Here is a 72,089-nt window from a genome sequence, read left to right as displayed (position 1 = left end):
TCAGCTGTACAGTCAGTTATGGACCACAGTTTCCAGTCATCTGCAAATCTGTTCAGCCTTACACCTGCCATACTTGCCTGTACCTCTGAGCAGTATTGACTGAACAGGTGGGGTCCCAGGACCAAGACCTGTGTGATGTCATTTGTGACTGTCTTAGAGTTGGACATGGCACCCGCAACTATGAACATGTGTGTTTGATCTGTGAGCCACTTGGCCACCCATCCTGTGACATAGCTGTTCATGTTCAAGCTGGTACACTTGTCCATGATGATGGAGAGGGGAATGGTGTGGTAAGCCCTTAGGAGGTCCAGGTGGGCTGTGTGGACTACTTTCACCTCCATCTATGTTCATGGTAACTGTTTTAAATAATTCAAATAGGTTTGGGAGCCAGGCTCTGCCTTTAACAAGGCAAAGTTGTGTAGAGTCCAGTGTCTGGAGATCTGCAATGTCTCCGTGTACGGGTTCCATGACGATTTGCTCAATAGCTCTGTAGACCATGCTGAGTACACATGTTGGGCAATGGTTTCCAGGTTCTGTTTTGGCACACCCTTTGTGGAGCTGGATGACTGTTAGTGTATGCCATTCTTTGGGTACATAGCCTGTGATACGCTTGAGTCTGGACAGTGAATGTAGGTGAGGGTGTAGTTCCTTGTGAGCCTAGTGTAAGATGCAGCCTGGGACAACTTACAGTCACATTGATGCTATGTTCTTAGCTTTGGTGAGGGCTGTCTTTACCTTCATGTCCATGACGTCTGTGTCTCTGCATCCTTCTGTGATAGACACAGGCCCTTTTGGGGGTGATGGGGGGAGTTTACACTGCACTTGTCCCCCTGGGTGTGGGCAATGAAAGTTGGTATGGTGTATGTCATTACTTTTTTCAGTAGCTGACAGCATATTTGGAAGTTGACACCTACATGTCTGATATAGCTACCGAAGGCTTTGTGGTTGTTATTCTTACATTCCTTGGCAATTTGTCTTTAGAAACTGTCCTTGGATTATTTTATGAGTGATCATTGTTTCATCCTAATAATGATCAGTGATGCCTTTCCTTTAGTGAAGTTGGCTCTGTCAGGTGTTAGTTTCCTCCTTCTGTTGTCTAGCTTATTTATGGGCAACGACCACCAGATTGTTTTCTTATTTTTGGAGGAGTGCATCTTGGTTTTATTTGTGATGTCTTGATCCATGCATCCCTGCAGATGCTCATAGGATGCACTTGTAAATGATTTGGCAGATTGTATACAATTATCCTATAGCAAGAGGGCTTTGGAACTTTCCACTTTGGTCTTGGGAAGTGTGCAGTTTGCTCTTGAAAATGTCTTCACAGTGGTTTCATTGGCTGGGTGTGGGGGTGGGATGTGGATGTCCAGTGTGATTACTTAATGATCTGATATTACCAGCGAGGGGTTTATCTCTGTTGTGGAACACTGATACCACATGTTGGTGATGATCATGTCCAGTATGTTGTCACCTCTAGTGGGCGTGCTGACCAGCTGTTCCAGGGTGTTAGAGTTTCTTAACTCTAGGACACATTGGGCAAAGGACGTTGTATACGACTAATTCACCCACTCAATGTTTGGGTAGTTGTAATCTCCTCATATAATGGTGTTTGATAGGACCTTTATATTTGCCATTGTTCTCCAGAATACTGAGTGAGGTTCCTGAGACAAGGTACATGATCTGTAGTAGGCTACAATTTGATGGGCAGCTTTGCCCAATGTTAGTTGCACTTGCATGGTCTCCAAGGCCTCATGCTGTGGCAGTAACCTGGAGGTGTGGATATCCATAAGGTAAATGGCTATACCACTTCCTTTTGTATTTCACTGATGGCCTTGGGTCCAAAGGTCAGGGTGATTGTGAGTGTTTTACATGGATCATATCCAACAGCTGTATGTTTGACATAGCTTTGTATGTTACGCAGTGAACACCTCTGAGTAGGCGATATGCAAGGGAGTACAGATGGAGCATTTTGCGATGGTCTGTGTATGGCATGTATTTCAGGCCACTAATGCTCTTTGTGAGGTATTGCTGCTGGCTTTCCAGTTGTTGTAGTTGTCTTGTGAGGTACATAGCAACAGTAACATTGTACTCTTTTATAGTTCTAGTGAGTGGTGAGTAGAGGGGAACAATGTCCTCTTTTATTCTGCATGAGACACATTTTGTGATGAGGTGTGCCACATAAGAGGGTTTCCTGACTACTGTGGGAATGTGCTTATCACAGTTGTAGCCACTGTCCACCCATGACCCAGGGTCTCTTGTCACACTTAAAGTGTGAGGTATACTACCACCTATGCTGTAGTTCTTGGCTACAGAGATTTTAACAAAGGTGATGATAATGCACCTTTTGGCATTGAGCTATAGCCCATGGCTTGGACAACAGCCATCTGTCTCAGTGAGGCCCTTTTGTAGGATGTCCACATCTTTAGTGTTTACAATAATGGCTCCTAGTTTGCAGTCCTCTGGAAAATTCAGTAGCCACAGAACTTCCATGTTAATGTTTACTTCAGGGAAGGAGATATTACACAGCCTGGGAAGTTATCTAGTCCCATGGCTGCTGTGATACTGGCGTTGGAGAGTGTTTTTTACATGTGCAGCCATGATGACAGCAACTTTGCAGTCTTCCATTACAGACATGTGCACTTTCATAGGTGAGAGGGGGGTAAAGTTAACACTGATCCTATCTGCCAGGATGTTGCCAATATCAGTTGGCTCTGTACATTTAGTGCCATTGAGCTGTAACTCAGAACAGATCTGAGTGTAACCATGACATGGACCTGTTTGTTGGGCAGAGATCTCCTGCATAGACAGTATGCAACAGAGTACAGCTTGGGTTACATTCATTCTTGTTGCATGGGGCAACTATTTGAGGCCAGTAATCCTCTTGTTAAGGTTCTTCATTGGTCTTTCTAGTTGCTGAACGTGCTTAGTCAGATTACTCGCAAGTGTGTTGTGGTAGTCTCTGACAGGTCTGATGACTGCTGAGTAGTGGCAACCTCCTTTGACCTACATGCACAGACCTTGGCAGTTTGTGTGTACACATAGCATGATTTTCAGACCACTTTGTGAATGTGTTTCTGGAAGTAGAGATGACTATACACATTTGTCCATAGATCCCTTATTATCACATCCGTATTTAGCCTGTGTGTGTGAGCATGCCCAGTATGACCTTTCAGTGTGATGCTGAATGAAATCCACTACATTTGTTGGAATGTGTGAGCACGCACAGTATACACATTTATACTATATGTGTATGGTAAATCAAGGTGTATTTTACAGCAGGGCTCACCTTTGTGTCATAGATTAACAGGGATCATGCTGTGCCTGCAGGGCTTCCATGAGACACTTTGCATAGACCTATCAACATTTCTACATACAGGGGGGACAGCTATTCTTTGTACATTTCTACCCGTGGGCACACCGGATTGTTACTGTGGGTGTACATAGAATGTGGGTTTCACCTGACACTTATACACATTTGCTGTGCCTGCACTGCTATGTACAGGACACCATTACAGTCTGTACTGTTGCCTATCGTACTGGCTTGAGGCATACTAGTGTACTACAGATCTTAGCGTCCATTGCCACATATATTAGCTTGTGACTTCATAGCCTACACAACCCACATTACAATGCCTGGCCTGATGTTCTCTGTCTGCATAGGCGTGTGGGTGAGGTTACCCATTTGCCTCATTAGGGGCATGATACAGCATTGCATTGTGTTTGCATTAGTGTACAATTGTCCTGCTGTGCCTGCACCACTGTAATGCTATCATGGCTTAGTGGTTCAGTACTGTGACTATAGTGCACAGTATCCTGGGTTCAAGCCCTGTCACTGCTTTTTATTTTCATGCTGGCCAGACCAGACTGCTTAAGGAACAGTAAAGCAGATATGAGCATGTTTAACTGACTTTACTCAACTTTGGCCGACCTTGGCCAACATTGCATGAGCAATTTTGTTTACATATACTAGATATTGGTAAAAGCTGCTTAGCACTGCTTTATATTGCTTAAAACATGGCAATCATGCCTCAGGTGGTGCTGCAGGGCTGCCTATGTCGGATGCACATACTACACTCCCTATACATGTTTGGAAACAGGTAGTGTCAAGTTAGGCATCTCTTTTATTTTATGTGCGAATCAGTGAGAGGTATAATTTCCAGGGTTCCTACTGAGCCAGTGTATGTGCTATGCGTTGCCTCTTTGCCAAGGACAAGGCATACTGGGCATGCCTCCTTCTGCCTACTGGGGCAGGCTCAGGTTGTTCCTCTTCTGAGTCACGCTATGCCTGTGCAGGCCTTGGCAATGGTGAGGGGCTGTTTGGCCCTGCCCCATGCTGTTCCTGCTGCAGCTGTTTTCGCAGGATCATATTGTGTAGCATGGCACATACCATAACAATTTGGGTACATGTAGTTGGTGAGTACTGCAAGGCTCCACCAGATGTGTCCAGGCACCAGAACCGTGACTTGAGCATCCCAAATACACACTCGATTACATTTTGTGTTTGTGCGTGTGCCTCATTATGGAGTTCTTGTTCAGGTGTGTGTGTGCATTTCTGATGGGTGTCATCAGCCACGGCTCCAGTGCGTATCCAGCATCTCCCACTACATGACCATCAGGGATGTCCCCATTTGCAAATGTCTGGTACAGCTGCAACAGATGCCAGATATGTGAATCGTGGTAGCTTCCAGGGCAGCCAGCACACACATTTAGTATTATGCCCTGGGCATCGCACATGACCTGGCAGTTGATGGAGTGGAAGCCCTTGCGGTTGATGTAGGCCCTAACCCGCTCTCCAGCTGGTGCTTTGATGTGTATGTGTGTGCAGTCAATTGCACCTACTACCTCAGGGTATTCCGCTATTTGCTGGAAGAGACGCATATTGCTGGTCAATACCTCACGGGAATTGGGGAAATGTACATGATCACCGACATGTGCTGACATGGCATTCAGGAACTGGTGCAGTACCCTTGATGCTGATGCCTGTGAGATCCCCATCATATCACCAGTTGGTCTCTGGAAGGTACCTGTTGCTAGTATTCTTAGGCCAACACATACCTTGGTTTCCACTGGGATGGGTTCCCCTCTGTTGGTTCTGTGTGTGAGGCATGGCCTGCACAGCTCAACAATTTGCTGCAGGAGCTCTCTGTCCACTTTATAGCACTCCACTATCTCCAGCTCATGTAGCCCCTGGTAGGTTACCCTGGGTCTGTACACTCTTCTCTGTCTCCTCACTGTGGGTTGCTCAGCAGCATTTGCAATGGCACCACCCTCAGCATATTGCACATGTTGCCTTATAACAGCAATGGCAGCCCCTAACATTTTTATGCCTCAGTTTAAGCTTTTTAAGTTTTCATTTCTCTTTGTTGACTGCAGTGTTTCTGAGAAAAACATGGGGGAATGTTGTTTGCAGAGCTTTAGGTGCTGGGCTGGGCTAGTGTACTGCCTGTGTAATTGGCTGATTCTAATTGATTTCACCTGGCAGCTCTGCTAATTCTCCTTGCTTAACTTCCTACTACCTCCTTTCCTTCCTTTTCCCATTTCTGTTTCCACAGGGGGCAGCGCCGCACAAACAAGTGCAAACATGTGCACACGCGCACACACAGGCTTACACAGGCTACATGGGCTTAGGCAGGTGCACATTCATGTATACTAGCTTAGACGGCCTAACACAGGCTTACACGGGCGCACACCCGTGCACACAGCCTTAGACAGGTTTACACGCGCGCACACAGTGTAAGCAGCTTTGCAAGAAACTTTAGTGATAGCCATGGCATACACCTTTGGTTTCTTGATTTCAGTTTAGACAACTGTAGACACACCTCTTTTAGTCCTGAGTAACTCACAGCAAACACATGCCAATCTGCTCCAATAAGCTTACAGTCTTTTTGATACATACCCCCTCATGATGTCACCCAACTTCTACTCTGTTACTCCCCTTTTCCTACTCTTACACTCTAGGGACATGGTTCACATAGCAGGAAATATTGGGATTCACTATCCTTATCCTCATTTGCATAGGATTGCCTACTAATGCTTGGTTACATCTCTCAGACTGAGCTTCCCCCTTAGCAACCTCTAATCAGTAGCCATGTTGTCTTCAGCCTGCCATTCACTTGCATGGCAGATTAATATTTTGAATAAAATCCCTATTTGTGGCTTTTATTTTTTGTTTTTCTGTTTTTAGAGTGCCACACGTTTGCGCGGCGTGGCGCTGCACTACGCTTAAACATTGGAGAACGCGGTAAAAATTTTTTTTTTTATTTTGCAATGGAAAAAAATGCCAATGGCCGTATATTTGGCCATTGCCATGCTTCCTCAACTGGATACATCCTTTATTTGGAGCTGTCATGGCTCCGTTTTGCTATTTGCAGAACGGTACTCAGTTGCCAACTGAGTACATTTCTGTAAATAACACTACTCTTACTCGGACATGTTAGTGTTTCCTAGATTGCAAATTTACCTCATTTGCATAGTTTTCAGCAGCAAATGAGGTAATTTGCATAACCTAACCCTGTCCGTGTAAGAGTCGTTTTAGGAGCTCTCTTGCACGCCCCTGCCGGCTGTTCCTGGATCGCTTGGCAGACATGTTGGCTGCGTGGAGTCTTACTCTAGTCTTAGACTCCGTGCAAGCCTTCGTGAATCAGGCCCACTAAGTATTTTTGGGAGTAAGATGCAAGACTGTAATTTATGAAAATACATCTTTTAATTAAAATATATGCAAAAATACAAAAAAATGAAACAATTTGCAGACTTTTTGATGAAAAATAATAGCTTTAGAGTCAGTATTTTACTGCTCACGAATACAATACAGTGTAAACCTCCACAGCCAAGTTGAAGGACTGTAGAAATCTCAAAAACTGCTGAAATGTAGAAGAGCTCAGTAATGCAGCTTTTGCTAAAGAGAGTTTAATTCTGACTCTGTGGTTTGAATTCATAGACATGTAGCACAATAGTACTAAATAGGTTTCTTTAATTTTTCTTTCAGCTGAGCTATATTGTGCTGACTGAGACTTGTTTGGTGTCTTTGCTACATGACTTCAGAGGCCTAGGATCAGTGCACATGTGCTAGAATACTAAAAGTTGTGTTTTTACATCATTTGAAGGCTGAAAAGCAGGAAAATACTTTATTTCTTTTACATGTATTGTCACATTTTCTGGTATTTTAGTGGTGTTTAAACAGCTGTTCATTTTATTTTTATTTCCCGAGCAGCTGAAGTGTTGTGTTTCTGCATTTGACTGATTGATTTATTAAGTACTGTATTATTTTCTTATTCTAAATCTACTGAATTATTAAATACTGTGTTGGCGTTGTTCTGTGCTGACTATTGTTTTCCTCCAATTTAACTAGTTGCAACTTAATTACTGTTACAACAAAGTTTTGGTCAAGTGCGTGGGTAATCTGAAAGACAAGAGTGATTATCCTGTGAGAAAGGACAAGTTACTGCTCTTTCTAGAAAGCTAGTATTATTGGCTGAAGCAAAAGCTGTTGTTTTTCACTGATTTCTTTAAGTTATTAACAGCTATGTTGTGCTAAACTGTGCTTTACCCAGCGGCCAGCACTGCACAAACCTGCACTCAACAGGCACAGCACTACAAATGAAGTTTTACTCTTAGCAAGCCTAGTTAGAGAGACACCCATTAACAGGCTGTGCTAAGGCACTGCCTCTCAATTCAGGCTCAACTTAATTTACTGTTACATTGTTTCTACCTTACCAGAGCACTTCCAATAGTTAACTATTATACTTATTAATGTTTATGGTATTCATTAATATTTAGTATTCTGTAGTCATAAGGATTTATTCAAATAAAAGCAAGAAACATTTAATAATCTGGGCAACTCATATGGATTTATTAAAGAAAAGAAGCATTTCAGCTAATCAAACACTGCACAGTTAAGTCTTATATACCTAATGTTCTATACTCTGGGACTAAATGGAAGGGCAGCTTGCTTGCTTGCCTTCCCTCATTTACCAGTTTCACAGTACTTGGTATATGCCGACAGGATAGCAACTGTGTGATGCTTCCAGGCAATGAACTATTATTTACCTCATTACAAACTATCTGTGAGCTATACAAATATTTAGCTAAGATGGAGGCCTCACTATCACAAATAATAACACAGTCTGTGAGCAGAACACACCTTCACAACACTCCATACAAACAGATGGAAAATGATCACATGCTGAGGCTGTAAAAAAAAGTCATTATTTAAGCCTGCACGGTCAAACAAGACCAGGTTTCAGTGGAAATTAAACACCACAATAGTGCCACATCCACAACTGAGAAGCACCATGAAAAAAATCACCCCAAATCCAGAAAGCGTAACCCAATATTAATAAAAATATACTGGCGATTTGTAACTCTATAGTAAGACAGACAGATTCTCACAAGGTTGGAAAACAATACATTGACAGTGCGTTGTATTTCAAGTGCCAAGGTGTATGTTTCAAGGGCCGTCAAGACCCTTATAATAAACAAGTATGACTACATCATGGGTGTGGTCCATGTGGTTGTAAATGACTTGGTGCATAAAATGCTGAGGGGTATGCATACAGAAATTTCTGAGCCCTCCATGCATATTACAATAGCAGGAAAATCTTTGGTATTAAGCTCAATCCTTCTTTCCCCAAGAATGATACTGAGATACAAAGAAAAGATGATTAATTTAAAAAATTTGATGAATAACCGCTGTCATTCGATGGGGATCCACTATGTGTCAGTCAGGGATGAGCTGCTGCCCAGCCCTACTTGCTTCACCAAGGACAGCTTGCATCTATCATTCCAGGGCTTCCACATAGTAGCTAAGCCTCTGCTGCCCCCATAGTGCCTTTTTTGGGGGCAAAGTCCAGGTACTGGATCTACCAACATAAAAAACAAAATGTATCAAGTACCTGATAATACCAAGGTGGCACTGTTCAGTGCTAGAGTTTAAATAACAGATTGCCTGAACATGAAGCTATCCTGCATTTGGAGCACATTCATTTATCTATTATTACTGAAACTTGGTTTAAAATGCAAAACTGACATGCCTACAGAGAGTTTTGTACCTATTTCACCTTTAGACCCAATGGGAACTTCAGTGGAGCATCCATTTTTTAAACACCACATCATCTTGAGGCAGATTCCTGGAGATCAACAAACTAAGCTTATTGAAATTGAAATCACTCTAAATAAAACAATCAGTTTCTAGTATGTTACAGGACTTCCTTCATGAGCGCTGAAAACCATATCCACTTCTTAAATTATATTGGAAACACTTCAAATACACAAAAACTCCATCATTCTGGGTGACTTTAACTACCTGTTGGGAGTTAACTGGGAGACCTATGTCTCAAATGCAGGCCATGCCAAAACATTTCTCAACAGCATAAACAAGAATTCCCTGGATCAAATATTCAAAAAGCCCACTACAGAAAAAATATTCTTGATCTGGTCCTTACAAATAAAGCATTGATATTCACTATCCCATTGGTATACCCTTTCTAGTCATTCTGGCCACAAACTGGTTACCTTCTACATCAATATCCTCAAGGCATCAGATGCAAATATTGCAGTATTCAAATACTTCAAATATACAACCCCCTACAATTCTATGATGATGTCTCAAAGTAACCTTCCAAGTCTTGGCATGGCTAGTAGCTATGCAAATAAATTCTACACTCACCTAGAAAACTGTATTAATCTGCCAGTCCCTACCAAAACTTAAAACATTGGACGTATAACAGCAATCCACCCTGGTGGTTCACATGCATAAATAAACAGTGCAATAAAAGTAAAATGCTTCTGAGAATGTAGAACAAAACTAGAGACCCACAAATTAAGGTCAATATTAAAAGTTATCTAAGGTACTGAAAAAATACCATCAGTAAAATAAAGGCATCCCATGAACTTAGGCTGGCACTAAAGTCTAAGGATAATTACAAATCTTTCTTTACTTAAAGAAAATATAAAATAACACTCAACACTGCTCTGAACGTATTCTCGATGACATTGCCTAGTCAGATCCAGTGGGTATCATAAATACATTAGCAAGCAAATTCTGTGCAAATTTCACCAGAGATATCTATATAAAACTCACATATCCACAAGGAACTCAAACTTCAAATCATCACTAAAGAATACATGCTGAAAGTAGAACAAAAAATATATTTCCTTTGGTGCTTGATAACATAACAGGCTGCATGCTAAATGGCATTAAACATGCACTGTTGGAACCGTTCTTACAGCTTTTAAACCTGAGCTTATCCTCCAGCTTTGTTCCCAAGATACAGCACACAGTGGTTGTGATGCCACTTCACAATGACAGCCCCACCATGTACCCCAGAAATTACACACCCAGCAGCCTGATGAGTCTTATCTGCAAGGACATGGAATGGATTATACCCAACCTGATAAACTACAATATTAAAAATCTTATAAGAACTGATCCCCATCAATTTAGCTTTGTTAAAGGTGGCTCCTGTCTAATGAATGTGGTAATTATTTTGAGAAATTAACACAAGATGCTGACTGTGGTTATGCTTGTCTATACAGCATATGTTGACCTCACCAAGGCATTTAATATCGATCCACATGCTAATATAATTAATGAGCTTAAGGCACTCCCAGTTGATCCCTATGTATGTATTTATGAGGATAGAAAATTGGCTGAAAGAAGCCACACAGACAGGGTGACAGGTGTGTCCACAGAGGGCATGACTGTAACCAGTGGGGTTCCTCAGGTATCTGTGCTAAGACCGCTACTCTTCATATACTTCCCTGATCTCCAAACCAAAAATGGGGATATCTTTTTATTCAATTCTGATCATGCTTATAAACTGGGTGTCATACTCAAGTCCCCTTCTGATATGCAGAAGTTACAAAGTGAAATTATATATGTTCATAGGTCCATAGGTTCATAGGTAGGTACCAGGCTATCTGCCCAAGGGCATTTATAAGCCTAGCCAGAATGTGTTGGCTTTCGTCGCCCCATTGATTAATTAACTGATCCTCTGTCAAGCAGAGCCAATGAAGTGAAACCAGGGATGTATTTTCTGTTACCCATCTACTCGTCAAGGTTTCTCTTGAAGAGTGTTAGTGAGGGGCTCTGCCTAATGTAGTTTGGAATTTTGTTCCAAAGTATGGGGAGTCTCTGGGACAGGAAACTATCCCTCCAGCATGTTCTATTTATCGTTGTGGTGAGGTTTAGCTCACTAGAGTGCGTGGCTCGCAGTGACTTGGATTTCTTTAGGTGGAACATGTCCATCAATTCTGAGTTGGACATGGCTTTGTAAGTCAGACAGAGATCACCTCTGAGTAAGCAATATGCCACTGAGTACAGTCGGAGTTTTTTCAGTCCGACTGCATAGAACATATGTTTAAGGCCAGTAATCCTCTTGGTGAGGTACTTTTGTGGTCTCTCCAGCTGTTGGAAGTGTCTTGTGAGGTACATACCAAATGGGGCATTGTACTCTATGATGGGTCTGATTAGTGATGAGTAGAGGGGCACTATAACCACTTTATTTCTAGATGCGAACCCTTTAGTAATTAGATGGGCCACATAGATGGATCTCCTAAATACTTTGGTGATATGATTGTCAAAGGAGAGATTACTATGTACCTGAGTCCCCAGACCTCTTATTACCTCTTCTGTATTAAGGGGGCTGCCACCTATGTGGTAATTCGTGGGTGTTTTGTTTTTCCCAAACGGGATGACTATGCATTTTTTGGCATTTAGCTTGAAGCCATAACTTTACACCAGGTGTTCGTCTCAGCAAGGCCCTTTTGGAGGATGTCCGTGCCAGCCAGAGAGTCAATTATGGATCCCAATTTGCAGTCATCGGTGAACTTGGTTAGCCATAGTCCTCCTGTGTTTGCCTGTACTTCTGAGAAGTACATGCCGAAGAGTAGGGTTCCCAGGACCGAGCCTTGCGGGACACCACCTGTGACTGGTTTAGAGTCGGACCTGGAGCCCGCTATTCTTACCGTGTGTGTTCTGTCTGTAAGCCAGTTGGCAACCCATCTCATGACATAGGGGTTTATGTTCAGGCTGGTGAGTTTTTCTGTAATACCCGAGTGGAGAATGGTGTTGAAAGCCTTGGTGAGGTCAAGGTAGACTGTATGAACAACCTTTCCCTTGTCTATGGCCTTGGTGACTGTCTCGAAGAAGTCAACCAGGTTTAGTAGGCATGATCTGCCCTTAACAAAGCCAAACTGGGTTGGGTCAAGTGTTTGGAGGTTCCCAATGTCTTTGTTAATGAGTTCCATGATGATGCACTCCATAGCCTTGTAGACCAGACTAGTCAGGCTTATGGGGCGATAGTTGCCAGGGTCAGTTGTGGCCCCTCCTTTGTTTAGTGGAATAACCATTGCTGTGTGCCATTCTATGGGCACGTAGCCTGTGGAGAGGCTGAGGTGGGGGGTTAGTTCGTTCTGTAGTTCGTGCAAGGCACAGCCTGGGACACCATCCGGCCCCATTGATGCTGTGTTTTTTTGGCTTTTGAAAGGGCTATTTTAACCTGTGTGTCTGTGATTTCTGGGACACTACACTTTTCCGGTATTGTTGTGGGCCCTTTTGGGGGTGAGAGGGGGGTGAAGTTTGCATTGAATCTATCTGCCACGATGTTGGCAATATCAGTAGGTTCAGTATATTTTGTGCTATTTTGCACTAGTTCAGTGCATATCTGCAAGTTGATACTTAGATTCTTAACATAGCTAAAGAAGACTTTGTGGTTATCTTTTGAATCTTTGGCTATTTTTCTTTTGAAGTTAGCCTTGGATGATTTTATGAGGGACCTTAGTTTCTTACTGATACTGATCAGGTTAATAGCTCATGCTCTGGAAACAGGCTAACACTAAATGATAAAAATGCAATATTTATGTATTTGGTAAACAACACCCCCCACCAGCTTATTATTTAGAAAACGCCCCACTTAAAAATGAAGATGTTGTGAGAGACCTTGGAACATTGGTAAGTAGTCCCCTCTACTTTGACCATCTTGTTGCAACAGTTTTAAGAAATCCTGTCTGCCACAGCTGATTGCAAAGGGTATCTCCTCTAGATCTAAAGAGGCCCTTCCCCTCTACATTCTTCACTGATGAGGTCTATAATTGAGTAAAATGCTCTATGTGTAATGTATTTTACTAGATCTATCAAACAGTTGGAGAGACTCCAAAGGTTCCTGACAAAAAAAGATTACAGGCCTAAAAGACCTGAACTACCAAGAAAGGCTGGTGGCTTTGTCCCTGTATTTAATGCTCTATATACACCATGGGGGCAATGTATGTCTTGCCTTCTGGGCCATTAGGAAAATGGAAGTCCAAAACCTCTTATATCTGCACAAATCAAACACTGTAACAAACACTAGGACCAGAGATATGAATCTGCTTCAGCAAATAAACAAATCATGGTGGGGAGACAGATTTATCACACAATGACTATCTCTTCTCTGGAAGAAACTTCCACTCCAGATCAAACAATGTGACACACTATCTCCCTTTAGAAAGGAATTATAGACACTTGGATGGGTATTCATAAATTCACCCCCAGCATGACTGGCCTATGGCTCCTTGAAAAAAGGAGGTAAGGTCTAAGGGTGAGTACTGGCAAGGCACATGGTTCCACTGCCTTGTATTTTCTATGATTCTATGTTATTATAAACTGAATATAATTTGATCATGGTAATGGGAAATGTTTGGGGCTGTTGCTGTCATCCAACCAAGTACTGCAATGGTTTATGAAGGTCAGAAAAATCAGTATATTTTTATTGATGGGACAGAACTAGCATGAGATTGTAGATGAACTTTGTTACATAACCAAATAAAATCACTAGAATATCCCTACACCACATTCTCACATCTCACTCTGCACTGAGTATATACTATGAAGAACAGGTCATACCCTAACTCTCTTCTAATTCATCCTCTCTCTCTACTTCCAATCTACTGATTCCTTTGCTACTTAACCAATATACTCCAATAAGCTCATTCCCTTCATCTTTTATAACTATGTACATAAACTGATTATTCAATGTATGCATGTATGTACTACTTAGATTATCGAATGTTGCATCTCTTATGTTAATGAATACTTGTATTATTGTTTCATTTAACCCAGGCTGAGCATGCAGTTGGTTGTTCTGTGATAAGTTCGTTATTCCAGTAAACAAATACAAATAAATATGTAAATAAAAAATAGGAAGCCTGAAGATGCTGTAGTGATGACAAGTATGGGTGCTTACTGTTCAACAAATAAATGGATGAAGCTTATGTTGTGATGTTGTAATGTACTGCTGTGTGCTGTCAAGTGAATGATAGGAAGTAATTTCATAGACCAAGTATACTACAGACAGTGATGATCTTTCAAACTACAGTACAGGTATTAGTTCAATAAACAGGCTGAAATGTAAGACTGATACAATAATCAGTGTACTTAAATAAGGACCTTGCTTGTTTAGTACAGCAACAGTATGTCGAGGGAGATGATCTTTGACTTCTGTATGTCAATAGTATGCACAAAGCCAAACATGTGGCGAGAGATGTCCATGTATAGTCCAACAGCAGATGTCTCACAAGAGAGTTCAGAGAGGGTAAACAGAGAAATAAGGAGATAGATTGGAATAATTTACTGGTTTTAAAATCAGTTGCAAGATCCCGTGTTACTAATGTTGCCAGGGGAAACATATGAATTAATATGTACACGGAGACAGTGATGAGCCCTTTGGGGTATTTGCCTTTACATTTTAGTGTCTGAAAGCTTCAGCCAAGACAAATAGAAATGCAGAACATATCATCAATGGGATTTGTACAGATTACAGCTGATTCCATGGTGTACTTAGTCACAGGTCTTATAAATATGTCTGTCAAAGAAGGTGTAGTGTCACAGGTTTGGAAGCAATCACTCATTGTTCCTTTGCATAAGGGTGGATCCTCAACTTCACTCAATACCTATTCCATTGTTTTCTTTCCTCATCTTTAAAGAAAAAACGTGTGCATAACCAGCTAGTATAGAACACATCCTGAAATGTAACTTAATTTCTAATGCAGATCATTTCCACTCCAATCACAGAATGGATACTGCCCTCCTAGATATCACTGAATGTGTACATGAAGAACTTCATTCCACTACATTTTTTTGGACAATCCTTTTAGACCTTTGCAAATCTTTTGATATGATTTCACACTCCAAGTTACTGCAAACCCTTGACAGTCATTCACTCTGTCTTACTGCAGTCAAGTGGTTCATGAGCTATCTAAACAACAGATCACAAGTGGTAATTGAACGGTGCAATCAATATCACCTCACCTTCATATTAAAATTCAAATACTTTAAGGATCCATACTTAGCCCACTTTTATTCACCATTAACATTAATGATATGGCCAATCATTCTGAGTATGCCACATTTATTTATATTGCATATGACTCAGTCATAACTCTTTTTCTAACAGGCTTAACAAGTCTATCAGTTCAAAACTACATGTAGGTTTTCATTCCTCTTAAACAATAAAGGTATTTATCACAATGCCTCAAAAAGTAAATCTATTTTCTTGTGTCATAAACTATCTTCATTATCCTCTCAACAACAGCTATAAATAATCATGTCTAGGAAGTATTCAATCCAGTAAAAGCTCATCATTAATCATAGCATTAGACTCTAATTGAAGAAGCTGAGTCCTCAAAACATCTGAGTCATTTTTGACAAGCAACTAAAAATTGATCTTCACGTAAAAAATACTGTGACAAAAGCTAATTGAACTGTAGGTAAATTGTACAAGACAATGGCATTCTCTGTGGACTCTGCCATTATATCTACAGCCAGGTCATAGCTACTTCCACCATTGCTGTACTCTTTCCACCACCTAACTTACTTGCAGCATAAACTTCAGGATTTGATGCAGGCCACCACGACACAGCCCATAACTACTATTCATTGTGTCACAGCCACTGGCTCAAGTTCAAGCACTGCTTTGTAATTAATCAACACTGTTTTGGTACATAAACTTCTTCCAAATGTAGCTTATCTTTCTTTGCGTATATCATCACATACAGAAAACCCTCCTGAACCCTAAGTGATTCAACATGGCAGCTCAACATGCTTTCCAAATCACAACCAGTAGTTATAGGGACTTTATTTTATTTATTTATTTATTTTTTAATAGCAAATTTTGGATTAAACTCCTACACAACATAAAAAATAATTACACCACACCTTTTAAGACATCAGTCTGCATGTCCTCCCCCCGGCTGGATGGGCGTTCGAAAGACATGCGTAAATGGGCGTGCCTTCGTTGAAGGTTGGACGTCGAGCTGGCACCTCGACGTTCGTGAAAATCTACTGCCAATCATTAGCGGACTGGAGTTCTGCTGTAGCGGCCCCTAACTGGGGAAAAGCCAAAAGACAAACGACAACAACATTAAAAGCTCACTCTGAAACCAACTAGAAAGGCAATTATGGGATAATAAAAGTTTCATCTCTGTTTCACTCATCTGTAGTCTTGAACTTAATTTACCTACATTCACTATTTATGTGTTTGAACATAGTTAGATTTTTGTGGTCATTCTACTCATAACTGCATCCACACTTTATAATAATTTATCTGTGTTTAATTTTATTATAATTAATATGATTACATAGTGTTCTTGGAAATGTACAACTTTGCACATCCATTTCGCATAACAGCCTCTATCTTCGGGATACAGGGCATGAAACAGAATAATGCAAAATAAATTAAAGTCATGCCTCTGAATATGTAATGCTGCCTGTAAAAAGCGCATACACCACTGTCTGGATAATAATATTGCGGCAATCAGGCTCTTTGATATTGAACATGTGTTTAAGGTCAGGCAAAATCCAGTAATTATTAGTAATATTACACTAATATTACACACTGAATGTTTTTATTATGAATGCTGTTCATTATAAAAAATGGAAAAAAAATGTCATCACAAACACCATGCAAAGATTTTTTGTGCACGCCTGTTGGGGATGATTGATGGTGGTTACATTGTATTAACATCTGTGAGTGCAAGAGGGTATAGATAGGTATTCTCTGTGTACTCAAATGAGTATATTCTATTGAACATCTCTTAGAAACTTCAACACATGGTTAGACCTACGTAAAGGAATATTTACAGTATAGAGGTATACAAGGAATGATTGTGTGAAAGGAATATACCTCCAAAATAGCTTGTTATGGGTATAAATCATAGTTTAAAATAACGTGCACCCCTTCCATAAGTTGGGGGGGGGGGACTAGCACTTTGATGGCTGAGTACATTTTTTTAAAATGATAGGTAGGTGGTGGGGGAAACAATATTAGGTTTGAGCAGAAATTGTAAACATCTGGCTACACCACGGGAAAGTCTATTTATTACACAATAATCTTAGTTTCCATGATCTGTCATGAAGCATAAAGGGAGGCTTCTGCATACCTCTCAACTGTCCCTGATTTTCAGGGACGTCCCTGATTTTAATTCAAATTTTAACTCTGTCCCTCTTAATCCTTCCTAAAACTAGTGACTTTTGGAGGAAAGGTGGTGAATTACACTTAATGAATAATGACAATAATTAAGAGTTATAAACTTCTTTTACTTCAGAAAATGTGTATTAATTCATATGCTCTGATTCTGTCAATGTTTCTAGTTAATAGCACTAATATTTTAAAAGTGTTCCTGATTTTTTCTTGACTTGTCCCTGATTCTGTTGAAATTTGTCCCCAATTGGTTGAGGTCTGGAGCTCTCACTGTGTTATGACTAGCTTTGAGTCTCTTGACTAAAGGCCTCTTCCATACTTATCTATATATACATTTATTTATTTACACTTTGTTTGTAAGTGGTATCCCTCTCCGTATCAATATACAGCAGCACCCAACTGAACGAGTATTTCCATTTGAAGGTTTAAACATTGTGGGATCTGTCCACGAAATGCATATTAAAACACGCAAATCAGAAAAGAGACGTTGTATTACGTACGTGCCTTATTGTACTAACTGCGAGACGAGCAAGTACATACACAGACTGTATGCATGAAGAAATATGAATCGTTAACAGCTTAGTTGTGTTCAAAAACATACTATTTTCACAGAGTTAAATATAATTTACTTCTAACCTGTGAATTTAAAATACACCCGGCTCCGCTGACTGGTACAGTTTAATAAAATGCCGAATGTCCTACTTTCTAAGTATTAAGAAACGTGAGCAATCATACGTGTTTCTAAGAATAGTACCAAAAAAGAACGAGAAATGTGCTATTACAGCTATCAGTTGGCAGGTGGCGCTGTATGACTTGCATATGATTTTTTTTCCCTTAACCCTGTTGGGACTCCATCCAAAGCTTTAAAGGACTGCGGTTTTAAAAATCAGGGTGATATATAGATTCAAGCTCATGTTGAAACATATATCTGAATGACAGTACTGCAGGTAGCTGGAATACCCATACATTTGCTGTCAAATTATGTCGAATAATTTTATTAAAAAAATGCAGACCGATTTCATTTTGCTTACTTGCTTTTCATCAAACCTGTCAAAAATGAGAACGACATTGTGGTATGGCAATATGCAATATTTGCTGTATGGAACATTCGGTTTATTATGCTGCTTTGCAGGAGTTAAAAAAAGAAAATAAACAATAGCTTGTTTTGTACAGAAACGTCATTACGAGATCCTCACTGCAAAAACGCAGTTATCATGACCTAGATTTTGGGATGAATCTGTACTAAGTTAAACAGCTGCTGGTGATTCGATGCTGCAGAGCATCAGACAATACATTACGCATACAATTCATCATGCACCGACCACAACGTCTTTATTTTATTTTATTTAGAATCTGCAATAAATGCCGACATTGTTGAACCTGCTTTTTTTATTCGCCAACGTATTATGCTGCAAAATTGTTGCCTTTTGGAACTAACAATATGGCCCTGGAGTATAAACTATACTTCTCAAATGTCCAGAGTTTCGCAGGTTGTCCAGGCTTTTGCCTTATAATTTGGTCTGTTTCTCATAGAATATGAGTTTTTCTCTGGGAAATCGTTGAGGACTGAAGTCATTAAATAATGACTGACATTTTAATTCAGACAGCGTATCCCCCAGAAAACACATGTTGATGCAAAGACAGTTGTTCTACCAACTTTCTAAGTTTATAAGGACAGTAAATCTGTCCTTATTTTTGGGCCTTGTCCCCACCATTATTTTAGGCTTTGTACAGATTTCTTGGGCTAAGCGATGGTTACAACTAACGTAAATCTGAGTCTGTTGTTATATGAATTTTATCCACAATAATTTTATGTAGACCCACTGCTACTGTATTTGTCTTCACGTATTTTTGTTATACACGTATTTTAGTTGGATATTTTATTGTTTCAACTGTGTTATCATTTGTATTCTCTTTTACTTCCTGGAACTTTTCTCCTGGGTCTGAAGACGGGCTACATGGTCCAGTCGGACACTACCCGGTCAACAAATGTAAATAAATAAATAAAATAAATAATGAAGTACATGATCAATACTCATATACTGCTTCTCTGAATATTTGTATAATTCTGATTTGAAGTTAACGCTGGTAGTCTGTTCCCTAGTGAGCATTAATCAAAGTCTTACAATGCTGAATGTAAGTAATAGATGATAAATAAACGAATCATCAATAGCCACAAATATTAGAAGATAAACTACACATTTAGGGTTGCCACCTTTTCAAATGCCCAAAGTGGGACATTTTTTGGTACAAACGTCAGATTTTTCAGGGGGAAACATACTCACGGCCAGTACAAAGGACAGAACTTCAGTTTTTTGAGTAAATTAAAGCTTATTCTTGTAGTATTTTAGTTGCTTATTCTGTTTCTTATAACATTTAGGTGTTTCAGATACAGAATAACTATTTTATGCAACTATTACATAAAATATAGGAAATAATTTTGTCCTAAAATCTCAGGGCATTTGCAATTTTTACAATTTTTTGCAGGACACAACTGCCCAAAGAGGGACTGTCCCTCGCAAAGTGGGACAGGTGGTAACCCTATACACATTTCACCAATAGCTAGTAGGGTTACTTACCACCTGTCCCACTTTGGGAGGGACAGTCCCTCTTTGGGCAGTTGTGTCCTGACAAAAAATTGTAAAAGTGGCAAATGTCCTGAGATTTTAGGACAAAATTAATGCCTATATTTTATGTAATAGTTGCATAAAAAAAGTTATTCTGTATCTAAAATACCTAAATGTTATAAGAAACAGAATACGCAACTAAAATGATACAAGAATAAGCTTTTATTTAGGAAAAAAGTTAAGTTATATCCTTTGTACTGACCGTGGATATGTATCGGCCTGTAAAATCTGATGTTTGTACCAAAAAATGTCCTACTTTGGCCATTTGAAAAGGTGGCAACCTTAGAAAGAGTCATACTGTTTATACTTAATGGAATTAACACAAGGAAATAACCGAATATATTTTAACGCTCGGCTTTGAGTTTGAGCTGAGGATCAAAACATAGGCCAGCCTGGGGATCTGCTCGAAGTGAAACTAAGTACCAGACCCAATAATAATAACATAACGTTCTCAACAGTTCAGGCTGCTAAGAAATCGACATTATCTTCTGCATCTAAGCCTAGGTGTCCATCTCGGCAATCTGGAGTAAAGAAAGGCACCCCCACAACAGTAATAAGACATAACCACTACAAACGTATTATGAAATGTCAAATCATAAGGACTGTATTTTTTTTCACCTTTTCTACTGTTGTTCCTTTTTTCTCTGTGTGTCTTTCACACAGACTTCTGTCCCTCCCAGAATCTTGAGCACTGCCTCTCCCCCGCCCACAGCACCAAATGGTTCACTCCCGCCTATATTTAGCGGCGCTGCGCTCAGGCGGCTCGCGAGTTTTCAGGATGAATGAGCTTTGTCAGATATGCTGTAACTTTTGAAGAATGTTGCAGGAAGGATGGCTCAAGGAAAATGGGCAGCTAGTTTCATGCAGCTGCAGTCATTTACCAGTTGGATATCAGATTGCACGGTCTGAAGGGCGCGTATCCAACGCTGATTAAACTCTCCTGTATTCCCGTGACCTGTTAACCAGCAATGCTGCCCTGGAAGAAAAACAAGTTTGATCTGATAGAAGACAACAAGCAGCAACAGGGGAAGCAGAAGGGTTATGCGGTAAGCCTAAACTATTCAGCAATCACTTCTTTTGCCAAGTCGTGTCCTGAGAGTGCACTCAACCGAGTGGGAAGCATGTTCAAGTCCAAGCGGAAAAAAGTGCGCATAACCAGCGAGGATCCCACTTACACCGTACTGTATCTGGGCAACGCCACCACCATCCTGTCTAAAGGCGAGGGTTGCACGGACGTAGCTGTGGGCAAAATATGGGGCAAGAGCGAGCTTGGCAAACACGGCACCAAGATGAAACTCACCATCAGTTCCCAAGGCATCAGAATGGTCCATGTGGATGAGAAGGCAAAGCGTCCGGGCCACCTGTACTTGCTTCACCGCATTACATACTGTGTTGCTGACCCGCGGTTGCCGCGGGTCTTTGCCTGGGTCTATCGGCACGAACTTAAACACAAGGCCGTGATGTTGCGATGTCATGCAGTGCTTGTGTCCAAACCAGAGAAGGCGCAGGCCATGGCGTTGCTGCTGTACCAAACATCAGCCACCGCCCTAGCCGAATTTAAGAGGCTGAAGCGGCGGGACGACGCACGGCACCAGCAGCAGCAGCTGGTGGGGTGCGAGCATGGGGTACCGCTAGTGCCACTACGAAAGCTCCTGCTGCTCAATGGACAGTGCTGCTACAAGCCACCGGTGGAGCGAAGCCGAAGCGCTCCTAAGCTGGGCTCCATCACCGAAGATCTCGCTGGCGAGGAGGAGGAGGAGGAAGAAGAGGAGCAACGACAGGCTGGAGATCTTGAATGTGAGGACATTTTGGACATTGATTATAGGGAGGAAGGAGGCTCCACGCCTGGTTGCGATGGAAAGCAGGAGCTATCGCAGCTCATCAGTGATCTAGGAGAGCTAAGTATCGGCAACGACGTGCAGGTTTTAAAGGCAGACCTGCGGGTAATGCGGTTGCTGTCTGGTGAGAGTACCAGCAGCGAGTCCTCCATTGAGAGCAACCAGGACGGGGTGCCCATAGCAGTCATTACAAATGGGTTTGAGGACAGTGGCAGCAGTGAGCATGAAATCGGATGAGCTGAAAAGTGGGGACACAAGCCATTAAAAGACTGCAGGTGCTGCAGCACCCTGCTGGAGCTCAGTTGCTGTGCCTGAACCTGGGCATACCTCTCAACCTTTCATCAGGTGGATTTGAGAAAGGCAGAAAAGGCAACACTTCGCCAAGGACATTGGAGGTTCGTGGAATTATTGTTGTGATCTTTGCAAACCATAGTTGCTGATGACTGGGCACCAAAGTATTATGAATGTTTTCTCTGGAGTCTTGGCGACAGGATGGACTGTCCCCTTCCTGATCAGCTGAGAGATTCTGAGACTGCAAGGTACCTCTTAATGTGTGGCAGTTGAGAGGTATGCCTGATGTATTTGTTCTTTATATAAATTATATTAAAAAGGTATGTGCAATGCTTTCAAAATCTCGGTCACGCACAAAATGACTAAGATTTCGAATGATTTGTTTTCTCCTATCGCAATGCGATAACCTAACAAAGACAATTCGGAAAGTCAATTTTCTTTGTTAAACATCCAAGGTACTTTGTGGGTATGTCTGGCATAAATGGGACATGATTTCTCTCCTAAAGGACATCTTCCCTTTCCCGTGGGTCCGGAGAATGCAGTCTTATTTATTACATTTTGCTTGAAACTTACCTCAGACTGCTCCCGTTTTGAAGAGCTGCCAAATAATGTACACCTGAAGTAACTTGTGTTGTATAAAGATGACATTTGTTTACAGTTCTGAAGCAATCTACACTGGAGTTGTTTTTAAAACTCCTTGACATTCCATTGTTTTTGTAAAATTTGCACTCTTGTGAAGTTCTTTGCCAGTGTTTTATTTTGTACATAGTAAGTTCCACATAAAATATACTGTTTTTTATCTTTGCTGTGCAAAAGAAAACTAAATGTCATGTGTTCAATGTATATATAATGCAAAGGTGCATATACAGTTATAATTTTTTAAGAACAGTGTTCGTTTCCTGTTTGCACACCTAGAAACAATAAAGTAATTAAAATAAACTTGCCTACTTTGTGTCTGCCTTTCATAACAGGTTGTGCATCTCTGGTGTTTTCAAATGTTGAACAACACAGACTTCAAATACCTTTTACTTAAAGTTTAATGATGTTAGTAGCTGCTGGCAGTCTTGGATTCGTGTGTGTGTGTGCATGTGTATAATTTTATTTATTTATATATATATATCTATATATCTATATATATATATATATATATATATATATATATAGATATAGATATATATATATATATATATATATATATATATATATATATATATATATATATATACATATATATATATCTAGATTTATAGATATATAGATATATAGATATATATATATTTTTTTACCTAAGCCTGATCTGCCTCTTTGGTAAGATGAATGTGTAAGAGCAATGGACATACATTTCACATGTCCTGAAATTTTGAGTTTTGCAGATTTTTGCTGTGTTCCTTTGCTCACCATTTTTTCTTTTTATCTGAACATTGAGAATTATCATTAGATATTATTGCATGATATTATTTACAAATGTTCTATTCTTCAGAAAATAATTCTCAACTTCTTTCCTACTCATTAATCAAAGAAAACATTAAATATGATGGGAAGATGCTCAAAATTGGCAATATTTTTTGTTACCACTAAGTATTTTAGAAAAGTTAATGGAATGACAGGTTTTTCATCAACATGCATTTTCTGAAGAATGTAGAGTATGAAACTACAATGAATATTACAGTCAAAGCCAGACATTAATTTACCAGAAATTCTTTTTTTTTTTTATCTTAACAAGGGCAGGCGGTAGAAAAAATGAGGTGAATCAAAGACTGCTGAGAACCATAAAATGGAAATTTTGTTAAATTCTTCATTATTACTACACAAACATGCTCAGTATTTAAAAATGTTCTGGTAGTAATTGATTATATCCCATGCTTTGTCCTTGATTCTGCATGTAAGATAGTTGGTTCCAGAAAGTAAGCAGATTATTTGCAGATTTTAACTTGTCTTTTTTTCCAGAAAATTATTCCATGGAATAGTAAGTAACCACTGCAAAAACTAAAAGGAAATGCTTAATGGTTTCCTTTAAAACCACAATCTAAATATAAAACCGCTCTTGAGGAGAAATTATTTTAATAGTGTTTAAATGCATTTTGGTTATCTAACAGTGTAGCATTTTTGTTACTTTTCAGAGAGAAGCTAGTTGTTGCATGCAAAGGGCTGTTTCTTTGTGTTAACCTCTTCCATTATTTGTGGCACATTTTAGTAGTGTACCTGAAAGGAATGGAAAGTACATTTGTGTCTATGTTTAACCTCCTAGTGCCTTGATGAAACAACAGCTAATTGTAGCGCCCTAAACAGTAGTTGTGAAAAGCAAGAATCAACATGGCAGAATAACAGTATGGTAAATAAGAGTATACCATAAGAACTTTATCTTCTTGGAGTCGCCTTTATAAATTTCTGGTTTTGTTTCTCCGTCTCATATCTGCAGCTGTTGTGGGGATGAATAAATGAAGTGCAGGTTTTGTTTCTGCAAAGTGAACTACAGCAGAAATGGTATATCCAGTGTTAACTGTGCTTGTAATGATCTCTGTTTATTGATTTATTATTTTTTTTGGTAGGGTGGGGTGAACACTGCTTCACTGATACATTTTTTTTGTTAATGATAAGATGTGCAGGCTACTTTCACATCCTGGTGAGATAAGATGTGCAGGCTGCTTTCACATCCTGGTGAGATAACTGTACTGAATCAGAAGACTTGCTATTATGCTATTAGTACTACAAAATGTTTTGTTATCATTAACACACCAGTGTGGGAGACTGTAGTTGTATGCATTTTTGAGTGATGTTGCCGTTTAAAACAGCAACAGATAGAAATGTTTACAGAAATGTTTCCCATTTTTATGTTGTCAGTGAAATTGGTACATGCAAACGGATGTTAAGTGCATCATTAGTTTTGTTGTGTAAATGTGCTTTCTCTAGCTCTACAATTTGACACTGTATTGTAGTTATTGCACATCACATGAAGGCATTACTTGGAGAGGTGTCATTACTACTAAAACTGATGCTTTCTGCTGTATTCCTGCTCTGGTTCATATTGTCACAAGTGCTTTAAAATGAGACCTGCATAAGAAGGGGGTTGGATAATGCTTCCAATCCTTTGGTCTGTTCCAGGAAGTAGTTCATATGCTATATTATAGTCCAGATTCATCAGGACAGATAATGGTAATTGACCAGTTCCATAAGCAGTTTCTATTTTTTCTCAGTAGTTGTTTAGTTTTTTGGTTTGCTTTCCTTTGTGTAGTTTTCCTTTTCTGTAAGTTAATATTAATAATTTGCTCTTTCATTGCCATAATTGTTTTGGGAAAAGTACCTAGTTTTCCTCAAACATATCATTCAGTACAGTATGTTGTGCTGGAGATGGTGGCTTGAAGGGGTTCTTTGGTGTTGTCCATACCTACTTTGGCTGTGATGCTCCAGAGAAACGACTTGTAGAACTGAGAGAAATATTCTGGTCCCTTTCAGTGGAGGGCCAGTAAGAAAAGCTTTAGTAAAACCAAGAATATTGTATACAGATCTAGTATCTTATACATAGTAAAGTGACATTGAAAGGTTGTTTACTGTGGAGAAGACATTTTGTGTGAATACTCAAATGCTACCAATACCTTTTTGTGAGTAACCCAGAAACCGACATTAGTTATGTGTATTAACCAGCATAACTAAGTAAAGAGCAAGACTTGTTAAAAGTAGATATAAACTGAACTTGTATTTTACATTTGTATTTTTACATTTTGGGGTGCTGTCAGTCAAAAGCCCTAAATGAGCCTGATCCAGGCAGTAGCACTGATGTAAAATATGTTTTACTTGCATCCCATGATACTTTATTGCTTTTCTAAGATTTTACACCTTTTTACGATATTTTGAAAATCATAAAAGTCACTCCTAAATGCAAGGACACTGATTTATGATAAAATTCTTTTCACCTATGAATGTTTAGTAATGGAGACGGGCATTGAGCAGGGTCTTCGCATTTGATGTAATTCAACAGAATGGGTCACATAAAAGATTCAAAGGTACATATACTCCATTGCTGAATATCCCTGTACCAACGTTCTGTGACTAGGAGCCTGAAATTGTTGGTTACTCCATTGTAGCAGTCATGCTCATAGATGATCATTTTAATAAACTGATAGCTATTGTACAAAATTGTAGGAGGTAATGTACACATCACAAAAAAGCAAAAGGGGGTGATGCATTCCAGAGTGTTCTTCAAATTAGACGTTAGACTGTGTAGGCTCCATCTGCCTTGAGTTGGTGGTAGCTCAGGTGGGTGCAAAACGTCCTGCAACGCCCATCAAAAAGAGCAGGGTAAGTTGTCCAGGGTCTGGGTAAATTTCTCCTAGTCAGTAAGAATACCACCCCTGGATTAAAGTTGTATCAAGGCAGAGTAGACAATAAGTGGTGCTGAAACATTTTTATGTTGTGGAGTGACTGGATTGGATTTTTACTTTAATCTTGGTTAAGAACAGTAACTTGCAGCTCCTTGTGTACATTAAGCTGAAACATGGTTTCCAAGAGCAGTCATTGGAACCCAGAGTATATAGTTGTTCTGGACAGGAGTACACAGGACAAAGGGGGGGGGTGCAGTATTCAAAGCTGCATTTCCTGGGTTACCACTTACTTGTTTACAATGTTGTCTTTGTGGCGTTTACTTTATTGCAGTATTATCAGAAATAGAAGCTGGTGCTCTGGTTTCTTTCCACATTCGAAAGACAATGCAATAGGTGGATTGGGACATTTTTAAAACTGGCTGTGTAGGTTTGACTGTGCAAGTATCTGTGGTAGAGAACAACCATGGTAGGGCTAACCACCCAGTGGTATGAACACAGTCTCCAGATGATGTTCATTGTTGGGACATCCCAACCGCGCTTGCAAAGGTTGATAAAAGAAGTCGGGATGAATGGAGGGATAGAAGCTGAACCCACATTCTGGTGTTATTGGAAATCAGGATGTGTCTTGATGAAACATAAGAACATGTATGCGTGCTGTCATAAGAAAGCATGAGTGTTTGCTTTTGGCTTCTCCTCTGCTGTCGGTTGACGTTCAAGTAGGAATTATTATAATTGGGGTCTATGCTCAGTCCGTCTTTGAGGTTGCTTGTGTCATTTAAACTTCTCCCTTGTCTTTTTTTATTTCCTATCCTATTTGATCTGGACTGCTTTTTTTCCTTCTCAGTGTAGCATTGCAGAAGGAAAAAAGATAAAAGAAAACCAGTTTTTTTTTTTTTTTTTTTGACTGCTGGCAGAATGAGGCATCAGTGTTTGAAAGGAATGTGCTTTCATGACCTTTGAGAAGAGAGGGAGAAATGTATTGCCATCTTAAATCCTGTGAGGATTTCTCCAGCTGAAGGTGGGACAGCTGTTTGTGTTGTCAGACGAGTCGGGGGATATTAGTCTTATTTAGTTTCAGTTCTATTCTAAGCTGACTGCACACTTTCAGATGTTGTGTGTGGTTTCATCTGTAGGTCTTTATGCAAAAACTTTTACACACAATTATTTATTTATGCCTCCAAATTGTGTGGCTGGTGAATTTAAGTTCAGAATACTATAATTTTGATGTGCTAATACAGTTCGTGCATGCCATGGCCTCTTTCTTTTGCTGACTTGCTGCGCCCCAGTTTGAGTCTGCCATACTGATATATAATGATAATCCGGTTACTCGACAGATCTGTCTACATTGCTTTGACACGATTGCCTATCTAGTTACTCAGGCTGGTGGTGAAAATGGCTACGAGCACATGTCTGATGACCATACATTGGTTATAGGTTTCACGTATCTTTTTAAGATAACTATAAAGAGACAGATTCTGCTACTTTGCAGAAATGGACAATATGGTATGCTTCCCCACCCCATGGAAATTAACAGTAAGGGAAGCAAGCAAATGCTGTATAAATGGCTGTACTGTATGTTAGCTCTTTAAATTTTGGTTGCAGGGACTAGACTGATTCACAAGGAGACGATTCTAAAGACTTCAGACAGTGTGTTATGAAACATTGTGCAACCACATAACCTATGAGACTAACTTGTTTCAGCTACCAAAAAAAAAATATATATATATGTATGTGTATATATATATATATATATATATATATATATATATATATATATATACGTGTGTGTGTGTATATGTATATGTGTATATATATATATATATATCTATATGGGCCTACTTCTAAAAGACCAACCCACGATTTCCCCGAACAGAAATCACCGACGCCAGAAACCAACACACAAAAACCAACCCCGACAAAACACGACACCCATAACACCACACACTACACGCATAACACAACAACACAGTACACACATACACACATATCCCAACCCCCCTAACCACCCTACCTCCCTAAGGTCACACACCACCTGCACTCTCCTACCCCTGCCCCCTAACCCTAACTCACTTACCCCAACCCCAAGCCCCAACACTCCCCTACACTCTCTCTCCTGCCTACTTAACCCCTAACTCACTTACACAACCCCCACTCCCCGACACTCAACACACCTCCTTACCACCCCCTAACCCTACTTCACTTACACACCCACACCCCCGACCCCCACTGCAGCTCACTACATACCTCCCGACTACCCCCACTACCACTACACACACCCACACCCCTCACACCAAGCACCTATCAACAACCACTACCACACCACTAACCCTACATCTCACATCCCACCACTCACCACTTACACACCCTACTCTTCTACATCCCTGACTTTATCACTTACCTGTCGGCATACCATTACCCCTTCTACCCTCTTCGTCTGTATCTGTCGGTCGTGTCGGCTCTGTCGTATCGGTCGGTCGCGTGGTCGGTAGGCTGAGACCCATATATATATATATATATATATATATATATATATATATAAAATATATGGGTTTACTATTGAAATATCGGCGTAGCATTGTATGCCTATGAACTATTTGAACTACAGATGTTTGAATAGTTCATGTGTGCAAGCTATGTAATCGAATGGGTACATTTGCAAATGTACTGTGCATTCGCAAATATAACATTAGATTATGTACACGGAATGCGGTACAGTGCGGTTAGGGAAATACTTCCGTTTCCTCACTGTAGTGCGATCTCAAGAGTTGGAATAGTTAGGGGGGGTGTGGGGGGTGCAGGGGGGCTTGCCCCCTGCATAAACGAGATGCTAGGTGTAGGGGTTAGGAAGTTACGGCAAGGGTGGCATTGTTAATGCCATAAAATGTAGTTGTCGACATTTTCTGCATTAACAGCTAATTTTCGACAATAAGGCCGTTAGGTTGTGTACTTACGGTGAACCAATCAATTTGCTGTTAAGTACTATTTTTATTTCAAATTTTGACATTATTATAATAGTAAACCATGTGTATAAGCCGCGGTGGTGCAGTGGTATCATTGTCACCTCACAGCAAGAGGTTTTCCTGTTCAATTCTCGGCTGGACCGCCTTCTGTGTGGAGTCTGCATTTCCTCCCCGCGGTCGAGTGGCATTCGAAAGATGTGTAAAATGGGTGTGCCTTCGTTGAAGGATGGGTGTCGGGCTGGCAATTCGCACTGTAAAAATCTACTGCCAATCATTAGTGGACCGGAGTTCTGTTGTGGCTACCCCTAATGGGGAAAAGCCGGAAGAAGATAATAAACTATATATATATATATATATATATATATATATATATATATATATATATATATATATATATATATATATTCACCCATTACATAATTCAAGGATTTTTTTGTCCTTCGACTTTGTGTGACCTTGGAGTTTTTTAAATTTGATTGTGAGGGTGGAGAGCCTGCATTAGGGGGCAAAGCCCCATGTAAAAATTTTTTTTTTAGTTTTAACCTGGTAAGCAGAAAAATGTAACCTATGGGTTTACATTTGAGTACATTTTCGCAATGATTTGTAATAACAATTAGTAGTAACCGATGAGTTTATTTAACATTTTGTGTTTTGATCAAATTCCCTGGTGATTATTCATTATAAACTCATTTGCATTTATTTGTGTGGGTATGTGTGTTTATATATATATATATATATATATATATATATATATATATAATTATACGTGCGTACATACATACACACGTTTTCACTTTCATTGATGGTGTTTAAACATTTCTTCTCTGTATTTTAATCCGTAAGAAAAAAAAACAATTTCTCTTTAGACAGACCCAAAGTGAGTAAAACAGAACATCATGACAGTAATGATATGTCATTTTGCCTAGATACAAAGAGTAGTGGTGTAATAGAAGTTTATTTTGTTATATACATTTTGCTTTAGCATGAGTTACATAGTGTAAGGATGGAGAATTGCAGTTGCAGTTCCGTGAAATAGTGCACAAGCAGAAATGGGGTGTGTGTGGCATGATTATTTATATATAAGCATCCATCAACCATGTTATGAAGTATGGGGTGCTGCACTGTGCTTTTATTACCCAGGTACTACAACTCTGAGCCATATGAAATGGAATTAAAAAATAAATATCCTTTTACTGGATAAAATCTGTGATGAGAATGTCTAGCTTTCAACCATAATGACTGGCTACCCTGATTTTAAAAGCAATTATACAAATAAGTAAGGCAGTTCAAGAAATGTGTTTTTTTTTGTTATCCATTGAATACCTTCCTCTTAAAGTCAGATATAATCAGTGACAGAAATGTCCAACTGACCATAAAATTATTTTAAATGCATTAAAAATTTTCTTGTGCAATATGCTTGCTCTTCGTATAAACACAAATTAAAAGGTTTATTTTAATGCAGCATCCTTGTTAAAGAACTCCTCTGCTGTGTGCACTTTTTTCTCTCTTCTGAATCTTACGACTTATTTTTTGAAATAGCGTGTTAATCAACTGATAAGTAGGAAGTGGAGTTTTATACATTTTTTTCTTTTGTATTCCATGTCAACTACTGTGTTCAGTTTATATCCTGAGTGGCAAATAATGAATAAAAATGTATGAGGAAAGCAGCCATTGATAATACTAGCTGATCAGAGAAAGTAGATGTAAAAAGTGCTGCATAAACATGAGTTAATTGTTTTTTTTTCCCTAGAAAGTTATGAAAATGTATATGAGAGAGTAATGCACAGTTATCGTAGGCATTTTACTATAGTTATGTGACTAAACTTAAAATGTAAACCTTACATAACTTACCATATGTTATATTAAGCACTTGGCCCTTTATGATCCAAGCATTGCTGTCTTATTTTTCTAGAAGATGCTGGCTACTTAATTTTGTGAAAAATCAGCAACCAGTTGCTGATGGAGGGAGAGAGAGTGCATTTTTTGTTAGCAGCTGAGCATTGCTGTCAAGGGTCAGTGTTAGGAAAGGAAATTACCCAAATTGTGCTGTCACAACAGACCTGCTTCCTGTTCTGTTCTGAAGCTACAGTTTAAGCTCCCTTCCAGTTCAGGGATCAATATCCTATTGTATGCATCCTGGACAGGAGACAGACAGACAAACATTAAAAACCTGATTTGTCAGGGCCTAATGTTTGTCTTATACTAGATGTGAACTACAGGAAAAGTCATTAAATATATGTGGTAAACTAAGGAGACAGGAAACAGTGAAAAAAGCAGAACAAAGGACAGTAGCATTGTTTGCATTCTTATACTGTGCTGCACAATGCGTATACAGTTTAGGTTGGGGGTGGTACTATTTTCCAGTATAACACAGTTTTCCAGACTTTTATGTCAAAGTGCATCTCCCATCTTCCCTGTAAAGTAATGCACAAACATGTTAGTTTTAATCATGGTGATAGCTGAAGTAAGATTCCACTGTAATATTTAAGTGGATATTTTTGAGAGTTCATTACTTAGAACTTAACTTATCCACATTTTAATACAGTGGCCTTCATGATGTAATATTAGCAAGATTATTTATGTCTGCATGCCCTTATGGGTTACAGAAGCAAAATTAAACAAATAAGATTTTATTATGTAAATGCAAGGACACATTCACTTGCTTATATTGATTTGTTTTCATTGATATAATCTGCAGTGCCTTTCTGCAAATAAATAAAATAAACATTGTTTGCTGAAATATCAGTGTATTGTTGGATAGCAGGCAAGTATTATGCATAAAACCTTTTTTCCTTATTTTACTTAAGATAACTTCATCCATTAGTTGCAAATACTAATATCAGTTCTTTTTTCAAGATGGGTTAGATCATGGCTTTTCTGAAAGCAAATTAAAACAGCGTAGTAGTATTGTACAGAAACCAATGAAAAGCAACAGTGTTTCATCTTTTGTCTACTTTACAACAGTGGGATGGATTCAGAAAGAATCCAGCCATGGATGTGTTGCAGCAAAAATTGTCTTTTACAGTGATTGTGATTCAGAGGCACACTGAGTGCAGTGAGGTAAGACATCATTATTGGTTAATTTGCATTTCTCTGAATCACTTTGTGAACACTGTATGTTGCTAATAAGCACTTTGCTACAGTAATCACAGCTGGCATTCCTTGAAATACAGCCAGCCTATACATACCACTGTAGCACCCCCACTGTGAGCTCTTCCCTTGTGAGATCTTACCACAAATCCATTTCATTCATAGTAACTATCACACCTGCAACAACTAAACTACAAAACATCTCCATTGCAGATTATAATCTCTTACAGGATGGTGTAAATAATTTCACTGCATCCCCTTCCTCAGATGGAATTGGCAACTATGCCAAGTTCTACACCAGTGCTTTCTGCAAATACTTGTATAACTGCGTTGACTTGACCTGATAGGATAGGACAGGATCAATGCAAGCTCCTCAAAAGCAAACTTGCCTGGTGGACAACTGCCATTAGCAGGCTTTACAATAAGAGGAACAAATTGCTGTCTAAGAGTAAAAGGGAATGAGCCATAAACTAGAAACCCTCCCTTCTCAGCTTAAAGAAGGAAATAAGATTTCTTGTGAAGTCCTCCAAAGCAAACTACGAATCCAGATGAGCTTCCTCAACTAAAGACAACCATAAGGTGTTCTTTAGTTACATCCGTAATCTAAAAAGAAAGACCCAGATTTGTGCTAAACTGGAAGTTAATGATACCAAATATACTGAGCCTGTGGTCATTGCTAACCTGCTGGCTGACAGGTTCTGTGAAAACATCACCCCCCTGTTCCTGTCACACAAACCCTGTGACATCCCTACCACTTGTTTTCCTATCCTGTATCTTTAAATAGCAGGTTATCAATACCCTCTCTAAGGCCAAAAACACAGTATCTATAGGACCTGCTAATATCCCAGGCTGCATCTTAAATGGGCTCCAACAAGAATTAGCAATACCACTGGGTAATCTTTTCAATCATAATCTAAGCACCAGCTTCATCCCAGCAGAAAATGGCCACCGTTATTCTCTTGCAAAAAGGTGGTGCTTCCACTGACCCCCAGGAACTATAGCCTGGCTAGCCTTATTTGCAAGGTCAATGAGCGAATCATCTTGGACCTTATCAACAAACTTATAGGTAATCTCCAAACAGTTGACCCTACTCAGTTTGGATTTGTCAAAGGGAGATAATGCCTGTTAAACCTGGTGGACTTTGACAGTCACCAAGGCCATAGACAAGGGGAAATCTGTGCATACAGCCTACCTAGACTTAACAGCAGAATAACCAGTGTTGTTCACAAGGATCAATCCTGGGACCTCTGTTTGGAATCTGTTTATCTGAATTACAAGCAGAAACTAAAGGTCTTGGGCTGCCAAAGTTTGCTGATTACTGCTAACTGGGAGTGGTGATAGAATTTCCAAATGATGTGAAAATCCTACAAGAGAGTCTTACACAAACAAATGATTAGTGCCAAAGTCATGGCCCTAAACTCAATGCAAAAAATGTATTATCATCCCTTGCAGTAAGAGCGATGTTCCTGCTAACTGCCACATCAGTAGCAGCACCCTAAGTATGCTCTTAGTGGTGAGAGACCTGGGCACACAGCTTGACAACAGTCTTACCTTTGATCACCATCTCTCCATATTGCTCATCTCATAAGTGGGGGCATTGCCTCCACAAAAAAAAAAGTTATAACCTCCCTATGGGCAACCCTGTCCTGGTTGCTCTCAATGGAGGACTCTCTGCTGGTACTCTCTCCAGACAGCAATCACATTACCCACAGTTCTGCCTTTAAAACCTGCATGTCGTTGCCAATGCTTAGCTTTCCTAGATCACTGATGAGCTGCGATAGCTCCTGCGGTGATGGAGCCCAGCTTGGGAGTGCTTCAGCTTCACTCCACCAGTGGCTTGTAGCAGCACTGTCCATTGAGCAGCTGGAGCTTTTGTAGTGGCACTAGGGGGTACCCCATGCTCGCACCCCATCAGCTGCTGGTGCTGTGTGTCATCCCACCGCTTCAGTCTCTTAAATTTGGCTAGGGTGGTGGCTAATGTTTGATACAGCAGCAAATGCCTGCACCTTCTCTGGTTTGGACACAAGTACTGCATGTCATCGCAACATCATGGCCCTGTGTTCAGGTTTGTGCCGGTAGACCCAGGCAAAGACCCGAGGCAACCGCGGGTCAGCAACACAGTATGTAATGCGGTGAAGCAAGTATAGGTGGCCCAGACGCTTTGCCTTCTCCTCCACATACACCATTCTGATGCCTTGGGAACTGATGGTGAGCTTCATCTTGGTGCCGTGTTTGCCAAGCTCGATCTTGCCCCTCATCAGGCCAATAATTGAGTACAACACCCCTTAGCAAATACCTAAACATCAAACTGGTAATATCAAAAAATTATAACAGCTAATGGCCAATTTAACATAGGGAATAAATTCCCTCAGCTGCAAAAAAAAAAAAAAAAATTAAAACGAAGTGGGGGGCATCGCCCCCACTCCCCCCTAACTAAATATACCAACTCTGAGATTGCTGTACATTAGGGAAAGGGACAAAATCCACATAACGGCCAAGGGCATTCTTTCCCTGCATTAAATCGACCGTTCACGTTTTTTGTTTTTGCTATTACTAGATTGACGTTAAAGTATTCGCTAACCTAAACGTTCCATCAGGTAATAGGAACCTGAATCATAGGGAGTGTTTTTAGATGCACCATGTTAGCAGAGTAGCCACAGATTTTCCATGCGGAACATAACAGTGTGTGAGTACCTAGGTTAATTAAACAACCTGCTTGTATCTGCAGATCACAGGATTGTGAAGCTATTGATTAAAGACAAAAAAAAATACTGCCCACCACTCTCAGAATCAACATGTTTTAATCTCCTTAAGGATCTGCATCCAAAATCCAACGCTCTTCTTTTTTCTTGAATTCAGTAGTAGTACTGATAATGTATCTAAAAAATTCTTTAAGTTTGGATTGAGAATCATTCCATAAAATAAAAATATCATCTAAGTAGAATGTGTATATCAACCAAGAATTTTTAAAAGGACTATTAAAAAATAAATGCTCCAAGTGAGCCATGACTAGGTTGGCAAAAGCAGGGGTGCATGCTGCCCCCATGCCACACCTGTTACTTGCTGAAATTATTGATTTTTTTTAAAAATATGTAGTTGTTTTTGAGTATAAGTTCCATAAGAACCACTGCCAAATTAATCTTTCCTTGCTGTAATTCCCCAATATAACCAGTTGTTCCCTCAAGCCAACTAAGGCCCAATTCATGTGGGGTATCTGATAATAAATTAGCAACATCTATTTTTACAAACCTTGTGTGATTTTCAAACTCAACATTGTTAATTTGACCTAAAAATGGCAGGAGTTTCTGCTGACAGAACCTTTCAACAAGTGGTCTAAAAATTTATCTATGAAAATGTTTTACTTCTATTGGCTTCGACTGTTGGCCTAAGGGGTGGGTTGCCAAGTTTTTTTTATGTATTTTGGAGATACCAGAGATTCCCCACAATAACTGGTTTTGTATTCAGCATATAAAGTTGTTTTTTTCTGCGTATCTAAAAGATCACAATCAATTTTCATATAAGCTATAAAAATCTGGTTGCAGGAAACCTCCCTGTAAGCATCATCTTGTAACAGAATTCTCATTATGTTGTTATAATCTGAAGCCTCCATAATTACAAGCCTACCCCCTTTGTTGGGTTTCATTACCCATAGGCTAGTGTCCACACAAATTTCATTAAAAGCATCCAATTCAAGTTTTGTTAAATTATAGTGCCTTTTCTTGTTAGGCTGATTAAAGCATTCCTGATCTCATAATCACAAATTATTTCAAAAAGCTGCACATTGCTGTTCATGGGTGAATTAAGACAACTTGCTCAAGAAAAACCCGTTCCACTAAAGGCATTGATGTTACTCAAAAAACACAAAGTTAAATTTAATTTTCAGGTAAACAGCCTCAAGTCTATTAGAGTACTTCATGATTTGCCCTTCTAGCTGGCATGAATGAAAGTCCTTTGGATAGAATGTTGGTGAGTATGGTAGAAACACTTTTACTAGAAAAATTAAATAACCTGAAGTCCTTGTGAGTGTTAAATATTAATTTAACAGTTTCATCCACCATTTCTCCATTCACTAACCTATCCGGAGTTAACTCCTTTGGAAATTCCGTCTCTGATTATTCCTTTTTGACTTTGCCCCTAGTTGGTTAATCCTCTCTTTGTTGTTGCTCTGTCCATCTGGCGACATGCTTGTTTCTGTTTTCCCATCCTTTCTAACATCCTCAATTCTATCAATTCCAAAGGGGATAATGTGATTTCATCTTTTGCTTGTGGTAGCATTGGATTAGTTTCTGATAGGCCAGTCACTGTAACTGCCTTGACTACTGTCTGAAGGAGGTTTAGGATAGGTATTACCATTGGCATAACCATCACAGTCTCTTTGGAACTTCAAAAGTTGCCGGTTTAGAGGGGCATGGCCAAGATGGTGGCTAGCTAACAGCACAGAGCTTTTGCTCTGCTTCTTGTTATTTTTCTCTTACAGGATTTTATTCTTTCTGTATAGAATATTTATTTTTTAACGGAATTACATATTTTAACCCGTAAATATACCTTTTTTAGAGAAAAAAAAATGAATTTAGAACCCACTTTTTGTCTATAATCTATTGTGAGTCACTCAAAAGTGAACTCACAAGGAAATTCTATAAAGAAGGAACTTCAGTCTGTTATTGGGAGCATCCAAGAACTTTCTATAAAACTAGACAAACTGGAAACAAAAAATGGATTTTATAAAAGAAGAATGGAAAAAAATGGATTTCTTCAATGAAGAGTTAAAGCAGCAATCTACTATAATAACAGGATCTGTGGAATACCAGAGAAAGAAGAAGAGGACAATCTGATACTTTTCTTAAACAACTAGTTGCCTAAAGCTCTCAACTTGCCAGAAGCCCTTTCATTTGGCATCAAATGGGCTCACAGATCCCCCTCTACATCTACCTTAAAAGAAGCATCCTCCTGTGCCTAGAGCCATTATTGTTAAACTCTTATCCAGTCAAGACAAGGACTTAATTTTAAAGACAGCTTGGGCTAACACACCAATCAAGTTAAAAGACAATGCCATAAGATTTGACAATGACTACACTTCCTTAGTCATGACTAAAAGAAAAGATGTACCTTTCATCAAAAACCTGAAGAAGATCGACATAAAAGCTCAACTTGTTTTTCCTGATAAGCTAAGGATCTCTTTTGCAAATGGTCAGAAAATTTTCAACAGCCTAGAAGAAGCCATGGAATACACTAAAAAATAAAATCCTTGACAAGATAGAATATATGGATTGGGCAAGCACTAGTTTAAAGAGATATGCATCTAAAATAATTGGACAATGAAGGACAAAAACACTAAAGAAATGAAAGAGAAGTAAATATTTATTTTATACTAATTTGTTTTTATTACCCATTCTGATGTCATTTGACAAGCAACCAAAATATGACACTGTACAACTGTCATCTTATAAGGTAAAAGTTTTTTTTTATTGTTATGGCATTTCTTAAACTATTTTCAGTTTTAATTCTCATTTCAAACTATATATAGGTAAAAAGAATAGAGAGAAATGCATATATAACATTTAGTATCGGACAATAATCCTGATCATTTAAACATATACATAATTACATATTCATATATTCTATTAAAGCTCTCTTTCTATCTTTAAAATATTTTTAAGTTGTTACAAACTATTATTTACATGGGTGCATCTTTAACTCTTAGTAATCTACTGCATTTTAGATATGTGCCACAATGTTTATAGTAAGTTTTGGCCACACCTTAAATGTGCTTAGTAATGGTAAAGGAAATGTTTGTTTTTCATTTCACCTTCCTTCTAGATGTGTTATTTTCCTTTGCTCTATATGGGAAGGAATGGATATGAATGACTATAACCACAACTCAATACTGATTAGTTGTATAGAATGTTTATAATATATGTGTATACAGCTATTTTTTTCTGTTTCTCCCTCAAATTACACTTATAGCACTTCAGTTCATTCATTTCTTCAAATTCTGCTTTAAAAATTTTTTTTTGCCTTGTATCTAAAGTCCGTTTTTTACTGCTTTGAGACAAGTTAATAAGCCCATGCTGGTATACTGTATGATTTCACTTCAGCTGTTTTCCTGGTCATTCTCCTGCCCTTACTTTCAAACTTTGAGATGTAGCTAAAGATTCCATCTTGAATTGCTAAATGACACCATTAATATGTATTAGCTGTGTGGTTTCAAGCATATCAACCTCAATGAACTTTGACCTTGCTGCTACAGGAAATCAAAGCGTTTTGAGACTTTAAGGTTTTATAATTAGTTAAATCACATTCAGTAACATTTGAAACAAACTTGCCTTTATATAAATGGATAATAGCACTAAAAAGCTTAAAAGAAAGTGGAAAGAAAAAATAAAAATGGGTGAACTAATGAGATGAACGGCATCTTTCACTAACAGCAAGTAAGTCGTTTTAACAATGCAGATGCTTTCTCTTAGTTATGTTTCATGAATATATTAACACCAGGAAAGGCAATCTCAAAGATTTTTATACATATTTTAAAAGTAAATTATTTTAACAGTATCTCATTCTTCTGACGTGATATTTAAACATGATAATTCTAAGCTGTTTTAATAGTTCTTGTAATTTTGCCAAACATGATCATACGCTTTATTTTAAAGTATTGGGATGTTCCATTTTAAGGCAGATGGGACATCTTGTATACTACTTCTTGCCTGGTTAAGGTACTTTTTTTGTGGGATTGGTTCTGTATTACTATTCTTTGCTTGTTATTGTAGCTCAGTAGAAACACTGTGTTTTACCAATATCTTGGAATGTGCAAATGAACAGCTACTGTTTTTTCAGTACAAAACTGTAATGGGGTCATCATTCATAGATCAATCAGATATCTAAAGTGCTGCAAGAAACAGCTGCAATGGTCAGAGGAGGTTGATAGGCGTTGACAAAGAATAACTGAGCCTCTATTTTTACAGTTTAATAATTACTATTAGACTTTGCTGTTGTTTATATAGAACAGAAAAGACACACTAGCCATACCCCCCTTTTGTTTTTCTTTCTAATAGTATTAAAATCCATTTAGACGTAGACATGGCTGCTAGGTAGGAGTAGGAGAGTGACAACTATATGTAGAACATAACTGATTAGAATGTTGTCTTCTCATTCTAAACAGTCACTGGTTTTCTTTGAAAGATGAATATGCATTTGTAGACTAATAATAGACTAATATGACTAACAGCAGACTAATATAATTTGTACAATACAGTTTGAATATTGTAATGTGTAATTACTGTCTGAGTGAAATAGAGCTAATACTCAATATACAGTGAGTCTCCCCTTTTCGGATGAAAGATGGGAAAGAAGGAAAATCTTTTCTGAAAGCTACAGACTTTATTTATTACCTTCCCAATCTAAATGGTCTATAAGTACACTTTGATATGACGTATCAGTGGGCTTTCCCCTGCACCCCACCCATCTACTAATGACACTACATAATGCTATGTGAAGAGGATAGCTATTATCAATACTGAGAAAATGGAGATGGTATCTTTCTTTCTTTAACATACCAATCAGACCCCAGAGGTACACACATGTCTTATAGACTATATTGGGTTGGTCATAGAATCACTATTGTTGCTTTATTTTCTGTCAAAAAATTTAGAAATATACACACAGGGTCATGTTTCAAGAGCAACAATTTGGAAGTATCATTGTGATTATTATCTTTTTCATTTTGCCCATAATCAAACAATTAGATACGTTTTTTTGCCAAACACTTTTATGGAAAAGTAAAGTCATGATGTGTATATATGTATATATTCTTTCATGTGGCACTTATATACATTTAAATGTATTTTCTTGAAGTAATAATGAAGATTTTTCTTAACAGTTTCAGCTCTGATAACTGCATAGTTGTATATAGTTTAGTTCTAAAAGTTCTTGTTGTTAAATCAATCTCATTCTTTACTCAACAAATCAAAAATAGACTGATTTTTCATATATTCTGATTCAAAATAATGTTATATATTTGCAACAGTGAATAATCAACACATATAGCTTAATGTTTATTTTAAGAAGGAATAGCATAAGCTAAGTAATTATGTCCACAGCAATATTTCTTTGTTAATTAATGTATCTTTTACACAATAAGTATTTGACTTCTAAAATTAAAAAAAAATCTACATCCTGCATGTTTACATATAATTGTTTATCTCTAAACATCAATGGTCTAAATAATTCATTGAAAAGAAAGTTTGAATAAATATCTAATGCTAAACAAGGCCTATATAATGTTTTTACAAGGACCCCTTGTTTAAAGAAGACAGAATATTTTTTTAAAGACCATTATATACTAGCTGGCTCTTATTTCAAGTCAAAAGGGAGAGGCACAATGATCCTTTGGAGACGTTCTGTTCCTGAACCTAATATAATACACACTTTTATTGATAAGGATGGTATGTTAATAATTATAATTGAAATCAACAAACAATATTATACACTAATCAATACAAATTGGATCCCAGGAATTGGTATGAAAATTGTCAAAAAATTATCGGGCACTATTACACTACATTTTAAATGTGAATTAATTAAAGTGGGGGACTTTAATTTTATTCTGTCAGAAGCTGATACTACCAAGAATCAAAAAGTTAAACTATCATCACCAGCTAAACATTTAAATCATTTCATTAATGACTTACATTTATGAGCTATATATAGTTTAAAATCTGTTAATTCATTACTCTGCACTCATTATTCATTTCATTTTGGTATTCAAACTATTATAGACAAAGTATTCATATATAACAGTCTATACCCTAAAAACTGATGCTGTATTAATGACATCTTGCCCATTATCTGACCATAACACCATTACATTTAATCTCACCTTTAAAACTAATGATTTAATATATAACACTAGAATTCCTGCATATATTACTCAGATGAAAGACTTTAAGGAATGGTTTATTACAGAAATAAAATCAATTTATGGAAATAAATGACAATGGTAAAGTTACAGACATCATACTTTGGGATTCTTTAAAAGCCTATTTGTATGGCAAAATCAAAAGTTGGTATCATAATAAGAGGAAAGAATAGAATAAAGAACTAAAATATTTACAGACTAAGATAGATAATTTAAAATCAAATATGAAACCAAAGGGTACAAATATTAATCATGAATTAAAATGACTGAATCAAAAATATATAGATACAATGCAACATATAATCACAATACAATTAGAAAAGTGGAAAATGTGTTCCTATTCAGTTAACCCGAAATGTTTGCATAAACTAGCTATAAGATAAAAAAAACACTAATTATATTAAGGAAATAATAAATCAAAGGGGAAAGAGAGATAAATAACTGTTTTAAATGACATTTTAGAATGTTTTAGAAAACATTATGAAAATGTCAATAATACTTCTAAAACTTTAGAGAATGATGCTATTACTAATAAATTATTGAAGGATAATATAGATCAAAGACTAACTAGAGAACAAGTAAATATTATTGACAAACCTGTCTTATTAAAATAAACTAAATATCACATTAAACATATTAAAACAAATAAAGTCCTGGGTTTAGACAGTCTAATCTCTGAACTATACAGACTTCTTCCAGATAATATTGTTAAACTTTTACAGAATGTATTTGAATGTATCAGAACTTCATAAGTGATTCCTCCATTTTGGCATTACACCAGTGTTTCTCCCATTCATAAAAAAAGATAAAGATAATAAGCTCTTTTCCCCTTACAGACCTATATAACTGTTGAATGTCAACTATAAATTATTTATGTCTATCCTTGCCAGAAGACTAAATCATGTAATACCAACATTAATTAATATAAACCAGACAGGGTTATTTTGAACAGAAAAGTTCACAATAATATTATCAGATTAAATACTTTAATTGACTTTAGCCCGCAAGAAGAGAAAAGAATTAGCAATAATTAGTCTAGATTTAAACAGACCCTTTGATTCTATTAGATGCTCTTATTTATTTAAAGTACTTAAAGAATATAACTTTTCTGAATCATTCATTGACCTCATCACTAATCTGTACAATAGCTCTTCTTCATATGTTAAAATTGGTTCTTTCATGTCTAAATCCTTCAAAGTTTCAAGGGGCACAAAACAAGGCTGTCCTTTATCCCTGTTATTATTTACTATTGCTATTGAAACTCTTGCTTATTCTATTAGAACTAATTGCATGATCAAATGTTTTCAAATTGATGAGGAACTCAGCTATAAGATTCTGTTATTTGTGGACAGCATACTTATAACTACAGGAGACATAAAGTCCTCTTTAAGTCAAATTATTTCTTTAAATCATTTAAAAAAAATCAGGTTTAAATTTTAACAAAAACAAAACAAGAACCCTTGTAATCAATAAAAAAATCGATGATTTTCTAAATAGTTACACTGAATTTAATTGGAATAATAACTATATAAATTACCTTGAAATCACTATTACATCCTCAATAAGAAATACAATTCAGACTAACCACATAAACCTAATATAGTTAAACATCTAACAGACAAATGGAATAAATTATTTTTTATAATAGAAGACAGACTTTCTTTAATAATGATTATTCTTCCAAAGAACCTATTTTATATACAAACATTACTTTTTCTTCCCACAAAAAAGATTTTAAACAAGCTAAACTCCACCCTTCTCAAATTTCTTTGGCACCCTAGTAAACCAAAAATATCATTTGAATGGCATACTAAAAGCTGGGAAGATGGAAGGATAGCTTTTCCAAATATTGAATTATATGCACAATCAAATATTACAAATATAATAGCTTTATGGTTAAACTCCTCATACCACTCTGCATGGAAATCCATACATGCAAAATTTATTCAAAACAATAATTATAATCTAATCCCTCAAAACATACTTGGAATTAATAAATTTTACTGGACTTTAAAATATTACTTTTCATATTACAGATATTTTTACCCGTACCTCTGGTTGACTATATAATCCATATTTTCAAAACATATACCAAAACCAATTATATTCTTAATGATTTGTCCTTTCTTCTATTACCTATACATAATACTAAAGGTTGTCTAGAAATATTGAATAAAAATAAGGTGTCAGAATTCCAGAAGAGTAATTTATTACTTTGGCATTAATTCCTAAATTGAATAAACTACATATGATTGAATATCTTCTCTCCAAATACTCCTTATCAAGCAATAACTGGATAAATCCATGAACCACCAAGATACCAAATTATGAAGACCACAAAATGCCAGGAACTCCACTTCTTGGAATAAAAGAAGTAAAATTTATTCAGCGACTGCAAAAATTGAATAGCAGCATCAATTAAGCAGATCCACAATTAAACAAACCAACAAACTGGTATAGCAGTTGGTATAATAACAATGACATATAACTGTAACAACACTGAAATCAATATATTCCCACACTATAACCTTGTAGCACCTCGGCCAAACAGCCTTTACAGAGTAATGCATTAAACTAAAACTGACATTTATATACAAAACTGATTATTCAATTAATTAAATAATTGTTCCAATTAATAAAAACTACATTTCACATTCAAGACCTGAATAGCACAAGTTAAAAAAAAGTAATACATGACCGTTATATAAAGCTCTTCCAATTACATTCCCTGTTTAAACCAGTGGGTTGTAAAGTGTTATATTTTAAAATAAAAATAGATTCTTTCTTTCTCAAAATATATTTTATCCTATTTTCACTTGCATAATTATATTTAATTTGTTCCAACACTGTAACTTTAAATTTTAAAGGAACCCCTCCATGTTCAACATAAGTATGTTCTCCCAAAAGACTAACCATTTTACTATTTTTTATATTTCTTATGTGTTCCTTGACTCGTTCAGCTAAACTTCTTTTTGTTTCTCCCACATAACATTTATACACATCTAATAGCTTAGATAACAGATACGATTTTACATGTATAACTGCCTTTCATCTGACATTTTTTACCATTTATTTCTTCAAAAGTTTTAGTTATATATTGGCATATTGAGCATTTACCACATGGTTTAGTACCTATATCTAAACTTAGATTTTTCATTACTTCATTTGGTCTCTTGTAGATACTATGTACCAAGAAATTTTTAAGATTCCTTCCTATTTTATAGGAAATTTTAAGTTGTAAATTCTTCAAGGAAGGAATATCTCTCTTTATTATATCCCAAAAGCCAACTAGCATCTTCTGCAATTAATTTGAAAAAAATGTGTATTTCAATACAAAGACTAAAATTTGTTCCAAATCCCATTTTTGTTCATTATTAGTCCTTGTTACCTTTCTGTATCTAGTATTATATCTCATTGCTTTCTGCCCAAACACTTTATTATAGCTCTCTAGAACCAATTGTTCTGAGTACCCCCTATTATTCAGGTCTTGAATGTGAAATGTAGTTTTTATTAATTGGAACAATTATTTAATTAATTGAATAATCAGTTTTGTATATAAATGTCAATTTTAGTTTAATGCATTACTCTGTAAAGGCTGTTTGGCTGAGACGCTATGAGGTTATAGTGTGAGGATATATTGATTTTGGTGTTGTTGCAGTTATATGTCATTGTTATTATACCAACTGCTATACCAGTTTGTTTGTTCATTTAATTGTGGATCTGCTTCATTGATGCTGCTATTCGATTTCTGCAGTCACTGAATACATTTTACTTCTTTTATTCAAAGAAGTGGAGTTCCTGGCATTTTGTGGTCTTTATAATAAATGGATAAATATTCATAATTGTATAACCTATATAAATGATAAAATTAAAACAATAATGAACTATCAAGAAAAGTGCATCCCTAAAATATTAGACTTCCTAATTAATATAAATTACACCCCATCTCATAATAACTCTTATTTATCAGTAATATATAGGATTATAAGATCTAAATCTATAAATATGAATTCATCCTTTTGGAACTATTCTACAAAAAATAATGGATCACAATTTTCATTAAACAACAAGAAATTGCTATTAAAATCAAGTCACAAAACAACATCCTCTCTCTAGTACAAAATATCTAGTTGGAAATTTATATACAGGGATTTTTTAACACCAAGTAAAATTGATCTGATGTTTAATGCAAAGAATACTAAATGCTGGAGATGTGGACCCAAGTCAGAACCAGATTGGTCACATATGATATTAAAATGTAATTTGGTTGTTCATTTTTGGAATTAATTTAAAACATTTTCACAGGCATTATGGACTGATAAATGTTGTATTTCTGACTAACTTATCTTATTTAATGCTCCAATACCAGATGTTGTTCCCAGATCACAGTTGCCTCTCCTTTGGTCTATTTTATCACTAGCTAGGAAAATAATTACAAAAAAAAAGGAAATGTAAAACTGCTTTAGCTAAAATAAGAAAATCATTAAAAGGCAAAAGTATATGCAAGAACGAACTTTCATCTTTAAACATAAGTACTTCAAATATGACTCAACAGAAAAAGAATATTGGCAAAAACTGAATGCTGTACTGGAAAAATATTAATGTCTTGTTTGCTGTATTACTGCTGTGGACCCTTGTATATAGTTATTTTTTCCTTTGTTATACTTAAATCATATGTTTCTTTCTGTGTTTCAAGTTTATAAAACTAATAAAAATTATTTGGAGAAAAAGTTTCTGGTTTAATATTTAATTGCAGGTTTTATTAACAGAGGCAAAATATATTCATATCTCAAAATGCTCAAAGAGTAAATCATTGGTTCTAGAACAATTGAGCACATCAGTTTCTTTAGATAGGTGATCAATTTGTAGGTCATTATATTTTAACATGACCCTCATTAAATCACACCTTGCCTTATCGAAGACCTTCAATAATTTTCTATGGTATTCTGAACTCCATTTAGAAATCTTCATAGTTGCATCCCTTTTGGAACCTGGTTGTTTTGCAGGTTTTTAATAAGTATGTGTTCTCTAACTGCAGTTTTTTAAAACTTCACAGCTTCTTCTCAAACAAATTTAACTGCTCCTTTAAATTACCGGTTCGTGGTTTGGTATTAACCACTTTTTCAGCCTGGGATTATTGCTTAAAATTATTTGCTTTCCACAAAGTGAAATCACTCTATCGGCTTGCTTCCCATTTCATTCCTTATTATTGGTGTAGCTTGGGTTTTATGAGCATATGGCAGATATAAAGAATTGTAAAAGTTCTAACGGTCTTTATAGACACATAGCAGACAACAAAGAGCATAAATTTAAATTTATTATCTTAGCCCAGATTGTAAAGGATCCAAGGGGTGACATAGTAGAGGAACATCTATATATAAGTGAATTAAAGTGGCAACTGAAAGTAAATGCTACATGTCACCCCAGACTCAATGACTCTGTATCTGTTTCTTCTGTTTTAAAGTTAAAGTACCTCAGTAATTGACAATTAATGTAAACTTGGGTTTTAATTGGCTCGTGTTACTACTGGATTTGCTGGGTCATGTGACATTTTTATTTCACTATTTTAATGAGGGTTTTAAATATTATAATAGTTCTGATGAAGTTCTGATCAAGAATAAAAAAATAAAAGCATGTAATTGATTAATAAATAAATAACTGTATTTTGGAGTATATTGTATGAGCCATTTGTTCATCACCAAAGCCTCTAACTGGAAAACCCCAGGCTCAGATAAAGTACCTAACTTCTGGTTTAAAGTATTAACATCTTTGCACAAAGATTTAGCCATGAGTAACAGCTCTTTACATGCACACCCTGAAGAGACACCAACCTGGCTAATACAAGAAAAACAATGCTCCTACTTTAGACTGAACCTGCAAGGTACCCTAAAAATTGTAGACCAATAACTTACCTTCCAACAACGTATAACTATACACTGGAAATGATGCTGACAGAGCTTATAGTCACTTAGAAGAAAACTCAGTTATGGCAGTAGAACAAAACTGCAATGCAAGAAGGTCATGTGGAACAAAGGATCATTTGTTGTTAAATAAAGTCATAGTGAAGAACTGTAAAAAGAGGAAGAATCTAAGTATGGCATGGACTGACTACAAAAAAGCATTTGACAATATCCCACATTCATAGATAAAAGAGTGCTTAAAATGTATAAGATACACCCTACACTGAAAAACTACATCACAGTGATCATGAAACAGTGGCAAACCACTTTGCAGCTAAGCCATGATAAAGGACAAATTATTATTCCAGGGATTAAAAATCTAAAGGGGAATATTCCAGGGTGACTCTCTGTCACAGTTGCCCTTTTGCCTTGCCCTTAACCCATTAAGCTGTCTGCTTAACAGATATGGTCATGGCTATAATTTGGCTCCCAGAAAACAACAAAGTGTAAAGAATTCTCATCTTCTCTTTGTAGATGATTTAAAACTGTATAGTTCATCAGATGAGGAACTGAAAGCACAACTGCAAGTGATCAAAACTTTTTTCAGATGATAAAAGAATGACATTTGGTCTTGATAAATGCAAATTAAAAAAAAAAAAAAACAACCTTTAAATCAGGAAAGCTGCAGCACCAAAAAAACCCCATCAGTTTGGAGCAAGAATATGATATAAAATAACTTGAGCAAGAGGGAGTATATAAATATTTGGGAACTAATGAATGATCTACAATAAAACATGAACAAATGCGAATCAAACTTAGGAATGGAATATTTTAGAGGACTTAAATTAATCCTGAAAACAGTGCTGACATCTAGTAGTAGACTTCAAGCTATAAACCAGTTTGCTCTTCCTATCCTAACTTACAGTTTTGGAGTAATTGACTGGCCCCAAAAGGTGTTGGATAAATTTGAGAGGAAAACAAGAAGGATGCTTCATGCTTATCAAATGATTTATAAAAATCAGTGTATACCAAGATTATATATTTCCTGTTCTGAAGGAGGTCTGGGCCTCCTTGAAATTGATTATATGTATAGATTTGCAATCACCGGACTATCTGCTAACCTCACAAGATCCAAACTTAATGAAAGATTTGAATCACGAGGAGAATACATTTAAGATAACTTTCCTTCTCAGTCTAGCAAAAGCATATCAGCGTCAAGTTGGAATGGAAATAAAACCAGAAGTAGATAAAATCAGGCAACAACTGAATGTGCAAAAAAAATGAAAGAATATCAGGTGAAAGATCAGACGTGAAGGCAAGAAATGTGTAAAATGCATAAATATAGCTGCAAGTATAAAACACTTCTAGAAGAACCTCATGTTGATCAGGATTGAATGCATGTGAAGTCAAACCAAAAGATGAAAGATTAATATTGGCATTCCAAGATAGTGGGCTATGTACAAAGTCCATTGAACATGTGGGAGAAACAGACAAATGTAGGTTTTGTAAAACAGAATTGGAAATAGTTGTACACCTTGTTACTGATTGTGAGATATTAATGGCAAAAAGACTGTATACTGAAAGGCATAATAATGTGGCAAGACTGTTGCATTGGGGATTATGCAAACTTTATAGTGAAGTAGCAGAAACACACTGGAAACATGAGCCACAAAGCATCATAGAAAATGATAAAGTCTACATCACATAGGATCAGCCATTGCCAAGAGTTCAAAAGATATATGCAAGAAAACCAGACATAGTGGTCCATGAAAAGAAGACAAAAGTAGCATTGATCATTGAGACTGTTACACCCAATGACTACAGTATCTTGCATACAGAGAGACACAGAGTCATAAAATATCAGGATTTGCAGGCAGAAATGAGACCAATGTGGAAAAAAGATACCAAGATAGTTCCAATAATAGTAATGGGTCTTATAAAAATAATCTACAATTGTATTTAGATATGTTACCAATACAAGTAACTCCATATGAATTGCAGAAGAAGTCTTTAATTGGCACATTGCGGGTGGTGCAAAAAGCACTTCTGGCTGACATCAAAGATTGAATCAATACTAAACAATACTAATTTCATGAACTTTAATAGTACTTTGACTTAGAAATGGGGTCCATTCTCATCATGATATTAGAAACCCAAAAATATTTGGAGAAATTAGAAAAAAAGACAGAAAAGAAAACAAAGCACTTTAACATTGTTTCCATTTACTTACATTATGCACATGCTTTCTTTTTTTCTTTATCATCCCAACATTACATAAATTGCTCAGTTTCTGCCTTCCCTTAAACCTCAGTTCTCCTCCTGAGCATTAGTCTGCATGTATTGTTCCCACAATCTCCATTTATTTTTATGTAATTTACTCCTTCCCTTTAATGAATATCTCTCTTCCAGTTATTTTATCTCTTTTACAATATTCAGTACTTCAAAATCAGTTGGTTTAGACTTTGATTTCCATTCTCTAGTAATTTTGTTTTGGCAGCCAACAGAATTAAACTTAAAAAGACTTGCTATGTCTTGACAATTCAGACCATGTGTCCCAGCTCAAAAGACTCATTTCCTTACTTACAGCTATTTGTTTACCAAATATTACTGATAGAGTACACTGTAGGGTGTTTTTAAAATCTGCCAGCTCATTACACCCCCAAAAACATATGTTGCCAGTTATAGCTCTCTTCCCCATCACACCTATAACATTTAATATCTGCCCATGGAAAAATTCTTTGAAGTCTGCTTAGGGTATAAAATACCTATGCAAAAATTTCCAAGCAAAAATCCTAAACCTTCTGGACTTTGTTGCATACTTGGGAATCATACAGATGTCCTTCCATTGTTCCCTTGTAAATTGCTTTTTCAATATTTTTTCTCAGTCTTTTCTAACATTCTCTGATTGATTTGTATAATTATTCTCAATATTTTATATGCCCTCCTAATTATCCCTTTTTGCAGCAGCTTCTGTTCTACATTCAACTAAAAACTACTAAAGCAGTTCTTTCACTTATGATTCCTCTTTCCCTTTATCTTTGCCTGTAGTCTGAGATAATTTCTTAGTAGGGAAGGTGGTCTCTAACCTGCAGTCCCAATGTGTTTTTGGCCTCAACTCACTGTATTACTTGTCCCTTTCTAGTTATTTTCTACCAGTACCTTGGTTCCTTCACCATTTTCCCCAACAAATTCCAGCTCACTCCTGCATCTTTTCTATAGCCCTATTTGCAGTCATCCTTTTTGGCAAATATCCTTTCTCCATTCTTCTGTTGGGTTAGTTCTTAAAATACTTTCTGCTACTTTATTAATATAATATTCTGCATAGTTATTATGCTCCTTAAGGATCTGCATCCAAGATCTCACTCTCTCCTTATTGCTTGAACTTCCTGTGATGATAGGAGGTATTGCCACCCATGCCAGGAGAAGTAGGGCAGTGGATGACTAGTGCCAACACAGCTAGCTAGAGTTTTGTAAATAATTATATGTCATTTATATATCAAACTGATTAGTACAGATGCTTGTGCTGCAAATGTATTTGTGAGGTTTGCTTGTGTTAAAGTGTGTCAACAGTACACCCTGCTAGAATGAAAAGAAAGGTACATGTATTATTGTAACTGAATTAAATGCACATGTTTTAATAGAGGATACTGGGACAGCAGAGGTTAACCAGCTAGCTTACTTTAAGAAAAAGAATGGAAATGGAAATGGGCTGTTAAACCATTAAAATGGTACCCCACAGTTCTGAATAGAACTGGCGATGGTGGTCTGGAAGAAGCCTTTATTCATTAGCTCAGTAAAAAGATGGGAAGTCCCATGCACTGCCATAAACATTTAGATGTGTATTCTAGCCATATATGCTAAATTCCTGTCTTCGCTTCAAAGGGGAATACTGTGAGAATCTAGAGTCAGGTGACCAGATGAGGTAATTCTGCAAGCCATCTTGGATATTATATTTTACAGGGAGTAATCTCTGAATTTGGAGTATTCTGTTTTGGGGAACCTGAGTAGAAAGACTGCTCACGTATTTCATTGTGCCGTGCTCTATCAAGTAAGTTATTAGGGAATAGTAATTCTAGATTCAGTCAGGAATATAGTGAATCTTAGTTTAGAGATTTTTTTTCTTCATTTGTATGAGTCTGTTCATCAGTTATTTTCAATATCTCCTGTGATTTGAACTGTGTGGTTTACTGTAAATATATATTTAGCATTTTCTTGTTCTTTTATTATGTATTATCAAATGTATTTAAACTTTTCATTGTGGCTGGTCCTTTTTAGAAAATATTTAAGATTTGAGATTATTTGCACATATTTATGTGGTGATAACTCTGGCTACTCCTGAAAGTCTTGCTGTTAGGTCAACATTACCATTTGTATTAGTATTAACTTCACTTAACCTAACTGGATACCCTTTTAAGAGCCTTATAGTAACTGACTTGTGGCAGTGAATCTACCTTATAGTCTGGGCCAGCCTTTCCCAAGTCTGTATCTGAACTACTGAGTGTATCCATTTGTATTCTAAGTGCACATCCCTCTCCAGTGTCAGTGGTGAGGATTCAGGCTCCTTGATTACTGGCACAGCATGGGTGGGGACATCACATATTGTTGAGCAGTGTTGGGATATTAATTGAACTCCTGTAACCTGTAAGCAGTTGCACTAAAAAGGTGTACTCTCAAGCAGCCACGAAGTAAACATTCAGAGTTTCATATCACAATAGTTTTATTTATTTACTTTTTGTTAGTTTAGTTAGTCAGAGAGAGCAGCAAGGATGTCAGCAGAGGATTATGGCAAGCTGACAAAGAACCAGTTGGCTGAGATGTACCAAGCCAAAGGACTGATTCATGTCAACCTGACTAAAGGGGAAATTATTGCAGTCTTAATCACAGCTGCAGCACAGACCAGCAACCAAGAAGACAACCAGTCTGACACTGGGGATGTACTGCTCTCAGAGGACTTAAAAATCTGTCTGGAGTTAAACAGACTTGAACTGGAGGCCAAACATTCAGAACTAGAATCATCAGAAAGACTGAAGCATTTGGAGGCTGAAGAAAATGAGAGACTGCAGCATTTAGAGGCTGAAGAAAAGGAAAGGCAGCATTAACATTAGAGGGAGATGCTGACTCTTTGCCAGGGTCATGGAGGTAATGGGGAAGGGAGTAACCAAATCTCAGAAGCAAGAAAGGTCAGTACATTTCTTCCACAATTTACAGAGGGTGATAATTTTGATAGTTTTATTCATATATTTGAAAGGGTATGTAAACAGTATAATGCTGACCAAGGGCTCTGGGTATGGCTCCTGATCCCCTTACTCCATGGTTAAGCTGTAACTGCTGTTTCTAAATTGTTCAATACTGACTGATTAAAAAATGTGTATTGGAATGTTTTAAGTTAACACCTGAAGCTTACAGAAAATAGTTTTGTGAGCACAGACACAATGCAGATGAAAGTGTGTGTGATTATATTGCTGAGTGAGTGTCAGGACACCACTTATCAAGGGCTGGCAGACCTTTTTGTGAGGGAACAAGCTCTTAGCACTTTGCCTGAGGATAGAATCTGGTTGACAGACAGGGAATGAAGCTCTGAAGATGAGCTGGGGAAAAAAGGTATCTCTACTTAGCAAGCAGGGCATCACTGCACAGGAAAGGGATACCCACTGCTACACATGGATATAAGGGAACCCATGGTGGGCAGCCTAAACCACCCCAACAGAGTCTGCCAGTAACAGGGGAAGCCACTAGTCTAGGTACACATCCAGGATCAAGGGTTAAACATTTCAAATGTAACCCATGGGGCCATTTAGCATATAGATGTCCATGGAGGCAAGGCAGGGAAGAAAAGGTGTGGGGGCCAGAAAGTGGGAATAACAGAATACCAGTGGTAAGTTGTTTGGAGACAACAGAGGTAAAAAAAAAAAAAGCTACCACCAGAGTTTGCATCCAATCTTGGTGGATGGAAACATGCCACTGCCAAGAGAGACACAACCGCTGCTATAACCTTTATGAAACCTGCAGTGGTTAATGAGGAGCAGTACTTGCTTGGCAGTGCACTCCAATCAGAGCTTTAGGAGAGATCCCATTCCAAATGCCTTTGGCCAGGGTTCACCTTGTCTGAGAGGCTGGAAAAGGAAGCAAGCAAGAAGATGTCTTTGAAGATATCCCTGCAGATGTCTAGATAGGGAATGAGTTTTATAATGCAGTACCTTGTGTGCATGTAGTGACACTCAGTCAGGCTTGGTGACAGGCATGTGGATCTGGTAGCCTGGGAGAGAGCCAGACAGGCCACATCCCTGAAACCAGGACTGGTGATGTGGCTAATTCAAGGAGGGAGACAAAGTTGTAGAGTGAGTAATCTGTGCCAGCCTTTCCTAAGTGTGTGTGTGTGTATGAAAATTAAATCTCAAAGAGTGTGTGTGTCAACTACGTGAGCCAGGGACACAATGCACTGGTTTCACAGTGCTGCCAGTGGGATCCTTACTGGGGACCTGTGGAGAGGCAGCTACAGACACCCAGACCCTGTGCTAAGGTTGTGCCCTGTGTGTTCTTAAGGGAAATTGTGTTTTATGCAGACAGGTCTGCATCTGGAGTTACTGAGTGTATCCATTTGTATAAAAAATCACTGTTCCACTAGTTAGAGCCAAATCCTTTAATGAAGTCAAAAACAACAGATCCAGTTCAACAATATGAGCACTTTCATCTGCAACTAGACAAACTTCATCAGATCTGATGAAGTTTGCCTAGTTGCAGACGAAAGCGCTCATATTGTTGAACTGGATCTGTTGTTTTTGACTTCATTAAAGGATTTGGCTCTAACCAATGGAACAGTGATTTTTTTCTACAGTTTTCATTTGACTTTCTTGGTTTTGTTGTATCCATTTGTATTTCAAGTGCATGTCCCTCTCCAGTGTCAGTGGAGAGGATTCAGGCTCCTTGATTACTGGCCCAGGATGGGGACATCCCACTTCACTCCTGCTTCCTCATCACTCCTGTACACTTTGAATCATAAAAGTCTGCTTGTGTTAACTGTGGAGCTGTAAGATATCCCTTCAAATTAGGTAATCCTAAACTACCTTGTTTATTGGAAGAATCAGATTATTCCACTTAACTGTTGTTCTCTTCACCTACCAGATAAATTCCTTCAACTCTTTATTATTATTGTCCACAACTTCTCTGGTTTATACGAATATGCCTGACCTGTAGATAAAAATAATGGAACAAAAACATTTTCACTGCTGGTATCTTACTATTTATATTAATAAACAAGAGCTTCCAGTTTCTCAGCTTTTGTATTGTTTTTTGTTTAGTCTCTTTTCACATATCCTTAGCTGCCGTAACAGAAGCCTTTTTAATCCATGCAGCTAAATACTTCATCTTATCATGTCCCCATACAAATGGGTGTTGCTGAACCAATTGTGTGTGGGTACGTAATTAACAGCTATAGCCTTTGTTTCATCTTTGTTACTCATATCCTGAAAGGACTTGAAACTGTCTCAGAATGTTCCAGAACATTGAAATGAACCTTTCTGGATTAATCTTGAACAAAATAATATCATGTACAAATAAAGCAAACTTTTCTGGATTACCATACCTTGAATTTCTAAATCCCTTATTATCTTTGTCAGTGGTTCCAAATATAAAGCAAATAACAAAGGAGAAAGAGAACGACCCTGCCTAGTTCCCCTGTTCCAATACAACTTCTTAGAGAAGAATCCCACAAATGTACTTCTTGCCTCTGATTTTTTTATATCTTCCTAATAACCATATTATTTTCTCAGGAAATGAAAATACTTCCATTGCCCTACTTATAAAATCCAAGCTTACTCTACTAAATGCTTTGTCAACATTAAGATCCAGGGAAGACAGAACCGGAACAACACACCAGACTTGGTTCAAAAGCAACACAGAGTTGAATAAAAGTTAAATGAAAAGCAGCAACTCTGCAAGTCAGTTCTATGCGATGCAGGTACTTGACCTATTCCCAAAGCACCACAAGTTTGAATGAAAATCTTGAATAATAAGGCAGTCAATCTGCAAATCAGTTGTAGATAGTGTAGGCACAAATACCATAAAAAGGTGTAGTCCCAGCTTAGAAATACAAACTCCTTCCTCAAATAAACGGTGGTAGATGCGAAGAATTCACCACAAAAAGCTTTAATCCACAGATGTGAAACGCCAACAAATACAAAACACCAAGCGCTTTCGCCTGGACACTTCCAGGCTTTTTCAAGGTTAAAAAACTGTTATGGCCAGTCAGTATTTATACATTTGATAATCGGCCAATTAAGCTGTTAAATTGTTGATTAATTTAAAAGGAACAATCACTTCTTAAAGTGCAATGGTGCAAACATTATTACTAACATTTTACTCATTTAAGCAAAGTGTGCTGATAGAATTTTACATAGAAATATAAAATGCATAACTGCATAAAATTTCAATCATTGCTACATGAGCATGTAAAAATATAATTATCTCTCTTTGGTTCATTATGAATCAAAATACATAATTAACTAACTGTTCTACATAAAATAATTTTATTCTAAAAGTTAACATACTAATTTATACAAAATAATAAAAAATAATAAAATAAAATAATAATTAAATATAATGAATATAATAATAAATACTTCCAAATCTAATTTATATAAATGTAAAAAGAAAATTTGTTTTAAACAAATAAATAGAAAATAATATTATATTCATAGATATAAAAATAAATATAACTATAATCACTTTATTATAAAAAATTTTATATCTGTAATGCATTAAAAAATGAATTCATAATTTATTTCTTCTCATTTTTAATATGCTGTTTATACTAATAGTCTCATTCATACCTGGTTTTCTTGAGGCATCTAATTTGATTTGCCAGGTTAACTCTCTAGTCTCTAAATAAGTTTCCCAGTCACCTCCCCTGGGGTCACTAATAACTTGTTCTAAGACAAAGAATTTTAAATTCATATTATTACAAATGAGAGAATGTTTGAAAAAAGCGTTTGTATTCTTCTTTTTTTCGATTTCATATGTATGCTCATATATTCGTTTTCTGAGTGACCTTATGGTTTTTCCAATATAAAAACCGTGACAAAAAGTGCATGTGCCTAAATAAATTATACCCATTGTATTGCAGTTATAGTGTCCTTGTGCTCTCATGGTACAATTCCTGGCCGGAATAAAAATTTGTTCAACATTTAATAAGTACTTGCATTGTTTGCAAGCACCACATTTAAAGGTCCCTTTCTTCCTGTAGGGGGCCACAGTTCCAAGAACATTCTTAGTACTAAAGTGTTGTTCAAGCATACCTTTTAAATTAATATCACGTTTTCTAATGAAGGTTAATGTACTAGGTATATAATCTTTAATGTCCTCCTGTATTGTGAGCGTAGGCCAGAATGCCTGTAAAGTTTTTTCAATAAATGCAGCATCCTGGGTATAAGTATAACTGAAACTTTTATGTGCATCATACTTGGCTATACTATTCTTATTGAAGGGTAGCAAACCCTGACTAAGTAAAGGTGGAAACTTGGAGTCTCTTTTTTCTGTAACTTCTTCTCTGATGGTATTAATTAGCTGTATAGGGTAGCCTCTTTCTATAAACATGGTAGTCAAAGTAGTTACTTCCTTTAGAAAAGTTTCCACAGTGCTACAAATCCTCGATGCACGAATAAACTGACTTCTTATAATTCCCCTTTTAGTATGAATGGGGTGAGAGCTCTCAAAGTGTAAAAATGTGTTGGAATATAAAGGTTTCCTATAAACAGTGGACATCCTATAAACAGTATAACATTAAGATCCACCCAAAGCAGTGGTATTTTCTTACATTCTGCCTCCCTCTGGATCATAATTGCTTTGTTAATGTTGTCAAATGTTTACCTCATCTCCACAAAACAACATTGATACATATCTATCAACTTTGGCAACACATTATTTTAGCTAGTATAGACTTTAGCACTTTATAACTATGGTTTAAACTTGACATAGGTCCATATGAAGCTGGATCTATGGGGTTTTACTATTTTTTAAGTAATACAGCCACTTTTGTCCAAGATGCTGGTGCTTTTAAAATACTGTTAAACAAAATCTCCCAGAATGTTCTCACTTTCTTTCCTCCTGACTTCCATACTTCAACAGGAATACCATTTTTTTTCATGTAGACTTTCCTGCAGATTGCTTTTACATCACCATTTTTATCTCAACTCCTCCTAGCTTAACTGGTAGCTGTTGAGCCTCATCTACCTCCAACCTTGGTGTAATTAAACCTTCCATAAATATTTCCATTTGTGCTTTTTCTTGATTAATACAAATTTTCATAACATTTTTGAGATATCTCTAATACCTTTACAGGGCCTCTGGTTATTTTTATTGTTATAGGCTCCCTAAGTTTGATGACACCCCTTTGTACTTTCTGTTACCCAAGTTATTGTGTTAAGAGTTTTTGTTTCTGGAGTTGTTATCAAAAATAGTTACTTAAGAATAATCTTTTTAAATTCATGTATATTACCACATTATTTCCTTATTTTCTCTTTAGTACTCTGCAGTTGCATCTCTTCTTGTTCTGTGAGATTCCCCTTATTCTGTAATACTTTCTTCCTTATCATCCCTCTAAATAATTCCTATTACTTCTTAATCATATCACTTTCTCTTTTATTTATGCCACATTTTTGAACTCTATTTTCATTTCATCCTACTAACTAGCTATCAAGTCTGAAGAAATGTCTATCTTCCCTAATAATTCTCAATAATTTCCACTACATATTCCTTAAATTTCTCTCTTTTTAATAAGTAGGCATTAAAACACCAATGCCTCATTTTTATTTCACTACCATGCATTTTTATCTTAGCTTTTATTGGTTCATAATCTGAAATAGTTATTGGATATATGTTGAAGCTTTCAATTAAAGGCACATGTTTCTGTGAAATATAATTTCTATCCAGTCTAGTACCTTGGGGAGTAATATATAAATTCTTTCCAAGTTCCTACTAATGAATTCACATCTTCCATATCAAATATTTTCATAACTTTTTTCATAAATCTCCCTTCTTTTGTTATATTTTCCCATGTACTTGCGATACAGTGTCATTATTACAAATCAAATTCTAGTCCCCTCCTGTAAGTAATATTCCCTGCTGAAAGCTGATTATCTCTCCCAAATACATGCCAACATAATCCTCCTCCTTTGCTAACAGGTTATTACTCCTACAAATCTATCATTATTTCTTTTTTAACTCTTCTATCCCAATTTGAGCCCATCTAGCAAACAGTATTACTACACTCCTTTTTCTTTATCCCCAATATTCTTTTGAATATCTATCCTGAAATCTATTCTTTGTCAAATTCACATGCTCATTTCCTTCCAAAGGTTCTGTTTGCACTCTGCACTTCTTAATATAGTTCAGTACTATTTCCTTTTTGTTTTTGTCTGTAAGGCCATTTACAGTCCAAGATAATATGGATAGTATAGCCATTATGATAAAAAGCTATTGTTCGGACCTATTATACATGAACGTTTTTTGAATGTGTATTTCCATGTTTTATCTTACATACACACACACAATGTTTGGAAGGATGACATTTTTATGCAGTTGTTTCTTTTCTTCTCCATTTAAATCTATGTCACATTTTTCAAGACTTTTTGTTTTAATGAAAACCTTCAAACAAAAAACTAAAAATATTTTCAGAACACCCCTATATAGTATTTACTTAAAGCAAACACACACACACACACACAAAAATAATTTTATATATATATATATATATATATATATATATATATATATATATATTCAAAAATGAAGTTTAACCCTCCAGGTAAGAACAATTTCCCCAAATTGACAGCTGCACCATGTATAACCTAAAATTAAGATTGCCAATGCTAAAAGTGCATAAAACACAATCTTAGCGTACTGTAGGAAAATGGTCACCAAGCTTAAAAAACACCACAATACAGATAAAGTTTTTTTAGCCCTTCTGTTCTTTACTGGCTAGATCTTCTTCAGAATGCCTATTAAAACTACATTCAATTTAAATACCAAAAAGGAAATTACATCACAGTAAAACCAGCAAGTAAAATCACTGTGGAGTTATCTAATTAAGAAATACACATTAGCCACATTTCAATTACCTAGAATAGTACAAATACAATCAGTAAACAAAATTATATAATTTTATATTTTAATAAACTTTCGACAGAAATGGTTTCATTTAACCCTGGTGGAACATCAGATCACAAAAATACGTGCCACTTCAGTTACAAACATTCAAGATAGTCATTAAACTGATTTATAATCGGCAATTAATTAGCTTTTTCAACTACAAGGAATACAAATTTCCAAAAATCTTGACAGCACATACTGTGTCTTGCCAATGCATTGTCAGTATATTCTTTTATTTATAGCAAGTACATATTTTCTAATTCTAGATGATAGTTTCCTCGTAGTCTTGCCAGTATAGAAACTGTCACAGTTACAACAGCAATCAACGTAAACTAAGCCTTCAGTCTTACAATTGAATCTGTCCTTCACTGCTTAGGTGTAATTAATATGTTTAAATATTGATTTGTAGAATTAATGTACCTACACAGTTTGCATTTCCTGTTCTTTTTGCAAATAAACTTTGGTTCATAGCCAACAATTTTTTGTTGTTTCCCGATTACCTAAAATTTCCTTCCAGTTTTCCTGAATAATGTTCTGGACATTAATACCTTCTAAACTCATAGGGATGGGAAAAGCAAATGTTTTTTCTGTATCTCCTTCACTCTTTGTTTCTGGAGTAATCCCTGAAGCCAAAATTAGAAGAAATTTACTATTTCTTGACATCAATACATTTTCAGAAATAGAGATTAACTTTGCCACAGTGTAAACCCCATCTTAAAACATACTTAAAAGAGTTTCCCTTCACTAAAAAACAAACAGTCATCACTAATCAACTGACTTAGATGAATAACCTCTCCTCAAAAGATGCATTTCATAAAGGAAGGATGATAGCTACTGAAAGGTAAATAGTTCTTAATGAAGGTGTCCTTTCTAAAAATGTTGCTCTCAGACTTCCTTTGTTCTACATCTAAAGTTATAACTGTATCAAGAAAATTGACTGTCTTTCCTAAACCACTAAGTTTGAACTTTAACTAGTCAATACTATCATCAATTTGAGCCCAACATTCTAAAAATAGTTCTCTGCTTTCGGTCTATGTAAAAAAATAAATCATATGTGCACCTTCATGTAGTAGGTTGTGAACTTACAAAGTGGAAAATGCACAAGGAATTCCATCTCCCACCAACAGATAACTAAGTTAGTGAAAACAGGGGCAACCTTTGCTCCCATCGCTACACCAGAAGTCTGCTGGTATATAGTTTATCCAAAAAAAAAAAAAAAAATGGTCAATATCAATTCAAGGAGCAAACAAATGGTGTTAATGTAGGATTATCAGATTTACAATATTTGCTTAAAAATAATCTTACATACTCTGTGCTTATTTCTTGATTGATTATTGTATATAACGAATTAACATCGACCATGCAAATAAATTGTTCTTGGCCAGTAAAATTGTACTTTTTTAATTGATCTAAAGACTGCCACTAATCTTTCAAGGAAAACTTACTATTCTGAACAATAGGATTTAATATACTAAGTAAGATGCAATAGTAAGTCTTATTTTTCGTGAAGACACAATTGGTCTAAAGGGTGGTTTAACATGGTTCTTATGAATGTTGGATATGCCAAAATTCATGCCCATCTACAGCCGTTCAATGGAACAACAATTCAAACAATTCTAGAGAAATGTAAACTTGATGTAATAAGTCCAGTAACAAAAATCTGTATTTTTTTCTTAGTAACAAAACATCAATCTGTAGGTTTTTTTTCTTACAAAGTCTTTAGATACTTTTTTGTAACAATTCGTTTCTGACAATTCTCTCATAGCCTGATTGTATCCATTTGTTTCCATGACTACTAAACCATTGTCAGAGTCTGCCTTTATATATCTTAGTTCTGAATAACTACAGTTTCTCAAGGGGTGCATATTCATTTGAACTTAAGTTGAAAAGAGGCTTACCCTTAATATTTTTATTTGCATGATTTCTAAACAACTTGTAAATATCATTTTCACATATTTGTAAAAAAAAAAAAACATTTAAAGTGCTGGTTAACAGAGGATTAATTGCACTAGGTTTTCTAGCTGATACATTTTGCCATTTAATCAGCACTTGATCAAATATAAACTTAAGATTTAATTTTCTTACAAAAAATTTAAAATCAAGAACAACACCTGTAGTGGAAGCTCTGTTCATAGGAATAAAGGTAAAATCTTTTGACAGCATCTTAAGTTCGTCTTCTGTAAAGTTCCTGTTATTTAGGTTGAATATCGGCCAGTCCAATGTCAATGCCCCTTCCTCTTCCCCTTTTCTTGCTCCTAGTCACCTTTCCCCCCCTCTTAGCTGGAAAATTCTTGGTGATCAAATCTCTGGGGGAAAAAGGATCTGACCAAGAGGTGGAAGGTAAATCACTGTGGTCAAATGTAAAAACATTCACCAAATTGTTGGTAACCTCCCAAGCAGATTCAGAGCTGCTCAATCTATTCAAGTTAGGAGCTAAAATATTTTCAACTGAACTGTTGACATTCTCACTAACTGTAAAGGTGTCTAACTGGTCAAGATGTTTGATTGTGTTGTTGGTAGTGGTATATAAGACCACTGGATTTGAAGCATTAGGGTCAGGATGGCTTTTGATCACAAATAATTGCTTTTTGGTGTAAGCAGGTGCGTCCCTGTCAAGTTTTTTTTTAATTTTTTTTCTGTTAATTATAGTCACCATATGCCTTTGTACCTTGGCTGCAATGCCATCATATAACTGTATATAAACCAAATAAGAAAGGTGTAAGTTAATTTGTCTGTCTAATAATTTAATCTTTTCATTTAAAACTTGTGTCTTTCCAATGTTCCATTTACTTAAAAGCCAGTGTACTTCAAGCCCTGCCTTGTTGTAAACTTCACAAATATAAGAAAACACCTACCCATGTATTGAATTCCATTTGGGAAAGCATATACTCTCAGATCAAACTGAGCTATTTTGAGTTCATAGCAACTATTTAAATAAAAATTATCAAGCTCTACTGACTTTTACATTAACAGTTTTTTTCTCTAGCTCAAACATAGTGTTCTTACAGTCTGGTAAAGAGGGACTGTTAGTGTGAGTGTTATTAGCACCAATGTGCGAACTGGAACCTTTGAAGTTAGAAAATGAATTTACTCCATCACTCACCAAAAAGTCAGTAAGAGTCTTGTTTGAAACCACACCATCACTCTGTCTGACTATGGTACCTTCATCTGATGATGACCCATGATAAAAATATCATCTATAGTACCAGGTTCCCTGAAATAACTTTGTGTCTGTTGAATAACATTATTAGCTCTTCCAATGACCTCCTCCAGAGGCTGGGTAAGCATAGGCAACTCATCTGGTATAGAACGTACACTTAAATTTAAGTTTGGATCACTTTCTGCAGACATATCAAAAGATAAATCGAATTTGGTTGATAGAGTGTAACTACAAAAGAAGGTAATGTGAAAGCCAAATGCACTTGCTAGCTACAGTACCACTTTTCCACGCAAACAAACACATTGAAAAATCTACTGGAACTAAGGGAACTAGCAAAATGAATAAAACAAAACCCTTATGGTACTGGGTCAAAATGGCCACCCAGCTTAAAAATCACCACAATACAAATATAATCTTTTTAGTGCTTTCATACTTTACTGTATAGAACTTCTTCAGAAATGCCTATTAAAACATACCTTCAATCCAAAAAGGAAATGACATCACACTAAAACCACAGAGTAAAATCACTGTGCAACTATCTAATTAAGAAATACACATTAACCACATTTCAGTTATCTAGAATATTACAAATACAATCAGTAAAGATAATTATATCATTTTATATTTTAATAAACTTTTGACAGAAATGGTTTCTTTTAACCCTGGTTGAACATCAGCTCATATAAAACTACCACTTCAGTTCCAAAAATTCAAGACAGTTGTTCAACTGATTTATAAATGGTAATTGATTAACCTTTTCAACTATAAGGAATACATATTTCCGAAAATCTTGATAACACATGCTGTGTCTTGCCAGTGCATTGTTAGTATCTTTTTTCTTTACAGCAAGCACATGTTCTCTAATTCTAGATGATAATTTATTAGTAGTCTTGCCAATAAAGAAAACATCCCAGTTACAACAGCATGGAAGGTAAACTAAGCCTTCAGTCTTACAATCAAATCTATCCTTCAATGTTAAGGTGTAATTAATATGTTTAAAATAATATTGGTTTGTAGGATTACTGTACCTATACAATTTGCATTGTATATGAAAAAGTATCCATTGGTCTATTAAATCAATCTTGATTCTCAACTTTTAAATGTTCTAAGAAATATTTTAAATTCCTGATCTTCTTGTAAATAAATGTTGGCACTAAAGTTTGGTGTTAATGTGCATGTTACAGCCTGTGTTCACACTTCCACTAACAGCAGTCTGTTTTTTCTTCTCTCTTTTCCCCTGCCAGATATCAAAAAACAGATTGCATGCTTTCAGAAAACATTAAATTTTAGCCTTAAGAAAAAGTTAACTGGCAGTCTTTCAATAAAACTGAATTGTATAGATCATTGTGTATATTGTACCTAGTCAGCCACTGTAGCTAGATAGCATATGCATGTAAGTTACTAAGCACATGCAAGATCAGTGCCATTTTGTATAATCATCCAGAGTGAATGCAGATATGAATGGACATGCACATGCGAGTGTGCTTGAATTAATGAGTTAGTCAGCTAGCTTAAATATATATTCCACCTACAGCTCCCGATGTGTTTATGTACAATAAACAACTAACCTGTCACACTACCTTAGTGTCTCATTTAAATGTACGAGAAGAGCTACATGGCGTCAGAATGGGATCAAAGTTGCTTTAACTCGCAGACCATGAGGCATGAAGTTAGAAGTGGAGGAATATAGAGGAGCAAAGTCTTAAACAGGTCAATGGTTATTCAAAGGTACTTAAACTCATTTAAACTCATTTAAATGATTTTCCAGTTGCCAAAATAATTACCAAGATAAAATGCCTACAATTGCAAGATATTGATAAAAGTATTCAAAATAAATACAATAGTGCTTAAAATTATTTTCAAAGTATTAAAATGTATGAAAAGGCTAAAACAACCATTTTTTTCACAATATACTACTTTTTCGCATTAACTGAAACTTTTCAAAGTATCCAAAGTGTCCGGAGTGTTCGCAGTCTTTGCAGTGTTAAAGTGAAGCTTTTTCAGAGAGACTGTTGTGCAGTTGAGCATAATTACAAGTACCTGGTCTATGCTTGTATTGAAATGCATTTTGTTATTATGGCAGAGGGAGTTTGTAGACCTGGGGAGTGTTTGAGCAAGAATATGATATTTCCATACAAGTTGCATTTTCTGATAAAGATGCATGTACTAAGGCATTCATACTTCTTAATTTAGCTGGCTTGGAAGCCATTGAAAGGGAATTTTCATTTGCATATGCACCTGCCATGTATGCAGGGGAGGGGAAGAACCACCATATTGTGATACAGGCTGGGGTCTATATTGGATCACTTAGGTAAGCGAACAGTGATTAATCAACCCCATGTAAGCGAAAGCTTACAAATCCGAAATGTCAGAACAGCATTTTTTTTCCAAGGGAAAAAAAATCGCTGTTCCAACAACAAAAAAAAAAAGTAAGGACATGAAAACATGTGATTAAGTGGGGGGCTTCACCCCCACACCCCCCGGCATGTGGGGCTGTGCCCTCCTACACCCCCTACTTAAATATACCAACTCCGAGACCGCACTATATTGCCGAAAATGGCAAAGTACCGAAGCAGCCAAGCTAATTCTTTCCCAGGGAAAGAATTTGCTTACATGCTGCTTCGATATTTTGCAGTTTTGGTTTTGTCAGTTCGACCAAGATGCATTCAAAAACATGCGTCTTCGGTCTGCTGATAAGAACCCTACAGGCTGAAATGCAGGAAGACCCTAAGAGCTTAAAATGTAAATTTAGAGAAATGTGTAACCCTCAAATAAATATTACACATGGAAAGGCACATGTTTTACACAAGAAATCAAAAGCCTAGTGAAACTATAGCAGCATATATTGCCAACTAGAGTAATAAAGCAAAAATGTGCAGATTTGGTGATTTATGAGATGAGTTGATAAAAGACAGGCTTACTTGTGGTGTTAATAAATGATGCAGTGCGAAAGATTTTGCTTTGAGACAGTGATTTAATGTTGAGCGAAGTCACTGAGATTTGTCAAATATATGAGCTTACAAAAAGGTATAAGGACATGCTTATGAATGAGAAAAAGGTGTATGCAGTGTCTGCCATGCAAATGTTGATAGTGTACAACATAAAGCTAAGATGAAAAAGAAATGTAAACCGAAGGGTGTAGCAGTATCCAAGCTTAACTATAAACCAAATGGGGCCAGAACACCAACCTTGTTGCTAACTGTCATAATTGTAGAGGTAGCCATAGACCTAAATGGGAGAAGAGCTTACCTTTTGGTCAGCAGTGTCATAATTGTGAAAAGTGGAATAATTTCAAAAGGCTTTGCAAGTCTAAAGTGACACATACTTTTATTAAAAGAGAGCATCCAAAGAAGCAAGTAGATCAGTTAGAGATCTGTGAACAAACTTTCTATGTTGATGATGTGTCTGTGATTAATGAAACAGCTAACACACTAGATTATCACTTGGCAGCAAAGAGTGGAATATTTTGTTCTGATTAATGGGAAACCTGTAGAGCTTAAAGTAGATACTGGATCCAAGTGCAATGTTATATCAGTACAAATATTTGCCACAGTAAAAGCTGGTGAGAAACCTGATTCAGCAAAGGGTGCAAAACTAGTTGCTTATAGTGGCGAAGAGATTCAAACTGATGGCACAATAGTTCTCACTTCTCATTCTTCTGGGAACATTTATGACTTGCAGTTGTACATAGTCAAAAGCCCCGTGCAGTCACTGTTAGGCTTCAAAGACAGTTTGAGAATGGGACTGATTTCATTTAATAAAGAGGTCCACCATAGAAGTCTGAACAACAGCAACAATAGTTTTACACAGAATATTCTTAGTGAATATGCTAATGTTTTCACAGATGAGCCTGGCAAACTTCCAGTCACATATTCCATGAAGTTAACCATGAAGTAAGCCCAGTTTTCAGACCAGGAAGGAAGGTTCTGGTAGCAATGCAGAGCAAAGTAAAAACAGGGCTTGACAAAATGGTGAATTTAGGTGTAATATCCCCAGTAAAAGAACTGACTGAATGAGTATCTTCCATGGTCATTGCTCATATAAGAAAATCTCAGATGATATTTAAATATGTATTGATATGAGAGATTTAAACAAAGTGCTTAAATGCCCTTACCATCCAATGTGCACAGTAGAAGAAGTAGCTGCTCTTATGCCAAATGTCACAGTTTTTTCAGTCTTAGATGCAAAAAGTTCCTTTTGGCAAATTTTGCTGGAGCACAAATCTTCATCGTTAGCTACCTTCAGTACATCATTTGGTAGATGTAGATTTTTGAGAATGCCATTTGGGATAAATTCTGCCAGTGAAATATTTCAGCATGTGATGGAATAAAATTTTTCAGATTATCCACGTGCAATCATAGTAGACGACATTATTGTAGGGACAATGGCAAAGTTGAATACGATAGCAACCTCAAGAAAGTTCTAGACTGTGCTTGTGAAGTAAATCTTAAACTGAATCCTAAGAAATGCAAATTCAAACTGAAAAAATTTACTTATGTGGGTTATTTGTTTACCAGTTATGGCTTACAACCAGATCCATCTAAGCAAGCAGCAATTCTTAAGATGACAGTTCCAGAAAATGTCTCATCTTTACAAAGTTTTCTTGGTATGGTTAACTATTTAGGAAAGTTCATACTAGACCTAAGTGAGCTTTCAGCACTGTTACATGAGTAGACACATAAAAATGTAAACTGGTCCTCGTTGGAACAACACCAAAAAACAGAAAATTGCCAGTCCACCCACATTGAGATATTATGATGTTCACAAACCTGTAATTCTTTCACATAATGCTTCAAAGTATGGTCTTGGCACAGCATGTCTTCAAGAAGGCATACCAGTAACCTATGCATGCAGAACTTTAACCCAAGCTAAAATGCAGTATGCACAAATTGAAAAAGAGCATTTGGCAGTAGTGTTCACTTGTTCGAAGTTCAGTGATTATATTTATGGCAAAACTGTTCAAATAGTGACTGATCACCAACCTCTAGTGACAATTCTGAAAAAAAAAACAATGCATACATGCTGTTAAAATTGCAAAAGTACAATTCCAATATTGCCAATACGAAAGGCAAATTTCTATACCTTGCTGATGCTTTGTTGGGAGCATCCAGACAAACAACAGGACAGCATGATAATGAGACAACTGCCTTTAAAATTACGGACGTCAAACATTTTTCTTCATCACATCTTGATGAACTTGGAACTTACTCAGCAAAAGACCCAGTTCTCCAGAAGCTGAAACATTTTATCAGTCAAGGATGGCCAGCACATCAAACCAGTCTACCACTTGACATACAGAAGTATTTTCCTTACAGAGATGAGCTCATGATGGAAGATGGAATCATCATGAAAGGTCCTAAAGTGGTAATTCCTACAACATTACAACAGAAATATATATCACAATTTTGCATTGTGGTCACCCGGGTACTGATTTAACCAAAAGAAGGGCAAGAAGCATATAATTATGGCCTTCTATGTCAAAAGATTTAGAGAAGGAAACTCTAGCATGTTCCATCTGCACTAGTACTAAGTTGCACCAACAAAAAGAACCACTTCAGCTAAACCAGATTCCTGAACTACCATGCTCGACAGTTGCTACTGATATTTTTGAAAGGAATGGTCAGCATTACGTAGTGTTAGTAGACTCTTATTTGAATTGGTTTGAAATTGACCTTCTTTCTAACAATGTCCAGTACTGTCATTATGAAATTGAAGAGACATTTTTCTGTTTATGGTAGTCTGCACAAAGTCATTTCTGACAATGGTGCACAGTTTACAAGTCAGCAGTTCAAGAATTTTGCCGAGTCTTGGGACTTTGTCTTAGTGGTCCTGAGAATCCGCAGTCCAATGGATTAGCTGAGTGTACAGTTCAAAGTGCAAAATGTTTGTTGGAGAAATCCAAGAGAGATGGTACCAATGTTTTTTTTAACCTACTTAATCTCAGAAACATTCCTTGAGATAACTTGCTTGGTTCACCTGCCCAGAGATTGATGTCCAGACAGACTAGGACAACTATTCCGATCAATAAACAATTATTGATTCCAAATGCAAAGAACAACAGAGTGGTCAAGACTCAACTTTTGAAAAAGCACCAGTCACAAAAGTTGTACTATGATAAATCCAGCAAACCTCTTAGGCCATTAAGATGAGGAGAGATCGTGAGAATGAAGATAAAGCATATGACCAAGTGGGAATTGTCAAAGATATTTATGAAGAACCAAGACCTTATATCATACAATCTGATGGAATGGATTGCAGAAGGAATTGAAGACACATATTGCCAGACTCTGAACCAATGACACAGCAGATTGCCTGTGCCAGAGATTGTATTTCTCAGAGAGACTACATACTTGTTCAAATTCCAGAGGACAGTGTACTTTCTTAAAGTAATCCTGATGTCATCCCTGGAGCTCCACTTGTAAAAGATTCCCCAGAGACTGTCCCTGTTGGTAAACCCAAAGTTTTTATGTGACCAGATCAGGTAAAATTTCTAGATCCATTTCAAAATATACAGCAACTTGGACCTAAATTAATTTGTTGTTAAATGTTCATGTGATGTCTATCTTGTAAAATGTTTTGTTCTCCTATTGCATGTCGAGAAAATCAAAGAGGGGGGATGCAGATCACTGTGTGTATTGTAGCTAGTCAGCCAGTGTAGCTAGATAGCACATGTATTTAAGTTACTGAGTACTTGCAAGATCAATGCCATTTTGTATAGTCAGCCAGAGTGAATGCAGGCATGAATGGGGATGCACATGCGAGAGTGTTTGAAGTAATAAGTCAGTCAGTTAGCGTACATGTATGTATGTTCCAGCTATAGCTTCTGATGTGTTTATGTACAATAAACAACTTGAACCGATCACACTGCCTCAGAATCTCATTTGAATGTACGAGATGAGTGACAAATTGTACACTGTGCTATTAAATGCATTAAAGTGTTAAGGTTGCTAGTGTGGCTGCTATCCCTTGCTCACTTCCCATAATTTCTGACTTTATTTTTCACTGAACTTCTTGCCATTGTCCCTTTATTTTTTTTTATTTCCCTCACTAACAAATGTTCAGAACTCTGAAGCTTAACTGCTTGCACCTGCAGACATCTCCTCTCCATGCACAAGCAGTCAGTAATGAGAGAAGAAAACACAGCTAATAATTCTGCAGATGCATGAAGGAATCTTTGACAGTTTCACTCAGAACAGAATGTACAACTCCCTGCAGCTATAGACTTCTTGACTCCCACTGAGAACATTTGCTAAGGGATAAAAACAAGCTAATATATTTACAGATGCAAGAAACTTAACATTTTTCATGGCTTTCATAATTGTTCTCTTATTTTTTCAAGCCTACTTGTTAGAAAACACTTGTTTATAATTTAAGCTATGGGAATTGTTATAGACACCCATCCTTGCAGAATAAAAAAAAATATTTTAATTCTACATATAAGATCATCAGTGCACTTTTGCACCTCAATCCTCACCCCAGCAACCCATGATCACAACATATTACCTTATACCCGCTCTTGACTAGCCTTTCTTTTCTTGTTATATTGTGAAGCCTATATTTATTACAACTAAGAATGTACTTGTTTACTTTGATATTTTTAACACATGCACCAGTCACTGAAGACCCCCCCACATTTAAAATACAAAACGGCTTTACTATATAACATGCATGTTATATCATGAAATGTTTATACAAATACCAATAAAAACAAAATTTGTTTTACTTTCAGTTACTCTTTTTTAATTTTAGTGTCCTCTAAATATTATTGATAAAAATGGGATAGATTTTGTACAGTCTACCCACAAGTTTAACAAAGTCAACAAAAGTCCACATTTTCTTTCTCAGACACTTTTTTTCTTGAAAAGCCATATTGCACAAATGTGATTGATGCTTTATAGTCTCCCATTTATTCACTATTTTAGTGTTGTTGGTCTTGCTGCTGTTCATCTCCATCTCCCAGCTTTAGACTCTGGTTCAAATCGAATGTACTTTTGATTATTCTAGTCCATCTGTGTACTTTTTTTCTATCTCAAACATTTTCCTTTGGAACATTGAAAAGGGTTTCACTGGCAAAGTCTCTCTATGAGGAAAAACAGACTCATAAGCCTAATCAGCCTTATCTGCAATACCATGGAAAGAATAATCATGAACCTTATCAACAAGGACATAGGTGACTTACAAACTATTAAGCTGACCCAGTTTGGCTTTATTAAGGGCAGGTCTTGCTTATTAAACCTGGTGAACTTATTTGACAATGTCACCAAAGCCCTGGATGAGAGCAAAGGAGCACATACCACCCATCTTGACTTAGCCAAGGCCTTCAACACAATTCCCCACTCAGGTATCATTGAGAAACTCTCCCAAGTTGGGATTAACCTATATGTCACCAGATGGGTAGCAACTGGCTCACTGACAGAGCACATACTGTGTACCACAGGGATCTGTGCTGGGCCCTGTACTATTTGGAATCTACTTCTCTAACATCCAGGTGAAAGTAGATAGCCTGCAGCTTACCAAGCTCACAGATGACTGCACACTAGTTGCAATCATTGAGTCCCCCAACAATGTTAACATATTACAAAAGGGGCTAAAAAGCCTAATAATTGGTGCCAGAGTCATGGTCTAAAACTAAATGCAAAAAAAATGTTATTATCCCCTTTGGCAAAGAAGTGGCCCCTGCAAATTACATTATAGATAGTACCCCCAAGCTCAAACACAGTGGTGAGAGACTTGGGAACACAAACTGATAGCAATTTAAACTTCGATCACCATGTCACCACAGTGGTAAGTAAAGCCTTCTATGTTATGCATCTCATAAATAAGGGCATCGCATCCAAGACTAAAGATGTTATAACTCCTTTATACTTGACCCTCATCGACCACTGAGTACAATACTCCCTTTTGCATGTACCTCACCAGACACCTGCAACAACTGGAGAGACCACAGAGGTTGTTACTAAGAAAATTGTGGGCCTCCAAAATATGACCTACATGGAAAGACTGAGGGCCCTGTCTCTGTACTCTGTATCCTACAGGCTGCTGAGAGGTGACCTGTGCCTGCCGATCTCTGACCTGCCGTAATGGGAAATGCTGCATGTCCACAAATCAAATGGGACAAGAGTCACTTGGTTCAAGGATCTCAACCAAGCCTGTAACATAAACAGAACATGTTGGAGAGACAGATTTGTCTACCAGAGATTGCTGCTCCTCTGGTAGCTCCAGCCACCCCTTTGCCCCACCCAAGTTATGGCTCTGGGTTTGCCTACAGGTGTGATAGGTATTTGCATTTCTCACATGAGGATTGATTTTGTGGTAATAACAAATGGTTGTCAGTGAGCATGGAGCAGTTTATATACTAATGTTAGATACCTAGTACTAGACGGCTGGCTGCAGAGAGAG

General features: G+C 36.9%; 1 protein-coding gene and 1 pseudogene across 1 annotated transcript; one reads left to right on the top strand and one right to left on the bottom strand.

Moving 5' to 3' along the window:
• Nucleotides 1-20,827: 20,827 nt before the first annotated feature.
• On the top strand, nucleotides 20,828-23,145 carry FAM43A (family with sequence similarity 43 member A). Its single transcript, XM_044070496.1, has one exon. It carries the CDS (start codon nucleotides 21,046-21,048, stop codon nucleotides 22,150-22,152), a length of 1,107 nt encoding a protein of 368 aa, XP_043926431.1. The 5' UTR covers nucleotides 20,828-21,045; the 3' UTR covers nucleotides 22,153-23,145.
• Nucleotides 23,146-34,152: 11,007 nt separating this feature from the next.
• On the bottom strand, nucleotides 34,153-34,853 carry LOC122801277 (annotated as a pseudogene).
• Between the last annotated feature and the right edge of the window lie 37,236 nt (nucleotides 34,854-72,089).

The sequence above is a fragment of the Protopterus annectens genome, chromosome 4.part1 (genome assembly GCF_019279795.1).
Source record: "Protopterus annectens isolate FY-2018-M chromosome 4.part1, PAN1.0, whole genome shotgun sequence".
In the NCBI taxonomy this organism is placed as follows: domain Eukaryota; kingdom Metazoa; phylum Chordata; order Ceratodontiformes; family Protopteridae; genus Protopterus; species Protopterus annectens.
The sequence above is the reverse complement of the archived record's forward strand: the minus strand, read 5'-3'. Positions and strand labels throughout refer to the sequence as shown.

What these genes read in the sequence shown, in the direction of transcription:
- FAM43A (XM_044070496.1), top strand. Translation starts at nt 21,046, where the DNA reads ATGCTGCCCTGGAAGAAAAACAAGTTTGATCTGATAGAAGACAACAAG.